Below are 57215 nucleotides of genomic sequence, written 5' to 3'. Positions count from 1 at the left end.
AATGTGTCTGAGTAGACATTCTTACACTGTCCTCGCCTTTCCAAGCCCGGCTCCCCTTTGATGCCCTCTTCCCTCTGAACCCTTCCAGGAAACTGTTTGTTTTCCACCTGTCATGAGCTTGAGAGCTGGACAAGGCCTCCGGCACCATCTCAACCATCTCTGTTTGACTATAAATGCCTCTTACAGACAACAGCCAGTCAGTCCAGTTACGGTTCACATTCTGTGAACGCTGAAGAACCCTGGACTGTGCTGCTCAGGGAGATGAATGACCCCTCACCTTGGCCTCGAACTTCTTAGAACCAGGGCCACACCCAGACTCTATCAGCCCCATTGGCTCCCCCCCACCCTGCCTCTGAACTTTGTTTTCCTTCGTACAAGTTTATTGTTCCCCCAAACCTCCTCGGTTGGCTTCTAAAATAAGCCCAAGATAAATCAGCTGACCTGACATTCACTTCCAACCCAGGCTGCTGAATTAAGGTATGGATGAAAAGGTAGGTGGCTGACGGGGTGTGGGAAACCAACTGGGAGAGAGAGAGAAGCTCAGGCGTGACTGGAAATGTCAGTCTGTGCGGATGCCACGTTACAAAATTGTGGGACTTTCTCTACTGACCTAGGGTAGGAGTGACGTACACAAATGGCCGGACTTGGGACTTTAAAGTTCAGATAAGCAGGATGATAACACATGGGAGCAACTAAGATTTATACACAAAGGACTGTAGGATGTAGAGTGAACAAGAAAGGGAGTAACACGTGACTTCTGTTGGGTCAAGTATGCTGTGTTCATTTGTGTGTGTGTGTGTGTGTGTGTGTGTGTGTGTGTGTGTGTATGTGTGTGTGTGCACGTGCGCATGCGCGCCCTGTCTGTGGAGGCCAGAGATCAACACTGAATGCGTTTCTCAGTTGTTCTTGACCTTTTATTTACTTACTTACTTACTTACTTACTTATTTATTTATTTTGATTTTTTTTTCAAGACAGGGGTTCTCTGTGCAATAGCCCTTGCTGTCCTGGAACTTGGTAGACCAAGCTGGCCTCAGACTCACAGAGATCTGTCTGCCTCTGCCTCCCAAGTGCTAAGATTAAAGCGGTGTGCATCAACCTGCCCAGCCCACCTTATTTCTTTAATATCATATTTGATGGGGTATTTGCAGGTGCCAAGCAGAGAGACATGAACCATGGAGATGAGAACGAAAACTTGGTGCAGATTAACTTCATCAACCTGGATGAAGACATTGGGAAGTGAGTCCAATATCGGACAGCATACTTCTAACAAATTTGAGCCCAGTATAATTTAGAGGGGGGAGGTTCCTGATATAATACGGAATAATACAGGAAGCATAAGTCCACTGAAACTCCACTCAGAGTATATGTCATTTCTTCCAAGAAGTTGGGTTCTAAAGATAGGCTACCTGTATAGCTTACGGGTCTAAGGAACACAGAGGTCATTTGGGCTATTAGCCACCTCTGGTCCTGCTTATGGGATCTTGGGGAAGCCTCTGGCTATAAGGGTCATTTACATTACTAGACACCTCCAGTCCTGGTTGTAGGAGTTTGATGTGGCCTGGCTCAATTGATAACACAGACCACCTCCAATTCCCAGCTTTCTGGAAGGAAGAAAAAAGTTGTCACATCTCTTCCATTGAAAATACAATCTTGTGTGCTTACCATCCTCTCTGGAGCTCTATGGGCATGAGAACCTTTGTACTATGCTTGCAACTTATATTTTTATTTATTTGTTGAGAAATATGTAATGCATACGATATATTTTTGCCAAATTAACCCATAGGCATCTCCTCCAAGTCTGGTCCCCTCACCATGCCCCACCCAAATACTTCATGTCCTCTCTCATCTTTTATATTTATATTATATTCTATAGCCCACTTAGTCCAATCAGTACTGCCCACAATGCCAGCCACTGGAACAGAGTCAGCTTACAAGGGACCACACCTCTAAAAAGAATGACTGTCTCCACTAGCAGCTAGCAGCACTCAGTAGCCGCTCAGCTAGGTCTACTTGAAGTTGACCGACTTGAACGAGACTGGCTGGCTGGCAAGCCCTGAACATCCTCCTGTACCTACCTTTTTGTCACTGAAGTTAAAAAAAGGTGGATGCTGGGGCTGGGGATTTAGCTCAGTGGTAGAGCGCTTACCTAGGAAGCGCAAGGCCCTGGGTTTGGTCCCCAGCTCCGAAAAAAAGAACCAAAAAAAAAAAAAAAGGTGGATTCTAAGGGTAGATCTTACATCCTCATGACTGCATAGTGATAACCCTGCTTTCTCCCCAATCCTTCATTGGCCTTCTTTGTCTTGTTGGAGTTATGAACCTGTTTCATAGTGTTCAGCAGTGTCCGACAGTCCTATCAAGAGACATGCGCTGTCCCTTCACTGAAGATTTTTTTTAAAAGTGACCTAAAGGCTATAATTCATCCTCTGCTTCATAGTGGGTTCCAGATTAGGCTAGGCTACACAAGGACCCAGTCAAAGAAGAAATACAGGAGGAAGAGGAGGAGGAGGAGGAAGAAGAGAAGAAGGAGGAGGAAGAGGAGGAGGAGGAGGAGGAGGAAGAGGAGAGAATGTTCCTTTCCCCTGAGTTTTGTCCTACCAGGCTTTCAGGGTGGTGTCTGTTCACACAGGCAAGGGTGGGTCTTCTTTACTCACCATATTGACTCAAATGCTTTCTAGTTTCTAGTTACTTCTAGAACAAACCCTCACAGAAACACCAAGACACAATGTTCCAACCACTATCTGGACATCTGTACCAGTGAAGTCAACATATAAAACTGATTTAATACAGAGCAGAGCTCTAATTTGGTCCTAAAGTGTACTCACATACTAACTACAGCATCAGAAAGGATACTTAGCTTCTCTTCTGCTTCTCTGCAAAATGCTCACCTTCCATCCCACTCCTCACAGCAGAGGCAGGCAGATCTCTGATTGAGGGCTATCCATTGGACAAAGAGCTCCAAGCCAACCAGGGCTACATCCAGGCCAGCCTGGGCTACATCTACATCCATGCCACCCTGGAACAAACAACAAACATCTAGAGAATCAGGGCCTGAGAGGATGGATCAAGGGTTATAAGCATGTGCTGCTCTGTTGGACCCTCCTGGGCTGATGGCGGTAACATCTTTGAAGTCAGTTTCTGTTTTCCTTCTGAGAACATAAACTTGTCTCTCCATTGTGCTTCCAGGGGCCGGGTTTCCACCCAGTGGTTGGAGTATATATACTGTGAACCTCAGTAAAGTTTTTTCATTCTCTTAGCACGAATGACCCCAGTCTCTTTTTTTTCTTAAAATCCCCCAGTGGACCTCAAGTGGAGGTCCAACTGAGATCAGGAAAGAGAGGAGCCCCTGATGGAATTGTTCCAGGAAGCCAGTTCATGAAGTGGAAGGAAAGTATTGGGTGAACGGGCAACTATATTAGAGCACCAGTGAAGGACACCACAGGAATTGAAAGCATGTGCAAAAGAAAGTAAAAAGATTTAGGCCAGTGGTGAATAAACCCTGTAAAAAGGGACAAGGTAATAGTAAAGGTTTTGTGTATGTGTTCTTTTAGAGTTATGCTAAAATCTAGAGAATCAAAGTCAATTCTCATAGCTGATTTTATTCTCCGCACCCTGACTAGAGACAGTTTATACCCTAGACATGACAGAGAATGGGTTTGAGAAAAACAGTCCTCCCAACTCTCCAGGGATGCTTTGGCAAAAGAGAAGGAAAATGAACATAAGCTTTGTCAGAGCTTTCCTAGGGACAGAAGGAGATCGGGAGACGTCCTGCCTCCTTGCTGGCTCCTATTGGAGAAATGATTATTTCTGGTTCTGGACCCCTTCGGTAGGATATCTGGATCCCTTTGGTGTGAGACACTATCTAGTTCTCTCCCTCTATGTCTATTTGTCTGTCCTTGGTGCACCAAGCTGTCCATGTCTGTCAGTTTATGTCTGTGGGTTTTTTGTTTCATTGCTTGAATGTTGTTCTGTGTTCCATGTTCAAAAGAAAAAACTTTAAGTGCTGGTTGTTCACCCCTTGGTTTAACTTTAACTTGTTTCCAAAATAAATAAATAAATAAATAAATAAATAAATAAATAGCAGTCTCAATTGGCCTTTAGAGCCCTGTACCTGTAGCTAGGAGTCTAGGTCAACTGGAGAAGCCCCGCCCCCCAGGGGCTGAGTGTCTGTACAAGACGATCTTAAAGGGGCCAACAGCTTCTCTGCTTCTATAGTAAGGGATCTGATGGTTGTTTCTTTTAGAAAAATCTCTGTGATTGTATTTATTAGATTCAACAGGTGACAACTGTGTTTGGTCTAAATATTAGTGATACGTGTAGCCAATTTATTTTGTGTTTCTGTTGGTTTTAAATGTATAAATATGCTCTACATATCTTGGTTATAGATTATTGGCTTTTAAGTTATTGGGTATAGTTAAAAATTTTGTACCATTGGTAACAGAAAGTCAGCTTAAAAACTAGTAATTTGGATGAAGTCATTCTAGACGACACATGGCATAAGCCAACCCAGGGAAATAGGTCTCTAAAGATAAGTCTAACTTGGGTAGTATTTTATGTAATTCTTATTCTAGAAACCGTACTTATAAAAGATAAGATTTAGGGAAGTATTTCCTAGAGGTATTGGAGGCTGCACTGTCCTGCATTCCTGTGCAGGAATTGGCAGTCAAACTTTGTGTCATGGGAGTGATGCACTTGGTATTGACTTTGGAGAGGGTGGATTGTTTGTTAGACTTGAGTTTTGCTTTCCAGAGTTGTGCTCTGGTGCTCTGGTGTTGCCAGGAAAACTTGAAGGTTGTGGTTAAATTGCCAGTGTTCCATTGGCTGCAGTTTACAGTTAGATCACAGGCTCAAGATTCTAACTCACACATATTTATAATTAATAAAAAAATCAAACAGGTGGAGATAGTTACAGGATTTACAAAGGGTTGATGAGGCTATAGAACTTGTGAGAGCATGACTGCCTTTTTGCTTAGTCCAACTGCTATTTCAAGGAATACATACAGAATTATTATGGATTTGGAAGATTGCTTTTATGCTGTTTCTTTGCATCCTGGTGATTGTAAAAAAAAAAAGTTTACATTTACTGAGCTTGCTTGCTTATAATTTTGTAGAGCCATTGGAAAGTTTTGCTTCAAGGAATCACTTAAGTCCCTACATTGTGTAAAAATTTTGTCGCTGCTTCAGTACAAGAAGTTAGGACTTTGAATCTTCCAGTGTATATTATTCTTTATATGGATGGTATTTTATTAGCTGAAGTAAGTTTTACTACGAGCCTTTGCTCTTATACAAAGAGCTTTAAATTTTTGGAGTAGTTGTTGCTCCAGAAAAGATTGAAAGGCAATATCCTTTTCAATATTTGGACAGCAGTTATATCCCAAACAAATTCTGGCACAGAAAATTCAAGTAAGAAAAGATAGTTTACTTTAAATTATTTTTAAAAGCTTCTAAAGATATGTTAACTGGCTTAAGACCTCACCTCAAGCTCACCATGGGAGAGCTTAAGCCTTTATTTAATATTCTCAAGGGGGATACAAATCCTAATTTCCCTAGACAATTTACTGCTGAGTGACTGAAGAGCTTCACAGGTAGAAGAAGCTATTAGTCAACAACAGATACATTATCAATGGTTGGTTTGCACCCACAACAGTTCTTTGGCAAAAGGGACCATTAATTTATTTTGCTTCATCTCCAAGTAAAGTTTAAACACTCTATTGTGAAGCTGTTATTGTGTTAATACAGAATTGTAGTATAGAGTCATAAAAATATTTTAGAAAAAATGACTTAAGAACTTGATGAAATATTCATACATACCTTATTCCAAACAGCAATTAAATTGGTTATTACAGAATACTGATATTTAGCCTATTACATGTGCAAACTTTTCAGGTAAAATTGATAATTTTCCTCTATGCATGCTTTTATATTTCCTGTAAATTTACACATATAGCCCATAGAAAATGTGCTTACTGTATGTATAGATGGCTCATCTAATGAGAAGGCAGCATATGTAATTGGATCACATGTTTATTCTCTTGAGTTTCCCCCTGCTTCAGCACAGATTATTGAATTACTTGCTGTAGCCACTGTTTTTAAAATGTTAAAATCAAGCTTTCAATTTGTATACTGATAGCCAAGGTATAGCTTATGGTTAAAAATTGATTGAAATTGTTCCTTTTTTAGATACTGCTAACCCTCAAATTTTGCAATCATTTATGCTAGTACAACTGATTTAAGAGAATGTACTGTTCCCTTATAGGCCATTTAAGAACTCAGACTAGATTGCCTGGACCCCTTAGCGAGGACAATGCCACAGCAGATTTGTATACGAGGCAGATTATAGGCCTTACACAGGAACAATTAGCCAAGCAGTCTCATTCTTTACATCATCAAAACAGTAATAGCTGCAGACAATAATTTGGTACTTTTAGAGAATATACAAGTTAAATTGTAAATACAAGTCCTCAGTGCCCTCAATTTCTTCCTGTATCACATAATGGTGTTAATCCTCGAGGACTTATACCTTATAACTTATGGCAAATAGACGTTACTCATATTTCTGGTTTTGGAAAATTAAGATATGTATATGTGACTATTGACACCTTTTCAGTCTCTATTGTTTCTTTACGATTCCACTAGATCCTAAAGATTGTGAGAGGTTTGCTCTTGGTATTCCTTCCATGAATTTTCAGGAGCCTTCTCATCACTATCATTGGGTTGTGTGTGTTACCTCAGGGGATGGCCAACAGTCCTACTATGTGTCAGGTGTATGTAGCCTCTGCCCTAAAGCCTTTGAGGCAGAAGTATCCACAGATATATATTGTCCATTGTATAGATGATATTTTGTTAGTAGCTCAAGATGAAAAAAGAATTGTTGACAGCATATGCTGATGTACAAGATTTGGGCACTGTAGGGTTAATGATTGCCCCTGGAAAGGTTCAAAAGAATTTCCTGAATCAATATTTAGGACATGAATTATTACAAAAAGGAATTTGCCCACAAAAAAACTTAAAATTAGATGAAATACGCTAAAGGTCTTAAATGACTTTCAAAAATTATTAGGGGATATAAATTGGCTTCGGCCAACATTAAAATTAACCACAAGACAGTTGAAGCTATTATTTTATGTTTAAAACAGTGATCCCTCTCCAAATTCACCTAGACAATTAACTCCAGAAATGCGTAAATGCTCAAATTTAGTAAAACGTGCTTTGGAAGAAGCTCACCTTAATTATATTAATTATTCTAGGCCTCTTTCATTTTTGATTTTTGCATCTGCTCATTCCCCTACTGGGCTTTTTTGGCAGAATGGCCCTTTAATGTGAGTTTATTTGCGAGCTTCACCTGCAAAAATAGTGATGGTTTATCCTCAGGCCATTGCTCAATTACCGCTCAAGGCTCAAAAAATTAGCTTGCAGACCTTTAGCAAGGAACCAGATCTTATTATTACTCCCTATACCAAGGAGCAGCTACAATATTTAGCCCAGGGATTTATAGATTGAGCTATTTAATGTACACTGTTGTTAGTCAGTTTGATAACCATTATCCTGATAGTAAGATTTGTCAGTATATTAAAATGCATCCGGTAATTTTTCCACAAATTATTGTTAGTCCCCCTTTGCAAAAAGCTCATTTAGTTTTACTGATGGTTCCTCCAATAGATGTGCTGTGGTAGTGTCTGGAGGGAAGGTAGAGGTTATAAAAATTCCGGGGCCTGGAGAGATGGCTCAGCGGCTAAGAGCACTGACTACTCTTCCTGAGGTCCTGAGTTCAAATCCCAGCAACCACATGGTGGCTCATGAGCATCTGTAGTGGAATCTGATGCCCTCTTCTGGTGTGTCTGAAGACAGCGACAGTGTACTCATATATGATAAATAAAAAAATAAATAAATAAATAAAAAATAAAAATATAAAAAAAATTCCTAATTGTTCTAAGCAGCTAGCAGAATTGAAAACTTTACAACTAACTTTGGTAATGTTTCCTGATGAACCTTGTAACATGTACACTGATAGTGTGTATGTGTCTCAGATTGTTTCACCCCTTGAGACCACTGACTTTGTTGCTCCTGTTTCATCCATTTGTGCCTGCTTATTGCAAGTACAGGCTTTGCTATGGCAGCATCGGGAACCTATTTTTAGAGGCCATATAAAAGGACATTCCATGTTACCCGGCCCCTTAGCACAAGGCAATGAGTTGGCTGATTCTTATACTCAATCTCAATGTTATTATATGTTAATAATTAATACTGCCTATGATAAAGCTTTACATAAAAAATTTCACTTTAATGCTAATTCTTTGAGGTTTCACAATGGAGTAACTAAAGAATAAGCAGCCCAAATAGTGAGTCAATGTCCCCAGTGTGCCCCATTTATTTCCTCTCCCAATTTGGGAGTTAACCCAAGAGGGTTATAGCCTAATGATATTTGACAAATAGATATTACCCATATTATTGAGATTCCTTATAATTCTCAAAGACAAGATATTATAAAACGGGTATTATAAAACTTTAAAACAATATCCTCATAAATAAAAAAAGGGGGAGTTATATCCCTGTATACCACACAATTATTTAAATAATGCTCCTTTTATTTTAAATTTTAAAATTTGGATGCCAATGAACTCTCTGAGTGTTTATGGCACCCTACAACTAGACATGCTTATGCCTAGGTGAAATGGAAGGATCCACTTACTGACATATGGCATGATCCTGTTCAGGTACTTAATATGGGGAAGAGGGTATGTTTGTGTTTTTTTCTGCAGGATGCTGCAGGAGTGTGCTAGCTGCCAGAGTGGCTAGTGAGACATGCTGATGCTGGGACAAAGAATGATGTTGACCTGTGAGCTTGCTGAGTGCCCTGACAATGGTGACTGGAAAGCTGTTTTGGACATATGTTCCTGACCCATCTCTACTTGCCTATATCCCAGATTGGACAAGCTGCCTTGCTTCAAGCTTTTAGACCTTGTGGGACAGAAAACATGGAGACCGTGGAAAAATGCCTTCAGAAAATCAAAGAGAAATTATGACTCTTATCTTTCCTTTAATGTGACAAGTTATTCTGACTCAATCATAGACTGGTAAATTCGATATTGGAAATAACAATTTTCACTTGGAAGATTGGTTCATTTTCAGAGACATTTAAAAATTCACAATTGTCTTGTATAAAGTTACATTTACAGTGGATAAAATTGATACAAGATCTAGATTTTGAACAAATGTTAGTACATGTGTTAAAACTCCTAATCTTTTATTAACTGGTCATGTTAAAATTACTTTTATTTCTTCTACAGTATTTAATGTAAGCTATATTGATTGTACACTTTCTAATTTTGTTACTATATTGAAATCTGGCAGAACACAGCTTTTGTTTTATTCATTGTGAGTATTATAGGACCTTGATATTCTGAAAAAGATTTACAAACATTGGAAGAAGTGAGTCAAGCTTTAAACAGAAGCAATAAGATAGTGGGTTTGATTATTGCTGGTATAGTGGTATATCTATTTAATTAATAGCACTATTGCTTTGACCCAAAAAGTTAAGACAGTTACTTTTGTTAATAATTTAACAAAAATGTAAATGTTTTGAGTATTAAAGAAGATTTATACGATTAGAACAATGGATTGATGATCTTTGTGTTACCCAAATGGTACTAATGTGGAGATAGTCTTGACTATTCTAAAGAGAAATGCCATCTACATGAAGCTTCTGGGGACTGGAGAACTCTGCCCTGGTTGTGCAGATCTCAGGCATGGTTCCATTGCCTGCTGGTCATTTGGAGAGGGTCAGTTGATCCTGAACCATCATAAGAGAGACTTTGGCATCATCGCTGCTATTTTAGCAGCTGTTGCCGCTACAGCCACTGTGGCTACAGTATCTGAGATTGCCCTCTCCCCATCTGTTGTTAAGGCAAGCACAGTGGATAAACTTTCAAGAGCAGTTGCTGACAATTGGGAATTCTAAATTTAAATCAACAGACTGCTTTTACAGGAACAGCTTGATCCCATATGGCCTCCTGTTCTTCTATTTTCACATGTTTGTGTGAAACCTTACAGTGGCCCTCGGTGTTATGACTCTCGTCACCGCAGCAGTTGGCCTTTTGCTTCTTATCACATGTGCGGACAACATTCCCAGTCCCAGGCAGCAACTAAGCAGGTGTTGCTCTCCTTGGCAAGAGACAATCCCTCTGCCCAAATCTGGTTCAGCCTTTATAAAAATTAGTTAGCCAAAGAGGGGCAACTCTTTGGGACCATGCCCACCTAAGACAGGGGCTCAGAGACTGGCAGAGAGTCCCAAAGACGGGCAAGGAGTTGATTTCCCAAAGTGACTAAAGACAGGCACTACTTTAAAAAATAAAAAAGGGGGGGTTGGGGATTTAGCTCAGTAGAGCACTTGCCTAGCAAGCACAAGGCCCTGGGTTCGGTCCCTAGGCTCACAGGGAATGACTATTTGAAAAGACTAGGAGGTGTGGCCTTGTGGAGGGAGTGTGTCAGTGGGAATGGGCTTTAAGATTTCAAATACTCGGGGTTGGGGATTTAGCTCAGTGGTAGAGCGCTTGCCTAGGAAGCGCAAGGCCCTGGGTTCGGTCCCCAGCTCCGAAAAAACAAACAAACAAAAAAAAATAAAATAAAAAAGGGGGATGTGTCGGACGCTCCTGGGTCCCTTCAGTGTTTACCCCCTGCTGAGCCTTGCTGATGCATGTGAAAGCCTTACTCCTTTAGAAAGGTACTTTCTGACCTTGCTGTTTGGCTGATGACAGTAACACCTGGGCATTAACACCTTTGAGTCAGTTTCTGTTTTCCTGCTGAGAATGTAAACTTGTTTCTCCATTGTGCTTCTAGGGGTTTTCCCACCCAGTGGTTGGGGTATATATATACTGTGAACCTCAGTAAAGCTTTGGCATTCTCTTAGCATGAATGACCCGAGTCTCTGTCTTTTCTTAAAATCCCCTAGGTCTATGCCCAGTTCTCGGTACCATGGCAGCAGAGGTGTCATCACTGCTCCTACAGAGGACCCAAGTTTCAGTTCCCAGCACCCACACCAGTTGTCTCACAACTGCCTATAGCTCTAGCTCTAGGAAATCTGGTACCCCTGGCCTCATAGGACACTTGAACCCATGAGCATACATCCACACACAGACACAAATATACACATCATTAAAAAGTAAAATCTTCAACACACACACACACACACACACCAGAAAAGAACCTTATTGATGTGAGTGTGAGGAATGGGAACTTCTGAAGTTGCTCATGAGAATGTCAAATTCTCTATCTATCTATCTATCTATCTATCTATCTATCTATCTACCATCTATCTATCTCTCACACACGCGGTGGGGAAGGAGAGAGAGAGAGAGAGAGAGGGAGGGAGAGGGAGAGGGAGAGGGAGAGGGAGAGGGAGAGAGAGAGAGAGAGAGAGAGAGAGAGAGAGAGAGAGAGAGAGAAAATCTCTTCATAAAGTTAAAGGTAGGATTGGGAATGTAGGTAGAGCACCTGCCTTGTATCCACAAGGCCTTGGGTTTGATACTCAGAACCACACTAAACAAACAAACAAGTGGTTAAACATGTCATTATCACATGACCTGCCAATTCCATATCTAGACAAATGCTCAAAAGAATAAAGAGCCCAGGGCTGGAAAGATTGCTCAGTGGTCAAAGTGCTTGCTGCTCAAGCACTAAGATCAGAGTTTTCATTTCCAGAAACAGAGTAAATGCCAAATGGGTGATGTATTACCCTGTAATTACAGACTCAGAAAGCAGATACAGGATGTCTTAGTTACTATTCTATTGCTGTGAAGAGAAACCATGCCCATGCCAACTTATAAATCAGTGGTTCTCAACCTTCCTATTGATGTGACCCTTTAATACAGCTGATAATCCCAACCATGAAATTGTTGCTGCTTTTTTATAGATAAAGGGGGTTTATGCTATTGTGGATTGTAATGTAAATAGTTTTGGAGATGGAGGTTTGCCAAAGGAATAGAGACCCACAGGTTAAGAACTGCTGTTATAAATTGAAGGAGTTAATTAGGGGCTTGTTTGCAATTTTAGAGGCTTAGTCCATGATCAGCATGGCACAAAGCAGAAAGGCACACCATACCCTGGTCTGCAGGTAGCAGGCAAAGAAACAGAAAGATACAGCCACGGGGTTGGGGATTTAGCTCAGTGGTAGAGCGCTTGCCTAGCAAGTGCAAGGCCCTGAAGCGCAAGGCCCTGGGTTCGGTCCCCAGCTCCGAAAAAAAAAAAAAAAAAGAAAAAAAGAAAGATACAGCCTAGTGTGGGCTTTTGAAACCTGAAAGTCCACTGCAGTTACACTCCTCCTCCAACAAGGACACACCTCCTAATCCTTCTGAAACAGTTCCACTAACTGGGGACCAAGAATTCAAAGATATAAGTTTATGGGGGCCATTCTCATACAAACCACCACACAGGGGCTCCCCAGAACAAGCTGGCCATCAAGAGCTCTGTGCGCGAAAGACCCTTCCTCGGTGAATAAGGTTGAGCAATACCACAGAGTAATGGAGGATGAGCCTGACTTTAACTTTGCACAAGTGCCTACACAAAGAAAAATACACATACATGCACACATACAGAAAAAAATGGAAAGAGAAAGATCTCAGAGCAAGTATTCAGATGGATATTTATTATATGTGTGTTAACAGATTTACACAATTACCAATGTCTGTCAGTAGGCAAAAGCATAAATAAAAGGTAGATACATAACTCATGGAAGATCATCCATCCTTCAATGACAGGGAGTTCTAACACATGCCTCATCTCAGATGAACACTGAGGACATAGTGGTAACAAATCGGTCACAAAAGGGCAACTTTCTTATATGATAGAGAGTGGAGTAATGGGTTTAACGCATGCATTTTTCTGGTCCACAGAGTTCAGTGGCATAGCGCCACGCATACTCTGAATACACATAATGTCACTAAGCTGCATGGTTTGTAGTGGCTATGGTGCTGCTTCACCAAGTGCATTGTCACAATTTTCCAAAATCCAAACAGAAATTATAATAAATGAAATTTTAAAACAATTTCCCAAACCTCTATCACATTAGTTCCCCTTTCTGGAAACTGGTATCAAACAACACCTGTTGCTTAGACCGGAAATCCAGGAGTTAGCCTCAGCTTACATGCCCATGTCCAGTAAGGCTGAAGGACTAGAGGTTACACAGACTCCATGATAGGCAGACATAGGGAGAGGAGAATGGCCAAGTAATAAGGATGGAAAACTTCCCAGATGGCTGCCTTTCTTTCTTTGTTCAAACTGATCAAACCTATATTTGCAAAGAATCCCCTCACAAATCCTGGTCCTGAATAAAAAAAAAAAACAAACAAAAAATAAAACTTTCCTATGTGGAGGAAAAAGTTTATTGTAGATATGAGGAAAAGCATAGCCAGAGGCAGGGACATCTAAGAGAGCCCAGAGTGGACATGACTCTGAACCACATGAGGAGAGGAGAGAGGGGAGCAGAGAAAGGAGAGGGGAGAGGAGAGAGGGAAGAAGGGGAAACCAGATCCAACAACCAAGAAGGCAAAAAGTATAAAAGGGCAGGTAACAAAAATGGCTGGATTATATAGGGAAGATTCTCCAGGGGAAGGGCAGCCCAGCCTCTAGGCTAAAGACTTTAGGATAGAAGATGGCATATGCCAGCCCTACCCTGTAACACGTAAGGACTGAGGGATGATGGGAGAACCTAGCAGCCAGGTCCACTTTGATATGGTGTGAAAGACCAGCTTTGGCAAACTGAGGCAGGCAGTTGATGAGGGTCAGTGCTGAGAGTGGCTGATGGGGGTGGATTCAGATGTCTATAGGAGCTGCTGTCTATGGTAACCAGCAGTTTGAGAAGAGAAAGAGAAAATAATTAACACACACACACACACACACACACACACACACACACACACACACACACTCTTAATGAATAGAAAACAAAGCAGAGTCCAATAACTTCATACATACTTGCATACATTCATAGATAACACTCATACATCCATACATTCATACAGACCTACAGACAGACACATACACAGTCATACATAAAATAGTTAGAGCAAAGCCCCAGCAAGCAGGCCCCAAGCATTTTACACATACACATACACATACACATACACATACACATACACATACACATACACATACATATATATATATATATATATATATATATATATATATATATATATATATATACACAATTGGTGGATGGAGCAAGCTCCAACACACACCCAGACAAGCTTCACAGGCAAATGCATAGTTGATGGTGGAAGGAATAGGGAACCAATCTCCCGTTCACATAAACCTTTCATATATACATACATAAGCATAGATGATGGATGGAAGGAGCAATTTTCCAACGCCCCTACTTTATTCTTTCTTCCATAGCTTATATGTCCCAGCAAAATCTTTCATGCAGTATAAAATTACAATGTAATTTTAATTGAATGACTATGAAAAAATAATATGTTCTCCAATGTCTTCACAAGAAATAGCATTACATAGTACAGGTAAAGAACAGAAATTATTCCCAAGAACCCACATACATTCGTAACTAAGCAACTTGTCATAGATTAACAACGTGTAAGCAAGCAAGGTAGTTTTCTCAGCTAGTTTTTCTCACTGGTAGGCAGTGATCTGCAGTTACACAGAAGGGAGTAATTATCTCATTATTTATCTTTAAAAGTAACCTTGTAAGACTCTTAAGAGAATCACACACTTAAATTTCTATTTAAAAACAGTCATATCTGGGCTGGAGAGATGGCTCAGTGGTTAAGAGCATTGTCTATTCTTCCAGAGGTCCTGAGTTCAATTCCCATCAACCACATGGTGGCTCACAACCATCTGTATTGGGATCCGATGTCCTCTTCTGGTGTCTGAAGAGAGAGACAGTGTATTCACAGACATTAAAAAAATTTTTTTTCTTTAAAAGAAAATCAGTCGTATCTACCTTAAATCCACAAAATGCATACCTATTCATCAGCAATTCTTTTTTTTAAGATTTATTTATTTATTATATATAAGTACACTGTAGCTGTCTTCAGACACACCAGAAGGGGGCATCAGATCCCATTACAGATGGTTGTGAGCCACCATGTGGTTGCTGGGAATTGAACTCAGGACCTCTGGAAGAGCAGTCAGTGCTCTTAACCACTGAGCCATCTCTCCAGCCCTCATCAGCAATTCTTAATAACTCATATCAGGAAGCTGAGGACAAAATTGGGCATAAGAAATCAATCATCACCAGTCCAGCCACAGTGAGAGTCACAACAGCCAGCGCTGCCATTGTTCTTGTTCCCTGATCATAAAAGGTTCCTAGCTTAACTTAGAGGGTGCCATTCTGAACTTCAGATTTTTCCCTAAGATTTTCTATATCAGAGCCAGTAATAAATACATCTCAGCCTAGCTTCAGTAGCAATTTTATTTTTCCTAATGGTTTCTAATGGTGGTGGTCACTGCTGACAATCTACATCTGTAAGTTCTTTCCTAGGGTCATGATTAAATCATTAATCTGCTCCAACAGCAATGCCTGGAAGAGATCAAGCATTATTATTGTGAGTGCCAGAGATATTACTGCCCAGTGAGGGACCAGAAGCCCCCTTAAGGTTTTCATATGACTCTTAGATTAAGAGGGATGTGAGGGCAGCAAGCAGAGCAGAACACTATAACAGCATGAAGTACTCAGGACATGTGGTCCTTGGTGCTGTGCCACACCAAGGCTCACCCATGTGGCTGTGGTAACCAATGAGTCACATTCCATGAGTTCTAAAGCCACATGTCCTTTCTTCTGCATGGCCCTTGGCAATTTGTTAAATAGGTACCTCAATCATTTGTTCCAGGGTTTGAGACTTAACATTCCACCATTTTGTTGATAAATGATAAGAGATGACATAATCTTCTATGACTAGTTTCTGCTGGCATTGGGTATCGTTGTTGGGGACCCAAGAAAGCTGGGATGCTAGCCAAAGAAGAGCAGTTCCTCAAGAAGAGACTTCCCAGTGCCCCTTCTGGTCTGCAGAAGGTCATTGTCCCTGCATGTCTATTGTATGTGTGTGCTTCCTTACTCCTAATGAAAGCCTTTCTTACCTGTTCATTCAGTCTTCTCCTGTTTACCTGTTGTGCTTGAGGTTTTCCTTACCTATAAGTTCTTTAACTGACAAGAAAATGAACCAGACCAAGACCCCTAGACAAAAACAGCACTAGCCATGCCACCAATTTACACACCTACACTTATCTGTGTTTGTATTTGATGATGAGGACCAAACCCTGGGTCTCATGTATCTCAAGTGCATGTTCTATCACTGAGCTTCACTCCTCCCCAAATATCTTCCATTTCATCCGTTTCTCTCTTCTACAGATGCCACACACAGTTCAGATAATCAGAAGTGCCACACGGTTTAGACAATCAAAAGTTCTTGCCTGTGTTGCTATCATGGCTTCCTAACCAGTAAACCTGCCTTCCTTCTTGTCAGTTGTAATGGTTAACACTGTAGGGGTGTTCTACACTGTTGCCTTTAATATCTATTAGGGGTTTCTACCCCAACTTCAGACCATGTAGCTCCCAAATAAAAGACACAGAGAGGGGTTGGGGATTTAGCTCAGTGGTAGAGCGCTTGCCTAGCAAGCGCAAGGCCCTGGGTTTGGTCCCCAGCTCCGAGAAAAAAAAAAAACACACATGAAAAGACACAGAGACCTTTAAATAAAGATAAGCTTTAAGCTGGGCAGATGTCAACCCTCTAAGCTGTCTCGTCTGCTTCCCCTGTCAAAATCCCCATAAATACTTGCATCCGTCCCATTTGTGCTGTTCCTGATTCATCAGGCCAGACCTCGTGGTCACATGTTCACGATCCACCTACCCCATGACAGCTTTCTTCTCCTCTCCTCGACCTCTCCTCCTTTGTCTCCTAGCTGAGACCCCCAACCCATGAACCCTTGCTCCTCTTGCTCTACCTTGCTCTCTTCTGCCCAGCCCAGGCTCTAGGCATCTTTATTAACCAATCAGGGGTAACTTGGGAGGCAAGGTTTACACAACAAAAGCTAGTGTGCATGGAAGATCGGGCAACCAGATCTTGGGGTACAGAATCTAACATTTGAGTATGTAGCAGCACCAGACTAAACCCAACAGTCAGTTCCTGGGCTCAAAAGCATTCCAGGAGTCTCTCAGCCAGGATAAAATTCACACACACAGGCAGACACACATTGGACTGACTACAGGTGCTCCTCGGTGCTTTTCATCTCCTGCCAGCATGTATGACCTCTGCCCCAGGCCTTCTCACTTTGATTGCTGTGTTCCTGCCCCACCTCCCTTTTGTGACCCAAACATTCCAGGCACGTCCTCTGTCGTACACTCAGTTAACGCGCTGTTCTTTTGCTTGGCGCATTCCTTCAGGTCTTCGCCGGAGCCATTCCTTTTCTTCCTTGCCGCTCAGCTCGAGGCAGCACCTTCCAGAGCAGTGTTCCCTGGCCAGTCACTGTAAAGCAGCCACCAGCATATGCTTTCCACAGCAACCTCCTCTCTTGCTCATTCTTGACACTAGCTGCTGTGTGAGACCCCTGATGAGTTTTACCAGTGTCTTGTGTGCCTCCTATCTGGCAACTACAATGTGAGTGTTCAGAGAATGAATATTACATTTCTCGACCAATTCCCAGAGCTCATGTTTGCCATGTAGTAACCTACTCAGACCTTGCCTTTACCAGGAATAAGTTGCTCAGTGTTCCTGCTGTGTCTCTCCCACATAGTCACCAAACTTTGGGGAAACTCATCTTTCTTTTATGCATTTATTTGTCTTTGTCTTGTTTTGTTTCCCTGTGTGAAAAAGGACCCCAGTATAAGTCAGGGAGCGAGGAAGATGACATCTGCCCACCCTTTAGTGTGGAGAGATGAGAGGACAAGAGGGTAACCCTCATAAGGAGGAGCAGGGAAGGCCATTTAAGGCTTAGTGTCTGAAAAATGCTGAAGGAGTCTCGGGAGCCTCTGAGGAAGGCAGAGGTGGCCTTTTCAGTGAGGTCCTCTCCACTCAAGTGTCCAGAAGCACGGTCAGCAGCCACTCTACTTCTCTCTCTGGGTCACCTTCTTCCTTGTACAGATAAGAAAGCTACAAAGCTCAGAAGGCAGAGATCCACTTATGTGGGTTAAAAGTCAGCATTTCCAGCAGCCACTGACTGTATCAGCAAGGCCCTCTCAGGGAAAAGGTCCCCCTGGCCAGAACTACCCCTGGAGGCCATTCACCTTCCAGAGGCAATTCAATGAGATTAAAGATTTTGCCTGACTGGTCTGCTCCTGAGTTTACACAGAAGAGAGGCTTTCGACAAAACATTTATTCAAAGATACAGCCAACAATCCATGCATACACAATTGTGGCTTCTCTTGCTTCAGGTCTCTGTGAACAATGCTATTGGCTTGAAGAAAATCTAGGCGCTTAGAAACTGACATCTCAAATCCTTGATGGGCTCAACTGGTGCAACTTGGGGGGTGCTTTGTCCAGGTGTGTCCTTAGGTCCTAGTCAATATGCTCAAACACTAGGGTGATCTCGATGTCTGAGTCAGTTCAGGAAGTATCATAGACATCCATTAGCCATACAACCACAACACTGGGATGCTCAAAGGCCTCCAGGCCTCTCAGTAAGACCACCTCACAAACTGTGCTCGTGGGAAAGCCCCTCCCAACTCCTCCTCGGAACTCTCACACTCTTGAGAGCCACAAAGTAGCCACTGTAGGGCTCTCTCTCCCTTATACACCATCCCGTAGGGCACCAACACCATTTTAGCCACTGGTTCCTATAGAGGTAACCATTCTCAGAGGAAGGAATCCTTATTCCTGGCCAAGGGTTGTAGAAGTGACCCTTTATCAGGGCCTGGGAGTCCGTTTCTGAGGTGCCACAGACTGGGGATCAGTCCTGGGCAGCTGGGTGCTATGGGTCAGATCATAAACACAGGTCTCTTTATTTTTTTAAAATAAGGTTTTTCCATGTTCAGCTGTTCTTGCAATGGCTGCGTTTCTCCTACCTCTGAGCCAGGGATATAGGCATGCATTCCCACTCTCTGAGAAACTGAATCTCCAACATTAGTATGGTTGACATCTTTCCCATTTATTCTAGAATATGATAGTCTGTCTTCAAAGGGGGATACTTCACATTTCAGGCAGCTGTAACCCAAAAGGAGTGAGCTCAAGTTATTACTGCTATTAATAGTGTGGAATTATTTTCTTTCTTTATGTGTCTGTGGTTAAGTGTGGGTGCGTGTGTGCATAGGGTATATGTATGTGTGTACATAGGGCATATGTGTGATGTGAGGTATATATGTGGTGTGTGTGTGTGTGTGTGTGTGTGTGTGTCCGCCGTGCACATGTGTGCACATAGGATGTATGGGGTGTGAGTTAAATGTCTGTTTGTATATACATACAGAGTGTGTGTATTCATGTATATGGCAAATGCATGTGAGTGTGGGTGCACCTGTGTATGTTCCCATGTGTTCACATGCAGGAATTCAGGTGTCTTCCAGTATTATTTTCTAATGTTTTGCCTTGAGATAAAATCTTTCACCAAACTTGGATCTCATCTTTATAGCTAGACTGTGTAGTTCCTGTGTTGTTTTAAAAACTAAATTCCAAACTTCGATTTTACCAACTGAAGACTCAGGAGCCAGACACTGTGGTAAAAGCCTAAATACCCTTCAACTCAAAGACAACCCCCTCCCCTTCTGTTTAATTATGTTCACTCCCTGTTAGCTGGTTCCTTGCTTTGCTTCTTGACCTATGATTGACTTTATTTAGCTCTTGGATTAAGAGGGTGTGCTAGGGCTGAGCACACCACAATTAGAAACAGATTCTTACAGTTCAAGATCTGGGTCTTCACCATGTGATAGTGAGAAAGCTAGACTGACTCCATGACAGGATTCAAATTGGCAGTTCAGGAGACTAGGCCTAAGAACTGGGCAAGTCCAGGCAAGCTCAGTCAAGTCAGTAACTAGGAAAAAAAAAAATCCCAGCTTCAGGCAGAAACTGCTCGGCCATCAGAAACTGTCCTCCACCTGGCCTGAGGCAAGGGCAATTGGTCTGCCACAGTTACTAGACCTCCCCAGCAGCAGTTTCCAACCCCCATTCCCCGATAATGGTTCTAGAATGTTCCTAGAGATGGAACAAGATAAAGGCCACCTACCCCAGAATTCCCCTACTATGCTTTAAATCAGGCCTGCAAGCTCGCTTGGTTGTCTCCATCTTGGAAAGGGATCCCCCAGCATGCTGCACTTCTGCAGAATAAAACACTCTTCACTTTTACTGTGTAAGTCTGGGATATCATTCTTCAGCGAATCATAGACACTTACAATAAATATTCTACAACACTCCTGGATCCTGAGAGTTCCTGGGATCCACCTGTCTCTGTTCCACCTCTCAGCACTGGGATTATAAGCATGTGTTGCCCTGCCCAGGTTTTACCTGGGTTTTGATAATCCAAATTCAGTCTCTCAAGCTTATGCAGCAAGAACTTTACCCACTGAGACATCTCCCTGGTCCATATTGTTGTTTTCAAGATTGAACACCTGTGGAATGCCGTAGAGTATGTACGGCATTCCCACTGACAACCAAGGGTCTCCTCCTCCATATCCTGCTAGCTCATAGCTGTTTTCTACCTAGAACATCAGATTCAGGGTAGTAGTACTTAGGATGTTGTCAGACGAGATGGAGAAACTTCCATTCCTCCAGTCTGATGTTCCTACCCAATGAAAATAACGTTTTACAGTTTTCTCAGTTATCTGAACAAAAAACTTAGTGATACTTTTTTTCTATTCTTTTTTTTCAGAGCTGGGGACCGAACCCAGGTCCTTGCGCTTGCTAGGCAAGTGCTCTACCACTGAGCCAAATCCCCAACCCCAAACTTGATATTTAATCTTGATTGGATTGAGAAGCCCTTAGGATGTTCATAAAGCATACCTCCTTTTGTATGGATCCCCATGCAGGATCTTATGCAGACTATAGATTGTGAGGGAGCTAGTACAATTAATGGAATTGTACTAGATTGTAATGGAATTGTACCAGTAACAGATTCAAAATTTGAATAGAGTAGAAGGAGTGACTTAGTTACAGTTTTACTGCTGTGAACAGACACCATGACCAATGTAAGCTTTATAAAGGACAACATTTAACTGGGGCTGGCTTACAGGTTCAGAGGTTCAGTCCATTATCATCAAGGCGGGAGCATGGCAGCATCCAGGCAGGCATAGTGCAGGAGGAGCTGAGTTCTACATCTTCATCTGAAGGAAGCCAGGAACAGACTGAGCATCCTCAGGCAGCTAGGAGGAGGGTCTCCAAGCCCACTCCACAGTGACACACTTCCTCCAACAAGACCACATCTTCTAATAGTGCCACTCTCTGGGCCAAGCATATGCAAACCATCACAAGGAGTTAGAGAAAATGGATCACAGGGGTGTGGTGGAGGTGCCCTTGAAGGGTGTGTCTTAGCACTGTCCCTGTCCTAGGACTCCTTTGCTTTCATAGTTGCAATGAAGTGAGTATCTTTACCACACACTCTCCATCATGATGTTCTGTCTAACCACAGCCCTTGAAACAATGGAGCCAGCTGGATCATAGACTGAAACTACCCAAGCCATGAGCTGTTGGATCTTTTGTGCTGTGCATTCAGAAGCTGAGTTCTGTTCCCCAGTCTATGCAACCTGATCTGGGGGCACAATATTGAACAATGTACTGTAAAGAATGCTGCCCCAATAGTTCCTGATTAGTTAACAGTCATAGGCTAGTGCCAATGACTGGGCGGGAGAGAGAGGAAGGCAGGAGTGGAGATCGAGGAGGAGGTCTCAGGTAGGGACCATGAGAGGAAGGAGAGAGGAGGTAGAAATAGGAGACTGCCATGAGGCAGGATGGACCATGAGGATGGACCATTAGTACTGTGGATTTGGTCTAAAGCTTGTATTATGCGAATTGGATCCCCAAAATTGCATGAATATCCACATATAAGACGCTCAATTCCCCCGCCCCCCAGTTGGTTTTGATTGGTAAACAAAGTTGTCAGCAGCCAATGACTGGGCAGGAAGACTTTAGGATGCAGGGCAAGGGACCAAAGGAAGAAGAAAATATAGCCACCAGGCTGGGAAAGGGGTAAAGACCACCAGGCCTGAGAGGTGCAGAAGAGAGAGCCTAGCAATCGTCTAAGAGCCAGGGAAGAGAGGCTTCAGCCCCACTCACACTAGGTATAGGACAGCAAAGATGCAATATAAATTTTAGTAAGTAATAACTCAGGAATATTGGAGAGGAGGTGTTAGCCACATGGAAGTTTTGGAGTGACCCAACCATTGAGCCGTTTGAGGCATATTAAAATATAAGGCTGCGTGTATGTCTTTCATTCAGGAACCTAGAACATTGGGGTGGGTAGCAAGGAATTTCCTGCTACCACCACCACTAGGTGGATTAGAGAAGGGATTCATTGGCTACTGTGATACATGAGCATGTGGCCATAAGGAGTTCACATTGAAGACACACATGAATCAAAGCAAGACTCAATTGTCAAGTAAAGGGCATTTGTCTGGTTATTAATTTCCTAGCAGGATTAGAATAGCTCAGAACCTGCTCAGCACAGTGTCAGCAGCTTGTAAATTAAATTCCAGGTTTCTGCATCTTGTAATCGGGAGCTAGATGAGGAGTGGGACAAAAACTCAACATAAATTAACATCAACGATGAACCAAAATAAGCTTGTCCTTCTATAAGTTGTTTCCAGATGTATCTGTCACAGTCTTGACTACAACCAAAAAATATCACACACACACACACACACACACAGGTTTCCCAGAAGTGAGATGCTAGATCATGTAGTAAATATAATTTCATTTTTTTTTTTAGGAACCTCATAATACCCGTATTAACTTCCATTCCCTGCCCAGTACACACGAGTTCCTCTTCCTAGTACTTGTTCCTTTGGAGGCTTCCTCTTCCTCAAGCAAATAACTGCTGACAGCTCCAGTGCACACAACCAAGTCAATGGAGAATTCATGGCTTTCAATGTGCTCTTTTATTCTCAATGACTCAAAATAAAACTAATAAGCACAGCTGACATTTATTGCACACTCAATGTGTGCTATCATCATGGGAAATTAAAGGCTGGAAGACACTCAAACCTTCCTAAGCTCACAGGACAGAAATTGAAGTCAGCAGTTGGATTTTGGTTTTTTAACTTTTTTCTTTCTTTCTGCCTTTCTTCCTTTCTTTCTTTCTTTCTTTCTTCCTTCCTTCCTTCCTTCCTTCCTTCCTCCCTTCCTTTCTGTTTTCGTGTATAAATGTTCATGCATGTGTGTCTATGTGTGTGCACACACTCATGCATGTGTGCACTTTTATGTGTGCATGTGAAGGCCAGAGGTTGATATTGTGTGTCTTTCTCAATTGTTCTTCACCTTATTTTTTCAGACAGGGTCTTGTATTGAACCTGCAACTGGCTAATTGGTTAGTGTGGCTGGCCAGAGAGACCCAGGGATCCCCCCTTTGGCCTTCCCAGCACTGGGATTATAGGTACTTACTACTACATCCAGTTTTTTGTTTTGTTTCTGTTTTATTTAAACATAGGTTCTGGTGAACCAAATAAGATCATCAGGCTTGGACAAAGAACACTTTATCCATTGTCACCTACTTGTCTCCTGCGTGTAATAAAATACCCTAACCAAAGCAACTTGAGAAAGGGTTTATTTTGGCTCATAGTTTGAGTGCAGTCCACTGTGGTAGGGAACTAACGATGGAAGAACTTGAGGAACCAGTTGGTCACTTCACATGCATAACCAAAAAGCAGAAAGAAAGAAATGATAGTACTCAGTCTCTGCCTGCCTCTGTCTGTCCCCTTCCCCTCGCCCTCCCTCTCCTTTTTATTGTCTATAGCCCCAGCCATAGGTCATGTAGTCAAGAGTTAAGCTGGGTCTTACCACCTCATCAGCCACGTCTATATAATCCCTTCAAAGCTTGCCCAGAGACTTATCTCCTAGGTGATTTTAGATCTTGTTGAGCTGACAACATTAAGCATTTCATGGGCTGAGTCATTGTCTGATCATTTCTGCCATAACCAGAGACTATGTTCTCAGTCATATACTGCACTACCTCTTATCTCAGAAACTATTAAAAAAGGTGTGTCTGTTTATCAGAAGTTTAACATCTGGACTGACTCAAATAGTCTGTGTGCTAGTTATCTATTATCTCAGAGCACAACATCCCCAAACCTGAAGCTTAAATTGCAAATGTTTGTCAGCCTCGTGATTCTCAGTCTCCCAGATGACATCAAACGGCTACCTCTCTCAAGACTCTAACGACACTGAAGCAGCACACCCAAGATACTCTGCAAGCCTCAGTAGGCAAAACACCCACACATATAAAGTAAAATGTTTTAAATTAAAATAAGTTTTATAACTGTTACCAGAAGCCTAACTCTGGGGATCTAAACAGACCAGATTCTACTAGATGTATCTTTTGGAGTCCAAACAGGAAAGAGAGAGACAGAGAGAGGAACACGCATGCACACACCCACATGAACACGCGGGGGGCGGGGAGGGGGGAGAGAGAGAGAGAGAGAGAGAGAGAGAGAGAGAGAGAGAGAGGAGTAATATCAAAACAGGAAGAGAAGTTATTTTATCTGTGCCCAGCTTGGGAAGACAATGGATGTAGCCTCACCCTAAAAAACAAACAAACAAAAAAAGCAACCCTATTCTGGGTATTAACAATAGCTCCAAGTTTATCGACAGAAAGGAGACAAAACCAACAGGGTGGGAAGAGGCAAGTGTATGCCTTGTGATCAGAGTGATGTGGTTGAACCTGGTCTGAGTTGGTTTTGAGGGTCCTGCTGGCATGAGAGAGTCATAGAAATAGTGATTGCTTGACTACTCACTTTGATTCCCAGCAACATGATTGACAGCAGGATTCATTATTCCTGGAATTTGAATTAAATTGGTGTGGTGGTTTGAAAAGGAACTCTTCTCTCCCATTGATTTTTGAATGTTTGGTCACCAGGGAGTAGCACTATTTGAAGGATTAAGAGGTGTGACCTTGTTGGAGAAAGTGTATCATTGAAAGTGGGGTTTGAGGTTTCAGTAGCCCATGCCAAGCCTAGAGTCTCCCTGCTGCTTGCGGCTCTCCATAAAACTCCCAGGTACTTCACCACCACCACGTCTGTGCATCCATGCTTACTGCCATGATGAAAATGGACCAACCCTCTGAAACTGTATGGAAGCGAGGGTAAATGCTTTCCTTTATAAGAGTTACCATGCTCTGCCAGCTAGTGCTGGTGAACACCTTCGATCCCTGCACTCAGGAGGCAGAGGCAAGTGGATCTCTGTGGGTTCAAGGCCAGCCTGTCCACAGATCAAGTTCCAAGACAGCCATGACTGCTACCCAGAGGAAACTCTGTCATCAAAAAGACAAAACAAAACAAATAAAACAAACAAACAAGAAATTACCATGGTCATGGTGTCTCTTTACAGCAATAGAACCTGAGACACATGGGAAGAAGTAATAACTGGAAACCCAGGAGCAGGTTACAAGGTCAAATAGAAACCACTAAGACAAGGAGACCAAAGGACAGTTTCAGAGGAACCCATGTCAGTGCCATCATTATCACAATTTGCTTTAGCTGCAGACGCCATGGGGACACCAGAGGGAAGACACTTCCATAGGCTAACAGTATCAAGAGGCAGGGAAACAGAGACCACCGACTGCCATCTAGGAGGCCTGGCATCATAGCTGCTCCTGTTTGAATCCATTTAATCTAAGATTCTTTTGTATGTATGCATGTGTCTGCACAGGTACATGCATGTACTTGCATGTGTACGTGTGTGTAGTTTCCGGAGGTTAACCCTAGTGTCTTCCCTAGTTGTTTTCCATCTAAATTTTAATTTTTTAAAATTACATTTGTGTGTGTGTGTGTGTGTGTGTGTGTGTGTGTGTGTGTGTGTGTGCTGCCACTACACACGTGGAAGTCAGAGGGAAACACTTTTGAAAGACAATGCTCTCCTTCCACCACATGGATCCCAGAAATCAAACTCGGGTCACTGGACTGACAGCCAGTCCTTTACCCACCGAGCCATCCTGCAAATCCCAGCATTTTCTATTATAATATAAACTGGTATTGCTGTATGGTAAAATAAGACTTGTTTTTACCTTGTTTTCTCTGAACAGGAGTCAACAGTCTTTTCACAGAGGCTTCCTGTTATTCTGAAATGTTCAATAATATTTTAGAATACAAGACACTTGATTATTAACAAGAAGTTGTGCTTTCTTTCTTTGTAATGCCAAATGAGGAAGGTGTTAGCAAGAAGCAAATTCTCTTTTAAAGGCATAGCTACGCCATTGAGGAAAGAGAGAGACTGAATGGTCAAATGCAAGCAATGAACATTGCTTCTGAAGGGTCCCACCTTGAGGTCCAGGCAGGCCTGGAGCTCACTGTGTAGCCCAGGCTGATCCTTTCATTTAGGATCTTCTAGCCACTGTTCCAAACATGAGGATTATACATGTACCACAACACATGTGCCGGAAATGTTTCTATTTCCTTGTCTAAGAACCGAATGCTAGATTCCCACTTCTGTATTTTTGTTTTCAGTTTAGGACCTAGCAAGCATTGAATGCTATGGTGGTTGTATTGTTTTATTTTGTTCTGCTTTTAAAGCATATATAGGCCCTAGGTTCAGTCCCCAGGACTACAAACACAAACAAATGAAAATAAACAGTAAAAAGAGGAAAAAAACAAAATCTTTAAATGGCATTTTCACAAGGCAGGGATAGCTTGCGATATTTCAATCCTTAAATTCTTAAATTGTTAAATTCTGCCAAGCAGTGGGGGCACCTCTTTAATCTCAGCATTCAGAGGCAGGAGTTTGGTGTATCTCTGGGAGTTCAAGACCAGCCTAGTCTACTAGGGGAGATCAGGACAGCCAGGACTACACAGAGAAATACCACCTTAAAAAAAAAAAGTACCACCCAATAAAGTAACCACTAAGTAAATGCAGCTGCAAAGTATTTAAAGGTGCGCCTCACGAGGTTCCATTGAAACATGCTTTAAATACACATTGGACTCATTTAAATACACATTGGACACATTTCATACTCAGTATGAAAAACAGGATAAATGATTTTTAATAAGAATGACATATACTTCTAAATCTCCATATTAATTCTACCTTGCTTTCTCAGACATGAGTTAACACTTCTTTGACAGAAACTTGCAATTATTTTGAAATGTTTAATAATATTTTAGGATATGAGAAACTGGTTTGTTGAAATAATAATAATAAACCAAAATAATAATGTTCCTGATACATTAGGTTAAATATACTGTTACAGTTAATTGCATACTTTTTAAAGAAAAGCCTTTCTTACCAGACTGGGATCCAATCCAGGGCCTGGTGCATGTGAGGTAAGCACTCTCCCACTGAGCCACACCCCAGCGCTAACGGATAGGCAGCCCTGCCAGGGAGAACACAGGACAGCCACTTCCAACTCGACTTCACATGTCCCCGCACATGTGAATCTGTAACTATACTTCAAACTCTTAGTTCTTTATGCAACATTTGAATCTGACCACGTAAAACTTTTAGTTACTAAATCTGGAAATTGTTGTTAATACAGTTGTGATAATGATTGTTGTCAACTTGACAGGGTCTAGAATCACCTAAGAGGGAAATCTCTAGGCATATCTGTGAGGAAGTTTCTAGATCAGGTTAGTTGAAGTGGGAAGAGTATCCCTAACAGTGGGTGGCATCCGGTCCATGGCCTGGGGTCCAGGACTAAATAAAGAGGAGAAGCAAGCTAAGCACCAACATTTATCACTCCTGGCTTCCTGGCTGAGGATAGACTGTGACAAGCTGACTCCTGCCACCATGCCTTCCCAGAGTGACTGACTCCACCCTCTGACCTGGAGCCCAAACAAACCCTTTCTCCCTTAAGTTGCTTTTGTCTATGTAACGAGAAACGTTACTAACGGCTGCGGAAGCTGTTAATTGTAATTATAATGTATGCCTGCTGCACTGCACCTATTGTTCCTGCTGAGGAGGAAGGTGGATCACCTGAGGTCAAAGCTGTTGAGCAAGCCAGGGCAGTATAGCAAATCTCATCTCAAAAAAGTAAATATAAATAAAATTATAAATGTAACGTCTTATTTTATTAGATGGTGTTGCTTCAGAATCACACAGTTGCTAGGTTTTGATTTTTTGTTTTTGTTTTATTTTGCTTTATGCTTTTTATTGATAGGATATATTACTAGAGCAAAATAATGGGCTCCATGGTAAGGTCTTTTTTTTCTTGTTTGTTTGAGAGCCTGGAACTAGCTATATAAATCAGACTTGATTAAAGTCCTCTGCCACCAACTCTGGCAGTTTTTTGTTTTTGTTTTTGTTTTTCCTTTTTCTTTTTTTCGGAGCTGGGGACCGAACCCAGGGCCTTGCGCTTCCTAGGCAAGCGCTCTACCACTGAGCTAAATCCCCAACCCCTGTTTTTGTTTTTTTAATAAGTTGGCTCCTGTGTTAATTGTAAAAATTACAAATCTTGAGAGATTAACCCTAGTCTAATATCCTTAATCTTGAAGTTAAAATTTTACTGTTTCTTAAATCAAGAAACAACAAAATGACTCAAGAACATAAAATGTAGAGAGTCTGGGAATTAAAATTCGTTGCCCCCTTTCTCATCACCAGTCTCAAAATCCACCCCTTTTAAATAGTATTATATATAATGTATATAATTTATATATAATAAATTTATATGTATAATATATAATTTATATATATATATTTATATACTATATAATGTGTTATATAGTATATAACATATATATATTACTATTATTTTATGTGTATGGGTGTTTTGCCTGCAAGTCTGTCTTGTCTATGCACCAAGCACATGATGCTGAGCCTATGAGCCTCCCTAGGGCTTTTAGGAACCAAGTCAAGGTCCTCTGGAGGAGCAATCTGGACTCTTAAATAAGAGTCTTATCTGAGCTATCTCTACAGCCACAAAAGATGCCACTCTTTCAAGAAAAATATGCTACAAAGGCTGTTGTCAATGAGACTTTCAGAGAGTCACTACATCTCTCTGAACCACAACAAAAAGTTGAGAAGGTAGTCTGTTTAAAGCTTAAATTTAAGCCTCTTTCCATTGAACACAAGGGATGGCCTTCTCAGGGTGGCCTTGGACACAAGACTTTCAAAGTCACCCTTTGCCCCAAGGGAACCTGGGAACCTGCTCCGGAAAGTGGCCTGAAAAGACCCAATCCCGCCCCCTAGAGCAGACCTGCTCCGGGTGTGGCTCACAGACGCCCCGCCTCAGTCTTCCAGTGTGGGCGGAGCTAAGAGTGCCCACCCAACCCGGGCCCCGCAGCGATCGGTGAGGGGCGTGGTCGAATGAAGCCACACCCCTCCCTCGCTCACAGTTCTGAAGCCAGGTTCAGCCCCGCCTTGCGTACTGCCCAGCCAGTTCTGAGTCCTGGCTCCGCTCCGCCTCAGGCGCACGCGCGGCCGATGGCCTGCGCCCACCGTGCGTCACTCAGGCCCCTGCCCCGCCCCCGCCGCGCCGCGCCTCCGAGCCGGGACGGCGGGGCGGGCCTTACGGCCCAGGCCCTTGCCCAGAGCCCGCCCCGGCCTCAGACCCTATGTAAGGTTGGCGGTGGCGGAGTCTGAGGCGTCGGTGGGAACTCACGAGCCTCGCACGCAGAGGCCCTCAGCGCCCCGTCTCCCGCTCTGCGGTATCCCCAGATCCCCGGACGGGTGCTGTGGGAGGCTGAGGACGGCATGCGGGACTACGACGAGGTGACCGCCTTCCTGGGCGAGTGGGGGCCCTTCCAGCGCCTCATTTTCTTCCTGCTCAGCGCCAGCATCATCCCCAATGGCTTCAATGGTATGTCTATCGTGTTCCTGGCGGGGACCCCGGAGCACCGTTGCCTTGTGCCTCACACCGTGAACTTGAGCAGCGCGTGGCGCAACCACAGTATCCCGTTGGAGACGAAGGACGGACGACAGGTGCCTCAGAGCTGCCGCCGCTACCGACTGGCCACCATCGCCAACTTCTCTGCGCTGGGGCTGGAGCCGGGACGGGACGTGGACCTGGAGCAGCTGGAGCAAGAGAACTGCCTGGATGGCTGGGAGTACAACAAGGACGTCTTCCTGTCCACCATCGTGACAGAGGTAGGTGGCAGCCCCCTGTCAGGGTCTGGTGACATCGCGGGCGACGGTTGTAGCCCTTCGTTCAACGCTCAGGATCCCTGGTGATGAACATCCTCCAGTCAGGTGGCCCAGGAACATTTTATGAGATGACTTCTAGTCACAGTACACCCCTCGGTGTACAAGTGTCAGGCTGGCCGTCTGTCTGTAGGGGTCGCATTGAAGATAGAGTCCCCAAGGTACTACCCCTAGGAGATTCCCTGAGGCCCTGAGTGGTGGGACTTTTTCAAGATACTGATGTGATTCAGAGGGGTGGAATTAGGACTTGCTCCAGAGAAGAGATTACGGTTTTAGCCTCTGTTCAGAAAGGAAATACTCTTTGCAGAACTTTTTAAAGTTAAAGAAACATGTGTTCCAAACTCTCTACCCTTTCTCTATTCTTCCTTCCCTCACCTATCCTCACCCCGAAATGAAGTCTTGACATGCCCTAGGAGAAACTGTCTTCCATTTGTCCTCAATGGATTGTTACTTCTTAAGGACCCATGTGTCTTCACATCTATCCAGGGTGACTTGTTGGTATGGAGTCTTTTCCACAGTATTCTGAGACAAGGTCACTGGGGAGTTAAGGCATATAATCTCTGAAGATCGATGGAAACCTAATTCCTCCTCCCCTCGCACTTTATTCTTGGGTGACTTTGATGCTTCTCTGAAGTCACTCAGCTGAGGATGTGGCAGGCTGTTTAATGGTGCATGTGGATCTGTTTGGGGACTTGGGCACCAATTGTAATTTCCTGCAGTCTCAGCAGTATTGAATATGCAGACAGTGAAAAGAATCTTCTGTGATACCATTGGACAACTGGCTCATTGAGTGTCAGGAACTGGGATTGACCAGTTATGCTTTCTGAAGGAGATAGCTTCTTGGTGAGTTTAGCTCTTAGGTCTAAATCCAACACCAAGAAATGGATCCAGGAGGATGTATAGAAAGGAGCAGTACAGTTGGGGATTTAGCTCAGTGGTAGAGCGTTTGCCTAGCAAGCGCAAGGCCCTGGGTTCGGTCCTCAGCTCTGGGGAAAAAAAAAAAAAAGAAGAAAAAAAAATAAAGGAGCAGTAGGGACAAGCTAGGAGTACCTGTTTGGCATCTAAGCTTCCTCCTGGAAGTAGAGACTGAGCTTCCCTCCTTATAGGGACCCTCAGGTATATTTTTCTTCAGGGGATTGTCATCCTTCAAGAGTAGAGACTGAGAGTATCCCCACAAGAGTTACTGCTTGTTTCCTTTGGGTGTTTGCAGTTAGTTGTGTCTAAAACCTGTGCTTACCTACTGTGTAAGTAAGTAGTAAGAATGAAATCCGAGCTCCATTGGGGACTTTTAACTTAAGTGACATCATGCCAGGACCAGGCATCACTACCTAACAGATAAAAGGACTGATCAGTGCTAATCAGTGATGGAGCACTCTTTTAGTCTGAGCACTCAGGAGGCAGAGGCAGGAAGATCTCTATTGAATTAGAGGTCAGCCTGGTCTACAGAGTAAGTTCTAGGACAGCCAAGGCTACACAGGAAAATCCTGTTTTGAAAAACAAAACAACAACAAAAAGTATATTTACTGAGTTAGATAGCTGAGTGTTTTTGACCCATAAGTCCACAGAGAAGGGATTTTTCAGCTGTTTCACATCTTGAGCTCCAAAACTCCTAAGTGCTTGGAAGCAAGCGATGGCAGAGGCTGCTGGAGTTGACACATCAATTCCTAAAATCTGCTATGGCAGCCCAAGGAAGGGGCAGTTGAAATCTGAAGCAGCTTCCTGTCATGTCTTTATTTTTTACCCTGACCTTGAGAGTGCCGGGCTCTCTCTAGTCATTTTGCCCCTGCTTCACTGCCATCTTGCTTGCTGCCAAGGCCGAAAGCAGTTCTGTTCAGCTCCTAGAAGCTGACTGAGCAGCAAAAGTCCAGATTCTTTTGACCTACTGCATTACCAATGTCAGTGTTTATTTATTTTTTCAATGGATCTGGATGCTATTGAGCTGTCTTAGCAGTTTCGTAAGAGTTATATGCCCTTTCACCTACTTACAGGTCAGCAGTCTTTGCAGGAGGCAAGTTTAATACTTTACTTAGCTCTTTTCTTTGGGAATACTGGAATGCCTGTCTTGAAGTTCAAGGCTTGTCCACTCAGATGAACAGACATTGTTGAAAGCTGCTGCATTAACACTCTGATGACTTTTTCCAAGATCTGTTTTCTTTCAACCCAGACCTAGTCTGCTGACAACTGCAACTCATCAGCAGCTCCCTGCCTGCTAAATGTCTCTAAACTTGCTCTCTGCCCCAAATCAAGGATAAAGGTCTTTTAAGTGCACTGTTAATTGAATTCCTCTTGTCTTTCTTTCTTTCTTTTGACAGAAGGCTGACTTTTTTTCCCCTTTCAAGTTAAATTACATACAAAAAGTACTAAACTTGGCAATAGATTAGGTTTCTGTGTCTCCCTGAATCTTGACAGGATGCTAGATGAGGAAGATCTTTTATCAGAACGTTTTTATTGAAGTGGTGAGTGAATAAATTATGAACCTTTCCAGAAGGCTTAAGAACTAACTGATAGACAAAAGAGACACTTGAGCTACCAGATTGGCTGGGAATGTTTAAGGGAAATGTGGTTCTCCACCCCACTGACTGCAGCTTGGCTCTGTGTGTGTCTAAAATCAGGCAGTGAGGTTGGACAAAAGAAAGAGACCCTTCTTGGGAGGTTAAAGAGCTTCTGCGTCCATATTTCAGGAAAGCTTGGTGAACTACATGCCTGTAGACTGGTACCTCTTCTTGTTCCTTGCTCATCCCAGGCACACCTAGAATCCTAAGTCCCACCACATCATACTTCTTTTTTTTTTTTTGGTTCTTTTTTTTCGGAGCTGGGGACCAAACCCAGGGCCTTGCGCTTCCTAGGCAAGCGCTCTACCACTGAGCTAAATCCCCAACCCCCACATCATACTTCTGAATCCAGGACTACCCCTTCCTCTGAAAACCTGGGTGATTTCTTAGGTTTCTGGGTCACCTGCTCTGTGGTCTCAATGGAAATTCAGTCAAGTTTTCTTTATAACTTTGTGGTGTCTATGACTTAGGACTCCTTCAGCTGCGGTCTGACATGGCTCTACATTGCTCTGTACCATGTCTCTTGCTTTCCATAAGTCTCTTGCCTAGGCATTGACAGTTCTTCAAATCACTCTCTTTTGTTCAGTCTGTGTTTTCATCAGTCTTGTCTCTTGCCTAGACCATCTTGGAAAAATGGGAATTCCTCCCACTGTTATCCACAGCCCACCTAGATAAAAATTCCTAGCACCCTAGGTGGTTGGGCTGGCATGAGTCTGAGACACTTGGAGCCAGGACCTTGCCTGTGCTAGCCATCCACCCCCAACCCGTCTGCATTCCCCTCCCCACCTCTCTCTCTCTCTCTCTCTCTCTCTCTCTCTCTCTGGAAAGTCACAGACCTTCATTGCTTTGCAGCTGCATGGCAAACCAAAGTGGCTACTTGTGCATACACAGCTGTAGTAGACACAGCTGACAGGAAGCAATCAAACTGAGACCTTCTCTTGCTCAGAACCATCACCCTGCGTCAGGGTTCTGATAGTGACACAAAGTCAGGAGTCACAGAACAAAGAAAAGACTTTATTCTAAAGATTGAGGTGTGGGGTTCATCTGGGCTTTGGGCAGCTAGGCCTGGTGCCTAAAACTATAGGAAATGATGATGTTGAAGGCCCTTTTATCCATTGATCCCCTCACCATACATCCTATAGTTCCCAGGTCATTCCTCTGCTCAGGGCACTGTGGGCACAATAGAGGCTTTAATAGCAAATACTACTTCTCTTTTTCTGAGAGTCCTGAAGTAAAGATCCACTTTTTTTTTTTTAATTATGGAGATTGAGTCTTGCTGCATTGCCTTGGCTGAACACAAGTGTTCTTCCTGCCTCTAGCTCCTGAGTGATGGGACTACAACCTCTCACAGCTAGGATTCATCATTAATTATACTGGAAAGCAGAACAAAATGTTTTAGAAATAAATGCCTTAAAGACTAACTGATACCTGCCAGTATGCTTGGTCACTGATGCAAACACAGTTTGTACATTGCAGAGAAGACTTTTGCCTGTTGGGCACAAATCTTATCACTTTTCCAGGTAGTTCGCCGATAGAACATGTAGTCTCTGGAGCCTATACTCCCCATCTCCCGCCCCACTCCCTTTCTTCACATAGTTGAAACGCAATTCTCATTACAGATGAAGCCAAGAGTCATACTTCTTTGAGCTGGAGAGATGTCTAAGTGAGTAAGTGCTTGTTGCACAAGCATAAAGATCTGACATTGGATCCCAGCTCCCACATTAAAAGAAGAAAGGAGGGTTGGGGATTTAGCTCAGTGGTAGAGCGCTTGCCTAGCAAGTGCAAGGCCCTGGGTTCGGTCCCCAGCTCCGAAAAATAGAAAAGAAAAAGAAAAAAAAAAAAAAAAGAAAGGAAGGAAGGAAAGGATAGGGCTGGAGAGATTTCTAAGTGCTCATCTGAGTTCAATTTCTAGTACCCATGGGTGATTCACAACTGTTACTAGAGCTCCAGAGGATCCAACCAACACCTTCCATCTGCAGAAACAAGCATATACATGTGGCAGACACTTACATAAACACACACACACACACACACACACACACACACACACACACACACAGACACTCACACAGCCATGCAGCCAGGCAATGGTGGAACACACCTTTAATCCCAACACTCAGGAGGCAAAGGCAGGCAGGCAGGTTTCTGAGTTCTGGGCCATCCTGGATTTGAGTTCCAGGATAGCCAGCACTACACAGAGACTCCCAGTTAAAAGAGGTGGGGGTTGGGAGAAAGCAAGGCATGGCTACATTATTCAGTAAAAGACCCTGTCTTAAAGGAATAATGCAGGACACCCAACATGCTCCTCTAGTTTCTATGTATGTAGTCATACATTCATATATACACATGCAAACACATGTATAACATATGCATTAAATAATAAATAAGATACGATACAATTTTTTAACCTTTTAAAAACTTCTCAATAGCTATTTCTTTAAACATTTTTTCTGTAAATACATTTTTATTTTATTTTTACTTTTGGAAATTTTTAATTGGATTTTTTTTTTTTCCAAAGCTGGGGACCAGACCTAGGGCCTTGCACTTGTTAGGCAAGCACTCTGCCACTCAGCTAAATCACGAACTCCTTTATGGGATTTTTTTTATATTTATATTTCAAATGTTATCCTCTTTCTCCCCTCTCCTATACCCTCTCCCCCCCAGCTGTTTTTTTAAAGATTTATTTTTATGTGTGTGAATGTTTTACATGCAGGCGTTTGAGGTATCACGTGCATGTGGAGTCCAAAAGAGTGCATGGGATCCTCTAGGGGGAAAAAAAGCAACTTAACAGATTGCTTGAGACATAAATGAAATAAAGAGTATATCTCAATGGACCGTTTGAAAATACTTGACAGCTATATTAATATACCCTTGAACCCAGAGAACCTGAGTCAAATGTACTAGAGAGGCACATTTCTGACTAGACAAAAGTGCAGACCCTTGGTCACAGCTATTCTAGAGTCTCCAAGTTTGGTTCTCCTTACAGCTCTCTAGCCATGAAGCTTGACTGGTGGCCAAGTCCGTCATCCACCCACCAAGTAGAAGAGAACCCTGATGTCTGGGCTTCCAGAGCTTTAGTTATAACTGAGTGGCCAGATGAGGACAGGAGTACTAGGTTCAAGGGTACGCTCATTAAGCAGGAGTACTTAACTTTGACTATCATCCCACCCCTCTAATACAAACTCAGGCCAAGTCCACATGCCTACTGTATTAGATATGAAAGCTGATTCACCCTGTACTCCTGAGACATCTTATCATTCCTGACTCTACTCACAGGCGCCATGTGGCCACTAGGAAACAAGTATTAATGTGACCCATGTCTTAGTTAAGGTTTTACTGCTGTCAACAGACACCATGACCAAGGCAAGCCTTATAAAGACAGCATTTAATTGGGGCTGGCTTACAGGTTCATCCGTTCAGTCCATTATCAACAAGGCGGGAACATGGTGGCATCTACATCTTCATCTGAAGGCTGCTAGCAAATACTGGCTTCCAGGCGCTAGGATGAGGGTCTTAAAGCCCACACCTACTCTGACAAGGCCACACCTTTTAATAGTGACACTTCCAGGATCAAGCGTATACAAACCATCACAAGCAGGCATTTAGAGTTGCCAGGGACTCAGTGGTAGGTGACAGCATAGTTACTGCATTGAGTTATCCCAAACTAAGGACAGGATAAATCAAGCAGGTAAGGTGAAAGCCAGAAAGATGCTACCATGCCTACAGAGCAATTTGACCTGTTTTCACATGGAATCCGGCCTTGCAAGTATGTTTTGGAGACTTACTTAGGGCTACAACTTTAGGACTTGACTTTAGAATCTGTGTATATTTCCCTTTTCCTCCTCCTCTACTACCTCCTACTTCCTTTTTAAAGACATGGTCTGATGTAGCCCAGATTAACCTTGATAGTAACTTGTAGTTAAGGCTGACCTTAAACACTGACATTCTGATCCTTCTTCCCAACTGCACCCATGAACTACCATACCTAGTTGGTGCAATGCTGGGGATTGAAGCCAGGGCATCCTGGATGCTAAGCAAGCACTCTTCCAGCTCAGCTACAACCCAGCCTCTGAGTGGATTTTTGTCTACCTTGGATGTATCAGTTCCCAACCATCACATGGGACATGTTGATAAACAGCTTATAGCAACTTATCCTTCATGTCATCTTTGTTGTAGCAAAAGCAATATATTTTATCATATTTAAGAATGATAGTAGCATAATTCTATCTATGACACAGAAGCTGCCTATCATTATTGGTTCCTTCAGCTTTATGACCCCAACCATTCCCAGTCATGGTATTAGCAGCCATGTGTGGAACATTTGTCCACCTACCAGCATGCACAAAAACCATCACTGACCAGAGATCAGTGTCAGGCTTGGTAGAATGCTGCCGCTTGCCCTTCTTCTCACCTTGAATTGAACCGTGACATGGGAGCCTACTCTATGAAAGACAAGATGGAGAGGGAAAGACCAACTGCTTTCTCTGCATTCCTGCTCAGGTGAGTCATTGCGTAGATCATTGAGCTCCTATAGTCAGAACATTCAGGGATGTAGGGTATGCCAGTTCATTTTCCAAGAAGCCTTAAATTTCAGAAAAGTACTGAGTGATGCATCCCTTTGCTCCTCCTACAGTGGGACCTGGTGTGTAAGGATGACTGGAAAGCCCCACTCACCACCTCCTTGTTTTTCGTGGGTGTGCTGATGGGCTCCTTCATTTCGGGACAGCTCTCAGACAGGTAAGGTGTCCAGCACTGGTCAAGGAGTATATACCTGGACTTGACTTCAAATGATGATGTTCTCTTAGCCCAGGGCCATTTGTTTCAGAAGCAGCACTATGTCTAGCATAGACTCCATATCAAGTAAAATGGGCCAACAACCTCCCACATCATTTCATAATCTTTGCTGAACAGAGAAAGACTAATCTTCCCAAGGAGATTAAAGCATCCTCCTATCCCTGAGAAAGGGAGAGGTTGACACATGTGTACATGCACTGTACTGTAGAACATTAAGCAGTACCATGGTGGCCACCTGTATTCTGAAGGTAGGATTCTGGCTCTGAACAAGGTAAGAGAAGATAGAGATCTCACTAGTCAGTAGTGCTACATCATAACTGTAATGATGTACTCTGACGCCCCTCTGCTAAATGGCTGAGGGTATAGCACTTACTGTATGACCAAAAGAATGAACGGTATTTGTTACAAGCATGGCATTGTACAATTTTAAAGCCTTATCTAAAGTCCATTAATGGCTTAGAGAGTCAAAAAACCCTTGAAATTCAAGTAGCGGGTGGTGGTGCATATCTCTAATACTACTACTCAGATGGGTGAGACCAAAGGATTGAGAGTTCAAGGCCAACTTGAAATACTTCGGGAGAATCTGACTCAGCAACCAAAGGCAACAATAAAAATAGAGATTGTCTATGAGGGTTTATTGTCTTTATTGTCTTTATTGTTACGTCATCAAGAACTGTGAAGTTCTCAGAAGGTCCATTATGCTAAGTCCCTTTAGTTAGAGCTTTGGGATCTATCACGACAGCTGAGGTCAGCAGAGAGCACTTGGCCATGGTGGCATTGATAGGATACTCCTAGACACAGGAGATCCAGGTTCTCAACTTATGGGTCGAAACCCCTGTCAGAGGGATAATTACAGTTCTTAACAGTAGCAATATTACAGTTATGACATAGTATCAGAAGAGTCTTATGCTTGGGGTTAGTCTTAGTTAGGGTTTCCATTGTAATGAAAAGACACCATGACCAAGGCAACTTTTATAAAGGACACCATTTAATTGGCTGGCTTAAGAGTTTCAGAGATTTGATCCATTATCATGGCAGGAAGCATGTCAGCATCCAGGCAGACATGGTTTAAGATAGAGAAAGAACCAAGAATTCTACATCTTGATCAGAAGGCAACCAGTAGAAACTGTCTCTTCCTCACTGGGAGGAGAGATTTAGCACTAGTATCCCTCAAAGCCCACCCCGACAATGACACATTTCCTCCAACAAGGACTTACCTATTCTGACAAGGACATATCTCCTAATAGTGTCTTTCCCTGTGGGACAAGCATTCAAACACACGTCTGTGGGGGCCAAACCTATTCAAACTGCTGCAGGGGGTCACCATAACATGAGGAACTGTATTGAAGGGTCCCACCATTAGGAAGCTGAGAACCTCTGCAGTAGAGGGTGCTCAGCATCCTCCTGGCCAGCTAGGAAGCTCACAGAGAAGTCCAGGCTGAGACAGAATATCATCTTGCCTGGGAAGCAAAGCTACTTACTCTGTCACATGCTCTGTCACATGCTCTGTCACATGCTCCCGGAGCTGCATGATTTCATGTGTACATCTACGGATCAGTCTCCCATCATTTCTCAAAGTTTTTTGGTTGTTTTCTTAATTTTTATTTTTTTGTGTATGAAGAAGAAGTGTATAAGCAACAAAATATATTTGCAGGTTCGGGAACAGCTTTTACATTAGTTCCAAGGATCCACTAGAGCATCAGGCTTGTATAGCGAACATTTTGTCTACTGAGCTATCTTTCTGGCCCTTCTAATATTCATTCATTCATTCATTTATTTAGGCCAGGTTGGCATTAAACGTATGGCAGTCCTCCTGCCTCACTTTCTTGATGCTAGAATTACAAGGATGTACACTACTCTCGGCTAATGAAAACTTACAAACTGCATATCTCATTAGATTTATTTTTCAAAAGTCACTTAGTGATTAAATATAAAATACTGAACTGCTACAGGGTACACTACAGACATCACTAAGATGTCGTGTCTAGAGGCACACTGCTTTAGGACCAGTACTCAGGAAGCAGAAGATGCAGGTGGTTCTCTGAGTTTGAAAATAGTCTGGTATATACAGAGCTACACAGAGAAACCCTGTTTCCAAAAAAATACTAAAAAATTTTTTAAATACAGATGTCATGTCAGGAGCCTGTGACCATGATTGCAAGTTTGGGCTGAGCCTGTTGGGCCCTCCCTGTTGGGAATGACACTTCTCTTAATCTAGTAACAAGCATTGATTGATTGCTTTTGTTTATTTAGCAAATATGTAGTATGTGCCAGGCACTGTTCCAAGTACAGCACACCTTAAAAACCAAATAGGTGACCATATCTTCACCCCCTGTGACAGGAACTGTTATTCCCACTTTGTAAGTGGGGCAAGTAAAACACTGTGGCTAATTTATGTGCCAGGGTATGTGGTTGGCAAGTGGCAGGTTCTACTGAGGCCCAGGGCTCCTTGCTCCTCTGGCTTTCTGGACTATCTCTGCTCATCCAGAACGCGCCTTTACAGAGCAGATAGATGGATTCAACTTACTGAAGAAGCGATTATTTTCCTTGGCCATGGGAAATGATACCAGGGAAGGTCAGAGTGCCATGAAAGTGTCCATCAGGGGTCAGGAGGATTTACTGGGAAGCAAAGCATGAGCTGAAAGTTGAAAGATGAGTAGACATTTGGTGTCAAAGAGGTGGAGAGAAGAAAGGCACTCTGGGCAGGAAAACCCATCATGTGTTAAAGTCTAGACAAGAGGCTTAGGAACAGAAAAAAGTCCACTGTGGTTGAGGTCAGGAAACTCAGATGGAGACAAGGACCACGAAGCAGGCAGAGGCCAGAGCTGATGGGCAAACGTGGCTTAGCTCAGATCGCAGTGAAGCATTTGGATTGGAGAAGTGAGGAGCCTTGAGAGTTGTTTTTTGAGAGCGTCACTATCAGACATGCATTTTGAAAAAGGATTTGATAGGATTGTATTGATGGAAGGAAAATGAGAGGAATCAATCTCTCTCTCTCTCTCTCTCTCTCTCTCTCTCTCTGTCTCTCTCTCTCTCTCTCTCTCTCTCTCTCTCTCTCTCTCTGTGTATATGTGTGTGTGTGTGTGTGTTGTGTTTTTCAAGATGGGGTTTCTCTGTGTGGCCCTGGCTGTCCTAGAACTCGCCCTGTAGACCATGCTGGCCTCAAACTCACAGATTCACCTGTCTCTTAACAAAAGCATGTGTCGATAGTCAAATATTTCACCACCTGAGCTACGTTTCTTGCTCCCTGCCTCAAAATTTTCAGAAAAGGTCTTCTAACACATTCCATCACCCTTCTGCAGGGAAGGCTTTAGTATGCTCATGAATTTGTTTTTTTATTGTTTGTTTGAGAGTAAAGACTTTAGTGTGGAAATGAGGAGGGACCTTAAAGGGACCAATTAGGAGCTTTTTGGTGGTTCATAAAAGGATGATAGGGGATGAGCATAGGACCAAGGCTGCTAGAGATGGGGAGATGAGGTAGTGAAGTCTGGAGGACTTGCTGGCTGGTCAAATGTAGGGAGTAAGGAGGGAAATGCTCTGACTTTCATAATAAATTAAGATATTATATCCTTTAATAACGAAGACAAAGAACTAAATTTGCAGAGAAAATATTGAATGTTATTGAATTCAGGGTGATTGTAAGACCTCTGATTGGAGAGGTTCGGGGTATCGTTGGATGTATGGATGCTCCTCGAGACCTTCCAGTATGTATAATGCAGGGGAAGGGCAAACAGGCTAAGAGGTCCTCCAGGTAGAGGTGAGGAATTCAAGTGTAGAATGAGCACTGTATCTCAAAGGAATTGAACAATGTCAAAAGCAAGGAAGAAGGGGGTTGAGGATTTAGCTCAGTGGTAGAGCGCTTGCTTAGCAACCGCAAGGCCCTGGGCTCAGTCCCCAGCTCCGGAAAAAAAAAAAAAAAAAAAAAAAAAAAACAAGGAAGAAGGTATACCACGTTGGGTGTAGAAACTTTGCCAGTTGTATCCTAGGTTAAATAGATCTTTATGAGTCAGCTTAAGAACCTGTTTATCATGCAATAGAACACCACCATCACAGAGCAAAGTGTAGAATTTCCACATTAAAGTGTTTATGCTCAAAGAAACAATAAAAACAAAATTCCTGAGCATACTAAGGATTAACTTCCCTGCAGAGGGTGATAGAATGTGTTAAAAGACCTTTTCTGAAACATTTTGAGGCAGGGAGCAAGGGATGTGGCTCAGGTCGTGAAGTATTTGACTATCATGCATGAAACCCTATGTTTGATCTACACACCGCATAATCCATGTGTGGTGGTGCACACCTGCAATCTTAGCACTTAGAAGATGAAGGCAGGAGGATTAGAAATTTATGGTCATGCTCTATTACATAGTGACTTAGAGGCCAGCCTGGGATAAATGAAATCCTCCCTCAACACCATCTCTGAATGCGTGTGTGTGTGTGTGTGTGTGTGTGTGTGTGTGTGTGTGTGTGTGTGTGTGTGATAGCTTTTGCAATGAAATCTCTTTTCAGTGAGTTTCTTTAGCCTGTAAATGAAACACTGAAAGTACTGTGTTCAGACTGTAGTCCATGTTTGCAGCTCCCAGCACCACCCTCAAGCCTGTCTGCACACCCAGAGAAGTACTAGGGCTTATGAGATGGACAGCTCACTGCTATTCAGTACCAGGTTGAAAACCAAACCAGAGAACTAACTGTTGGGGCAATAGATTTATGCCTTCAGCTTGTTATCTGGAGAATCAGCAGTAACTTTTTGTATGGGACAAATGTAAAGCTTTCTTCCCAGCTATTCCTGTCTAAATTCAAATGAAATTAAAATGATTTTACATTGTTACAGCTTTTATATGACATTACTAAGCTAGCTTTCTGGATTATGAGAGTCACAACACAGAGAATAAGTAGATTGGTATTTCCTGGTTTTGTAAATATGTGTGTTTGCTATTTTATTGCCAGTCTTTAAAAGTGACCGGACCAGGTCTGTGAGTGGGAGACATTGCTCTGAGTAAAGCTCAACCACCTGAGTTCTGTCATCAGGACCCACATGGTAGAAGGAGAGAACCAACCCCAGCAAGTTGTCCTCTGACCTCCACATGCACTCCTCTAGTTCACATGCACCCCACCCCCCTACACCTCCCATCAAATTACTTTCTGAATCCTGAACCTGGGGAATTAGCACAGTGAAGGGCTGCCCCACAACCATGAAGTTCCATACTCAGTCCCCAGCACCCAGCACCCAGCACCCATGTAATATCAGGGTGGCATGGCATGCCTTTATTGTCCCAGTGACTGAAGGACAGGACCAGCAGGCTCCCTGAAGATTATTGGCAAGTCACCCTAGCCTAGGAGTGAGTTCTAGATGCCCGTGAGAAACCTGTCTTAAAAATGGTGTTCTGCATAATAACACCGAGATTGACCTCTGGTCTCCACATGCATATACACACATGTGCACAGGAGAACACACACTCACACATATGCACATACATGCACATGTACACACACACACACACACACACACACACACACACACACACACACACACACACCAAGGAAAGCCTCCAAAAAGAGATTCTCACTGTAAGGAAGGATGTAAAGAAAGTAGAAAGCTATGTCCCGGGAAGGGATTGATGCATGCTTTGATAGCACTCAGGAAAACTGCAACACGTTAGTCAGAACAGATGCCTAGAACACCAGAGGAAGCATTATGTCAGGTGTATCAAAGAGTGCTTCCCAAAGAGATCAGTGTGTGAGTCTGCATGGACTTAGGAGAAGGCCCACCATGTAGACAGTGCATGTGAATGTATTCTCCAGAAAGAACCATGACCAAAAGAAAACAAGCGTGCTAACTTAGCAAAGACAGCAGCAGTCTACACTGTAGGTGATGATGCCAGTCTTCTCCTCCTCTGCTGCCTTTGTGCAGTTGCCCGTAATCTATCCCATAATATACAGTTTTGAGTGCTGGGTCTTCTTTTTGCAGTTGCTTTTGTTTCCATTTCATTTGTGATGGAAATTTAACCCAGGACCTTGTGTGTGCTCAGCATGCACTTTGCCTCTGAGCTGTACCCGTCTCCTCTGGGTACTTTGACATACAAGTATTGTTGTCTATAATTCACTATGCTGTAGATGTCATATTTGCATAATTTCCAATTTTTATGTTGGAACTTCCTCAGTAAATGAAGAAATGTACTTTATGAACGTCTAAACTTGTGAAATATAAAAATTTCTCTAGATCCTTGTGCAATTGATGGAAGGGTTTTGTTTGTTTGTTTGTTTGTTTGTTTAAGTTTATCTCATCAGTTAAATTGGAGGCTGAAAAGAAAACCTGCTGTTCCTGTAGAGAACCGGGATTTGATTCCTAGTTACAGATTCCCACCTCTAGCCTCAGTTCCAAGGGATCTGGTGTTCTCCTCTAGCCTCTGAGGTCACCAGGCATGCATATGATGCCCAGACACACCTGCAGGCAAGAATACCTATACACATAAAATTAATTTTTTCAAAATTATGCTTTCAGCATTTTGATGCTTTGAAATTTTAGTTTCAACATTCAAGATTATGGAGTTCCAGAAATTGTCTTTTGATTTTATTGTTCAAACTCCTTTTTTGTGTAATTACTGTTTGTAGGGGTGGGGAGGATAGTTTTTTCATTCATTTATTTATTAAAAATGTGTTTCTACTATGTAGCCCTATTTGGCTTGGAACACCTACCTTTGTCTCTCAAGTGCTAAAATTGAAGGAATTTGCCACCACAACAGACTGCTCTTCAAATATAAATTTTGTCTTGTCCATTTACAAACTTTAGTATCTTGGGACTATAGAAATGGCTTAGCAATTAAGATTACTGGCTATTCTTGCAAAAGACATAGATTCAGATACTAGCACATACATGACAGGTTATAACCATCTGTATCTCTAGTTTTAGGAGCAGGGATGTATATACACCAGCACTAGGTGCATATACATGCACATAAAATAGTGAAATTATTGTATTTCATTAATTTAATTTAATAAATTTAATAATTTAATTTAATAAATTTTAGTCTAATTTATTCTGGTGTTTTCCCCTTTACTTTTTATTTGCCTTGAGGTTTATCTATTAAAGAACCCTGAGCAGTTTCATTGTAGAATTTCCCACACCAGGTCTGGGTGATCTTATATGCCTAAGCTTCTTTATTCTGTGCAGAAAGACAGCATATTCATAGGCTCAGGTCAGGGTCAGTCTCTGACAAGATTATAGGAGAGTATCACATGGTTGTCGGTCACTCACACAGTGTCAGTTCATGAGGTGCTGTACAATAGTGACACAGAATTTTTTCTCTTTTTACTCAGGATTTTCATCACTTATAGAAAACATTCTTCCTCTACATGTATTTCAAGTTATTCATATCATTGATAGAGGGAAGTCAGGATAAGTGACCAGTCTTCATTGACTAAGAATTACGTTTTATCTGCTTTAAAAACTTATTATGAACATGTGGATTTACACATAACAAATGTCTTTCCATCCCCTGCAGTCATTAGCCCCATTGTGGCACTGCCATTGAGGTAGCCTGAGTGTCCAGACTACACATTCATCCTGGAAAGTATGGAATTCAATGTCCGCATGGAGAGTGAGAGGGAGGGAACTACCCTGGTGCCAGTCCCTGTGTCGGGAGACAGCCCCTCTGTGGAGCCAGTGGCTGCTGCCTCTCCCAGCTGCTTCTCTGTGACCCTCCTTTCCTCTCCAGGTTTGGTCGCAAGAATGTGCTGTTTTTGACCATGGGCATGCAGACTGGCTTCAGCTTCCTGCAGCTCTTCTCTGTGAACTTCGAGATGTTTACAGTGCTTTTTGTCCTTGTTGGCATGGGTCAGATCTCCAACTACGTGGCAGCATTTGTCCTGGGTATGGACATCAGGTTGGAGTTGAGTACTTAATCCTGTGTTTCACTTTACTGGAGACAAGTTGTGATGTCCCTCACTAGAATTCCCTAGTAAATAAACCTACTTCACCACATGGGAAGTTGAGCCTGACAAGGGTTCTGACTTCTGATGTCCTGTTCTTCTGGCCTCTGACTTGTGGCCTCTTGGCCTTATTAGTACTTCAGTCATTAACTAGAATTCCCTTTTTAAAGGCTTGCATGGAAAGAAGGAGGCACACCAAGGAGAGATGGGCCATGATGGGCAGGCTCCCCAGGAAAGGGATGCTGCAGAGCATTGCTGCCTATCAGTGTCTGCCCAGGAGAGTGAGTTGAGCAGTGCAGTTCAGGTTTGGGTCAGAGTCTATCCTTCAGTGCTATGACTTAGACAAGCTACCTTGTTCCCACTGGAAAGCTTCTAGTCTCCCTGTTTAGAAGAGCCTTGCTCTAACCAATCAGATCACTGGGTTCCTTTGGCTGTATACTGGGAAGGATGATTATTTTCTTAGTTACTAGAACATTTTTTCTACAAAGGATAATAGTTAGCATGTGTGGCTTTAGTGGTGATTTTGCCTTTGGTTAATTCTTCCTTGTGTAAGGATTTACAGGGGTGTAACGCTCTTTAGCATGTGTCTGAGGGTGGTGATGATGTTTTCATAAGAGAACTGTTGCCTAGGGACCTCAGAGAAATACCCCAGGAGCAAATCAGAGCAGACTTAGTCAGTTCAGATGTAGCCCCCTCCCAGAGACTCTGAACACACAGCTACTTCTGGCTCCCTCTTGTCTCTATGTTAAAAATGATATCACAGAAGAGTTATAGGAAATAACCCTAATTAATGATTAACTTGACTCTTCCTTGTTTTGAACAGGAACAGAAATTCTTTCCAAGTCAATTCGAATTATATTCGCCACCTTAGGAGTTTGCATATTTTATGCATTTGGCTTCATGGTGCTGCCTCTGTTTGCATACTTCATCAGAGACTGGAGGATGCTGCTGCTTGCGCTCACTGTACCAGGGGTGCTGTGTGGGGCTCTCTGGTGGTAAGTGTGGCCCTGGCCCTTGGGCTGCCTACCCTGGGGGTGGCTTCTGTATCACGTCCAGTAGAGGGCAGCAGTAGGCCTAAAATTTCAATTCTAGATCCCACAAAAGGGGGGTGCATATTATTTATGTCAGTTCACAAAATCTCCCCATACTCAGAAAAGTCAAAAGAACACAGAATCCCAAGACATTAGCAGGCATCTCTTCTGCCCTGTTCTACGTCGAACTAAGAATTTGCTGCAAGCAGATAGAGACCAGCCAAACCTCTGGGAAGTCCCCAGGTCCCAGCAAGACCTAGACTATAGCTGCTTGATGCTGAGGCCCCAGACCGGGGGGGTTGGAAAGTAAAGAGAGGGAGAGCTCCACATTGAGCTTCCTCCAGTGGCTGTGCAGAGGAAGGCAGGTCCAGCTGTGCTGCCACAGAGGAAGATTGGGCAGGGAAAGCAACAGCTATTCCAAGCCAAGAATGGATCCTGGCAGGTAGACTAGACTAAGTTGAGATCCTCACCCCTTGCACAGTGGAGAGCATCCTGGAGAGAATGGGAGCAGAAAAAACAATGTATCATGGCTCCTGGTTATGAGAGGAGAGAGGGCTGCCTGGTCACAAGCATAAGGAAAATACTCACCAGTCTCCGGCCCTAATAACAAGGCTGTTTTGTGTAGAGAGACCGACAAGTCTATTGAGTAAATCAGAGGTGGAGTAGGAAGAAGTGGATGTTAAGTGATCTCTGCAGAAGATCCTGTGCCTCTCACGGACAGAGTAGAATAGAGCAGGATCTAGGTGGGCCTGACTCTCAGCAGAAGCCAGGCATCAGGAGCCCATCTTGTACCTGTCTCCTTAAAGCCCAGAAGGGGGCACCACCATTGCAGACATGCAGATGCCAGCCAGAGTGGGGATCCCCTTGGGATGTACAGGAGGATGCTTCAGGGTTTGCTCATTCCACTCAGAGCTCACACCTCAGGTAGTTACTGGACCATCTCTATTTCTGCCTTATGAATACTGCACATTCCACGCTCCTGCCTCTCTGTCTGAAACCTCACTTCCCGTATGCAGTTGAGCCATGTCCAGCCTCTAGAGAGCAGGAGGCCTCACTAGATTGTGCTGTACTTCCAGGTTCATCCCTGAGTCCCCCCGATGGCTCATCTCTCAAGGCCGAGTTAAAGAGGCAGAGGTGATCATCCGCAAAGCTGCCAAATTCAATGGGATTGTTGCGCCTTCCACTATCTTCGATCCCAGTGAGGTAAACACCATGTGGAAGCCACTGGGGAGGCTCCCACTGACCGTTTGAGGTCAGCAGCATGCAGCACAGCTCACAGGAACTTAGCCCTTGCCTTCCCTAAGCCATGGGCACCCCTAAGGCAAGGGTTGTTAAATGTAGAAGTTGGAGGAATAGAAGGATGGATGATTCAGTCTGTAAAGTGCTCGCCACACAAGCATCAGGGCCCAAGTTCAGATCCCCAACAACAGACTGAAAAACAGGCATGGCTGAGTGTGGTTGTAATCCCAGTACTGGGGGAGCAGAGACAGCAGGACCCCTGGGGCTTACTGGATAGAAGGACAACCAGTCAATGAGAAACATTGCAAGTCAAACTGTAGCGCGCGTGCTCTCTCTCTCTCTCTCTCTCTCTCTCTCTCTCTCTGTAGTCATATTTTTTAATCATTCTTTTTTCTTCCTCTTTTTTTTTTTTTTTTGAGACAGGGGTTCTGAGTGTAGCTCTAACTCTCCTGGAACTGACACTGTAGACCAGGTTGGCCTCAAACTCCAAGGTCTGCCTTCCTCTGCCTCCCTAGTGGAGAGATTAAAGGTATATGCCACAACCACCTTCCCCCAACACCCCATTTTAGATAGGATCTCACTATGTAACTCTGTGTAGTCTGTCTAGGTTGGCCTCAAACTCACAGAAACTTGACTGTCTCTGCCTCTCCAGTGTTCAGATTAAAATGATATGCGATCATTCCTGGCTTAATTATTTTTTTAATAGTAAACACCCTTCATGAGAAAGAGGTTTTCATCCACTCCAGTATTTTGAGAAGTTGTTTCTTATGCCTCAGAGATTGTCATCTGAAGATAATCAGAACAGTGGTAGATTTACAATCAGCAGTGTTCTGTCTCTGTTCACTCAATTCGTTGTTACCCATCATCCTAGAGCCTGGTTCTTTCTGATGGCCACTTCTCTTCTCCATTCTTCCATACTCTAAGGCCACAACTTTTTGTGGTCCTGGTTTTTGCTTCCTGTTCCCTTTTCCAGACTCATGAGGTTGACACTGCAGATGCTGGCAGATATGGCTCTGGGTTTGTCTCTTATATGAGAAGAAAGGGACTGGTTGAAGGGGCAGCTGCCTGCAGCCGTGCTGCAGTGTGAGCAGCAGACAAGATTGAGATGCTCTAGGCAGGATGAGGACTTACAGCTTGAGCTGCAGGAGATGGAGCCGTTGTTATGAGCAGACAAGAACCAAGAGCTCTGCTAGCATCTCCCTGAAGCGATAGCTGTCACTCAGCCTTCTCCAGAAGGGCTCTGAAGCACAGAAGGCAGTGCTGAGGGCATTTTAAGTCAGATGGCTTTGGTGACATTTAAGTAAAGGGTTAGTCTGGGTGAATCTATAAGCCTCACTGGCATCACTAAGGAAATGTAGTTATTTCAGAGGATTCTTTGAGTCCCAAGTTGACCTTTTGCTAAACTGGTGAGCTGGTAGAAACAAGCTCCCAAGCTGGGTTAGCTAAGAAAGCAACAGCAGTATGTTTAGACATGTGGTTTAGTGATGGCCTTGGCTTTGTCGAATCTCATAGGAAGTTAATCTGGGTGAAGGGTGGGTCAGTTTTCCTGTTTTTCAATTTGTTTTTTTTTTTCTCCTGGAAATAGACCAGTAACAACATAGCATGAGGACTCCCAACATCCACTCTACTTACATATCAGCTCACAAAAATTGACAGCCACTTTTTTTTCTCTCTGACCAAGAGAGTTAGGAGTCAGCCTTACTTAGGCAACTTCAAGGCCTCCTTGGGAAGTGACAGTGAGTGAGGATGGGCAGGTTGATGCATGAGGCAACTGTCAGCTTGGGCCTCTGCCTTTGCTGTCCTTTCTTTTTTAAAACCTCTTTCTCATTTACTCTAGTTTGTCCTTGACTAAGGCTGCAGGGACCTTGGACAGTCCCTTAAGTCGTTGTACTTCTGTCTTTTCAAGGAAGAACCTTGGAACTCTTGAGAAGTGATGGGGGGCTAGGTGTGTGTCTGTAGGAGGCACGTCTTCAACCTGTTCTCCTTCCAGAACCACTATTTTCTTCCTGCAGTTACAAGACTTAAATTCCAAGAAGCCTCAGTCGCACCACATTTATGATCTGGTCCGAACACGAAATATCAGGATCATCACCATCATGTCCATAATCCTGTGGTGCGTAAGTGAGACCTGCCTGAACCACACCCACTGTCAGGACTCTCGTCTACAGACATGCTTCAGACCAAAGCTGAAGCCTCTGTCATCACATGACACAAGGGTTCTTCCTTGGGATGGATGGCAGCCATGGGGACATAACAGTTTTTAATGTAATGGAAACCCAGGAAAGGAGAAAATAATCATGGTGGCTGTTTGAGATCTCGGGGTCCCACAAGGGAATCCCACAGGTTCTTCCTTAGTTGTCCTGTCCCTTGTCCCCACTCCTTCAGTAGATTATCTGTGGTAAATAGGAAGGAGCTGACAGAAATTCTACTGTGCTCATGGAGACAGAAGGAGCGGCCCTACATTGGGGCCACATTGTCTGCCATTTACACATACCCTACACGGCCCATGGCCGTATGCCTGGCTGTTCCTTTTTAAAAAGTTATCTGTTGATGACACATACTCTCTGCCTGGGACAGTTGGGGGTTTAAAGAAGGGTCTCAGTGAAGACACTTTATCCTTTATGCTCAAGAGGCTGCTAAGAGCTTTCTGGAAACACCGTGGGATATGGTCCTTCTGGGATGTTCATAAACTGTACTGAAGTCAGTGCTATGGCCTGGATGTCCTGTCCAGGTGTCTTCTGACAAGGTGTTACACACTTATCAGAAAGGAATCTATGATTCCTGGGGAGGAACAAGGATACCTGCATAGCTCCTGCCAGACCCTTGGGACATTGGAGATCCTTGAGTGGTTCTACTGGATGAGTGGTGGTAAGATGGTAAAAGGGTAGACTTCCCCTCAGATCCCTCCTAATGGACTCAGCCAGCTTTGCAGAAAGAAGCCAGTTTACTTTCTGTTTTGGAGTGAGGCTTGGCCTGAGTCACCCTTCTCCAAGGAATTGTCCAGGAATCCTCACAGGCAATGCAGCACCCATGAATCCACCTCAGGAACAGGATCTGCTTGGAGACTATACCCCAGATTTCTAGCCTGAGTTACCCCACTTAGTTTGGATCTCCCACACTCTCCCACTGTTCTGGAGTTTCCTGGTGCTCATGAGCCTCGTCTCTTCCTTCACGATAGCAGCTGTGTTTCAACCTGTTCATGATTTAAAGATGGTCTATATAGGTCATCAATGAAGAACACCTCCTAGTATCAGAGCCAGACATGGGGTGGTCGGAAAACAGTGAGGCCTCACCATTGAGAGCTCCCCCTCCTAGAACACAGGAGGGTTCCTGGGAACCCTTTGTTGGCGGATCACAGTCTATTGACAGTCCTCCTCCAGATGTTTGTGCTCTATCTCCCTTCATGCCCCGCTCCTCTCACACCCTACCCAGTCCATTACTCATTCCCTGGCCACCTTACACTGCTGCTCGGAGAGCACATGCGGCAGAGCACTGGGTTCCAAATGCTTCAGAGGAGAATGTTAATGTTGGAGTACAGGGTGGCATTTTTCCCGCAGTGGCTAAGTCAGTATGAATTATGTAGGCTCTTGGTAAGACACGTTCTTTGTGGAACGTTCTGAAGATGCACTGGCAAAGGGTATATACACTCCTCATTGTGGCTGGGGAGACTTAGCTTTTGTCCTATGGAGTAAGGCACAGGGTGGAGTCTGCTACTGCCTGCCCTCCCATTCCCTGCACCAAGGGCAGTTCAGAACTTGTCAGGATGGAAGCTTGTTGAGGTGTGTGGGTCTGGAGAGGTGGATGTTGCTTCTCTAGATCTCTTCTGAACTCTCTTTCAGGCTGACCATATCAGTGGGCTACTTCGGACTTTCTCTTGACACTCCTAACTTGCATGGGGACATCTATGTGAACTGCTTCCTACTGGCAGCTGTTGAAGTCCCCGCCTATGTGTTGGCCTGGCTGTTGCTACAGCACCTGCCCCGGCGGTATTCTATCTCTGCTGCCCTCTTCCTGGGTGGCAGTGTCCTTCTCTTCATACAGCTGGTGCCTTCAGGTATGGACCAGCATTTGTTTACAGATATGAATTTTCTGTGTTTCCCTTTCTTGAACCAGGCTATTAATGACGTGAAGAAAGTAAAGACCGTTACACGTGTGCTGCATGTATACAGTGCTCACTTAAAAATCAAGAGATGGTGTCACAAAACGACAGTGTTCTTCATGGCCTGGGCTTTGTTTGGTGGGAAGAAAGCGTTGGGCTGTTGATTAAGCCATAGGCCCAAGTTAATATATTCATATATATTTTCCTCTCTAGCATAAAGAGAAAAGAGAGTCATCCCACTAGTTCTGTCTTATTACTTATTCAAGCAATAGCTGGAGTGACTCTGCATGGAGTCTGTTTCTAGTGGAGAAGAAAAGTTAGATGTGAACAGAAATAAAGGAAATTCATCTCATCTAAAGAGCAGTCATGGGTAGCACCCTGAACAAGAGGCACAGAACACCGTGAGAGTGTCAGAATATTTCAGAAGTTGATAGAGAAAACAGACCAAGGCATAGTGGGTCATACCTGCGATCCTAGCATAAGAGGAGGATGTAGGAGAATCAGAAGTTCAGGGTCATCCATAGCCCTCAGGGAGTCTGGGGCCAACCTAGGTTACATGAGATCTTAGTGAAACAAAGCAGAAGAATAAGGAAAAGCAGAGTTTTGTCAGGTACTGAGCCCCGTGTGCTTCAGGATAGCATGAAGAAGGAAAAGAAAGGTCTCAGAGGCTGTGGACAGGACTTTGTTGGTAAAACTGCCGTAGAATAGTGAGCGGGAAGAACCCTTTTGGACAACTTGTATAACAGAATACAGGCTTTGTTTGTCTGTAACATGCCAGAATCATCCATGCCCCTGTGGCTTTGGGAACCCCTGGTAGTTACTTTGGGGTCTGTGATACTGGGACCTTTCACAGGACTACACCATTATGTGGCAGAAGGAACCTAGGAGCGGCTCTCACCTGAGCTCACAGTGATCTGTGGGACACTTAGTTATACCCATTAGGAGTGAAGTCAATTGGAGGGTCATCCCCAAGTTCAGATGGTTTTATTACACTTATTTATTTGGAGAAGGGAGACATGTTTCCAGCACACATGTAAAGGTCAGAGGACAACTTGCAGGATGTGGGAAGTGTTGGATCTCTCCTTCCAGTGTGCAGATCCTGGGGATGAAACTCAAGTTTTGGGCTTGGCTGAAAGCTCTGTTGCCCACTGGGCCACCTCGAAAGCCCAGATCTATGAACTCCTTGAGTAGATTGCACACACGACCTGAGTTAGAACTGACCTCCCCCATTCACACACAAGTCCTGAGTTAGATGCACCGTGCCCTCAGTGTGAGGACCAGGTGAAGCAGCTCACTTTAACACGGATTAAGGTAGGCGGGCTAGGCCGATAGGGCGCTTATGTCGGTGCCTCCGGGTTGAGGGACATGTACCCTCACATGAAGTGCCCTGTCTCCTTTACTAATCTCCTTTGAGGAATCTTAGCCATAGTGTTTTCTTCCAACAGGAAGTTACAGAAACTGACCAACCCTCTCCACCCCAAATCAGGGAGAAAAGGGAAGAGAACGCCTCAAGGCAACCCTTACACTGACGCTCTTGACTGTGCTAACTTTCTTTGTCTCTATAGAATTGTTTTACTTGTCCACTGCCCTGGTGATGGTGGGCAAGTTTGGAATCACCTCTGCCTATTCCATGGTCTATGTGTACACGGCCGAGCTGTACCCCACTGTGGTCAGAAACATGGGTGTGGGGGTCAGCTCCACAGCATCCCGCCTTGGCAGCATCCTGTCTCCCTACTTTGTCTACCTTGGTAAGTTCCACAGTGCACTGGAGCGATGGGACAGAAGCTCTAAGTAGCCTTAATGTGAGCTGGAGAACAAGCACCCAGGTTAGCAGGATGCTTCAGTTCCTGGATCCCTGACTGGAGAAGGTCCTTTGCAAGTGTAGTGTGGAGAAGGCCCTCATTTGCAAATGGAAAACAGCTCACAGAGCAGCTAGATGGGAATGAGAAAGTGTGGGAGTTTCTACTTCAGTCTCCCCAGACCTTCCATCACAAAGTACAATTTCTTTATCATGCTTTAGGGAGCTAGTGTGCTTTACTGGAGGAATATCATTTTAGAGTTAGGAACATGAAGAGAATCCTGTCCATTCAAGAGATCTGATAGACAGACAGTTGCCATAACTTAAACACTTCATTCATTCAGTGTATCTGTGGAGGTCAGAGAACAATTTAGGGAGTCAGTTCTTTTCTTCTACCATGTGTATCGTGGGGATGGAACCCCAGACTCCACGCTTAGCAGCGAGTATTTTAAGCAGCTGAGCCATCTCCCTGGCCCTCAGTTTACTTTCCAAGACAATAGTCGACTAAGTTGTACGAGCTGGGCTTGAACTTGCTCTGCAGCCCCAGCAGCCCTTGAACTTTTGCTCCTCTTGCCTCAGCCTGCTGACCGGGTGGCATACAGGCCTGCATGGCACCCTTGACAGGGTGTTGTATGCCCTGTAAAGATGTGCCTTTTGACATTTTATGTAGCAGGACACCAATCTCTGTGGTTCAGAGAAGTCCTCCCTCCTGGCAGGGCTCCTCCTCTGCATAGCTCCAGCTCAGGAGAGGACTCGCCAGTGTCCAGAGAGCAGCAAGTCCCTTGCAAGCTCCATGGCTCTACTTAGGCGGCCCCTGGTCTAACCTGAGTGCAAATAAACTGTGACCGATCTACAGAGGTGGAAATTTGTTCCTGTCCTGGACAAGCCCCTTGTGTTGCCTGGAAAGCCTGCAGCTGTCCTGTCTCTGTTCCCCTAGACCTTTCTCTTGTCCAGTGTAAACACTGCTGGACCTCGGGCACATGTGTTCCAGGTCTGGGTTCTGACTCTTTAGATGCCAGACTCACTCTGGCAGCCCAGGCTTTAGGAAGCACTGGAGCCAACAGGACAGCAAGCCCTCTCTAGAGTCCTGAGAGAATGAAAGGCCCAACCAAGATCAAGTCTCACTGTAACCTGGGTCCTCTGCTCAACCACAGGTGCCTATGATCGCTTCCTGCCTTATATCCTCATGGGAAGTCTGACCATCCTGACAGCTATCCTCACCTTGTTCTTCCCAGAGAGCTTTGGTGCCCCTCTCCCCGACACCATTGACCAGATGCTCAGGGTCAAAGGGTAAGAGACCTCACTCCTAACACTGGATTCATCGGGTCTGGTCTGGCCTGGCCGTCTTAGGGGTCTGTTCCTTAAAGCAGTGCTCCCTGAATACTCTGTCTCACAATACCTGGACTACCTTAACTGGTGCTGTCTCTGGCAAAGGCCTGATACCGAGTGACAGGTGTCCTTGTGAATGAATGCCCATGAAAGCAGCAGCTCTGACCCAGGGCAGAGACCAAGACAAACATCAATACTTGCCTTTGGTTTGGTTTTGTTTCTCTCCCCATCTAGTTTACCTGTTTTGATACTGACAGGTATCTTTTTGAAGTTTGTTACTAACATTTGTTTTCCTTGTCTCAATAGAATAAAACAATGGCAAATCCAAAGCCAAACAAGGACGCAAAAAGATGGTGGAGAAAGCCCAACGGTCCTAAAGAGCACAGCCTTCTAACACCCTGTCCAGAAGGTGAAAAACTGAAAGGAAACCTGCGTGTAGTCAGAAATGCTCTCAATCACTGAGGGCTTTCTGTTCTGTTGACCTTGTGTCTCACATGCTCACGGATGGGGCATCTGTCCTGAAGAGCCACCTTCCTCCAGGGCCACCAAGGCTAACCACACACAGCTTGCACATCCCATCACAGTGTGGACTGGGGCCTCCCAGAGAAGTTACTGAGTCTCTTGAAGCAGTGGGACTTGGAAGACTGAGAAACATCTGCTAGACATGCTTTGTTATCCTGTAAGACCTGATAGTCACAGACAGAACAGCAGGTCTGTTTCCCCTCCTTTCCCTAACTGAAGAACTTACAGGAAAGGAATAAAAGTGACTCAGTGGTGGTGTGCTTGTCTAGGATGCACCAGAAGGAAACAAAAATTTCTTTTCAGAAAATAAGTGATTCCATGGGGAGTTTGATTTCTCATCTTACCTAAGTTAACCAAAATCCTGTGATCATTTTAACCCACAACAGAAGAACACAAGACCAAGGGAACCCTAAAGGAAACTGAGGTGAGGCTGGTACATAAAGCAGACAGTGTGTGGACTGTGGCTGCTCTGCCCCTCAGCCAGCTGTACTGTGTGTGTCTGGTCAGGGTCCTGCCTTGCCCAGACCCTGTGAGAAACCTACTGTTGAGGCCAGGCTTGGCCTCCACTGCTGTGTAAATCAGAACTCAGGCTGCCAGACACTTGGCTGTGTCTTGAGGGAAATGTATGGATAACAGAGTGTTCCTTCCTTCTTCCAGCACTGTCATGGGAGTTTGTCATCTGCTGTTGTATCTCAAGCTATTTGTCCTTTAGCAGAAACTTGGGAACTGCCTGTGTTTCCCAGCTCAGGGTTACCCTGGCTGGTGTGCAGTTGCCAATATAAATGGCCTTCACAGTCTTAGCCACTAGAGCGGCTCTGAGTGCCAAAAATACTAACACCATGCTTCTTCCTTTTACGATGTGTAATCATGAGGAAAATCACAAGAAAGAAATGTAAATTGTGTTCACAGTCTCTCAGAGTCGCTGGCTGCAGTCACATCGGTGGGGATTTCGTGTTCAGTGATTGTCTTCTCTTCTGATTATGTTGCCATGGTGCTCCGAAAGCACACGCTTCACGCTCTTAAAATGCAAAACAAACACAGAAACCCGTATTTTGTGAAAGCTACTGAAGTGCCTTGGGCAAGGATATGGTTTTAATAAACTGATTTTTTTTTTAAATAATAGCAACTGAGTGCAGTCTTCATTCCTGGAATTCAATGAGTTTTTGCCACACCAGCACGCAGCTCTTCTGTAGGCTAATTGTAGCAGTGGTTTGAAGTTAAAATCTAACTCATTCTGTACAGTAGGTATCTACTTAATGCTGACCTCATTCCACTAGCCTGGGACACTTAGCCTGGTCTCCCTGGAAACAGCCTAAGCACAGAGCTTCTGCACAGTTACATATTTTACATAAATGACTCTGAGGAGCAGGAATACAGAACAGGGAAGGAGGGAGACCCAGTACCAGGATGCCTTCTTGGGGAGGACAGCACTAAGGAAAGAGCCCTACAGTGCCATGAGTCTCTGAGAAAGCCTGGGAAATACATCCCCAAACCACCTGCACCGTGGAGAAAAATGGGGAGCACTTGCCTATCATCACCCATTCAAAAAGACAACATGGAGGGCATCTGTCCCCCACATTCTTAGTTACACAGGTATCAGTCACACGTAGATCCTGTCTCTTGGATGGAGAGCAGGCAACTATACACTACAGACCCAAGTGAGGCCCTTCAGGCTGTAGCTCTGTGAAGCTGGCCTGAAGCTGCTTGAACCCTGTCCTTGG

General features: G+C 43.8%; 1 protein-coding gene and 1 pseudogene across 7 annotated transcripts; one reads left to right on the top strand and one right to left on the bottom strand.

Moving 5' to 3' along the window:
* Positions 1-18018: 18018 nt before the first annotated feature.
* Cdk4-ps2 (cyclin-dependent kinase 4, pseudogene 2) lies at positions 18019-20570 on the bottom strand (annotated as a pseudogene).
* Positions 20571-29611: 9041 nt separating this feature from the next.
* On the top strand, positions 29612-56616 carry Slc22a5 (solute carrier family 22 member 5). Of its 7 annotated transcripts, none has more exons than XM_087571239.1 (10): positions 29612-30150; positions 37390-37493; positions 45263-45430; positions 46300-46471; positions 47584-47710; positions 49759-49859; positions 51586-51800; positions 53411-53593; positions 54798-54933; positions 55279-56616. In XM_087571239.1, exons 4-10 carry the CDS (start codon positions 46377-46379, stop codon positions 55364-55366), a joined length of 945 nt encoding a protein of 314 aa, XP_087427365.1. In that variant the 5' UTR covers positions 29612-30150; positions 37390-37493; positions 45263-45430; positions 46300-46376; the 3' UTR covers positions 55367-56616.
* Positions 56617-57215: the final 599 nt, after the last annotated feature.

Source organism: Rattus norvegicus, chromosome 10 (genome assembly GCF_021556685.1).
Source record: "Rattus norvegicus strain SHRSP/BbbUtx chromosome 10, alternate assembly SHRSP_T2T, whole genome shotgun sequence".
NCBI lineage: Eukaryota > Metazoa > Chordata > Mammalia > Rodentia > Muridae > Rattus > Rattus norvegicus.
The sequence above is the reverse complement of the archived record's forward strand: the minus strand, read 5'-3'. Positions and strand labels throughout refer to the sequence as shown.

Excerpts from the sequence above, each read along its gene's own strand:
- Slc22a5 (XM_087571240.1), top strand. The coding sequence starts at position 46,377 with ATGGTGCTGCCTCTGTTTGCATACTTCATCAGAGACTGGAGGATGCTG. Across the intron at positions 47,711-49,758 it reads CTATCTTCGATCCCAGTGAG|TTACAAGACTTAAATTCCAA; the intron begins GTAAACACCATG and ends TTCTTCCTGCAG. Across the intron at positions 54,934-55,278 it reads CAGATGCTCAGGGTCAAAGG|AATAAAACAATGGCAAATCC; the intron begins GTAAGAGACCTC and ends TTGTCTCAATAG.